Source organism: Drosophila subpulchrella, unplaced genomic scaffold, assembly GCF_014743375.2.
Source record: "Drosophila subpulchrella strain 33 F10 #4 breed RU33 unplaced genomic scaffold, RU_Dsub_v1.1 Primary Assembly Seq365, whole genome shotgun sequence".
NCBI classification, from domain to species: domain Eukaryota; kingdom Metazoa; phylum Arthropoda; class Insecta; order Diptera; family Drosophilidae; genus Drosophila; species Drosophila subpulchrella.
The window spans coordinates 14,979-86,611 of record NW_023665585.1 but is presented as its reverse complement, the minus strand read 5'-3'; the positions used below and the strand labels follow the sequence as shown (position 1 = coordinate 86,611).

At 41.4% G+C, this 71,633-nt stretch overlaps 4 protein-coding genes and 1 long non-coding RNA gene across 5 annotated transcripts; 3 read left to right on the top strand and 2 right to left on the bottom strand.

Moving 5' to 3' along the window:
- The first annotated feature begins 27,026 nt into the window (after window positions 1-27,026).
- On the top strand, window positions 27,027-28,048 carry LOC119561785 (thyrostimulin beta-5 subunit). The gene is made up of 2 exons (XM_037875267.1): window positions 27,027-27,474; window positions 27,536-28,048. Exons 1-2 carry the CDS (start codon window positions 27,455-27,457, stop codon window positions 28,014-28,016), a joined length of 501 nt encoding a protein of 166 aa, XP_037731195.1. The 5' UTR covers window positions 27,027-27,454; the 3' UTR covers window positions 28,017-28,048.
- Window positions 28,049-28,050: 2 nt separating this feature from the next.
- LOC119561784 (mitochondrial import inner membrane translocase subunit Tim23) lies at window positions 28,051-29,164 on the bottom strand. Its single transcript, XM_037875266.1, has 4 exons — window positions 28,961-29,164; window positions 28,608-28,860; window positions 28,374-28,543; window positions 28,051-28,310 (listed from the first exon to the last, which is right to left on the bottom strand). The coding sequence occupies exons 1-4, from the start codon at window positions 29,010-29,012 to the stop codon at window positions 28,195-28,197; spliced, it is 591 nt and encodes a 196-aa protein (XP_037731194.1). The 5' UTR covers window positions 29,013-29,164; the 3' UTR covers window positions 28,051-28,194.
- Window positions 29,165-34,626: 5,462 nt separating this feature from the next.
- LOC119561783 lies at window positions 34,627-35,371 on the bottom strand. Its single transcript, XR_005221448.1, has 3 exons — window positions 35,273-35,371; window positions 35,062-35,205; window positions 34,627-35,002 (listed from the first exon to the last, which is right to left on the bottom strand). It is a non-coding gene; the product is annotated as an uncharacterized LOC119561783 (long non-coding RNA).
- A 14,678-nt stretch (window positions 35,372-50,049) lies between these two features.
- LOC119561782 lies at window positions 50,050-50,931 on the top strand. Its single transcript, XM_037875265.1, has 2 exons — window positions 50,050-50,382; window positions 50,457-50,931. The coding sequence occupies exons 1-2, from the start codon at window positions 50,255-50,257 to the stop codon at window positions 50,641-50,643; spliced, it is 315 nt and encodes a 104-aa protein (XP_037731193.1). The 5' UTR covers window positions 50,050-50,254; the 3' UTR covers window positions 50,644-50,931.
- A 198-nt stretch (window positions 50,932-51,129) lies between these two features.
- LOC119561781 lies at window positions 51,130-52,601 on the top strand. The gene is made up of 4 exons (XM_037875264.1): window positions 51,130-51,462; window positions 51,637-51,876; window positions 51,999-52,212; window positions 52,283-52,601. The coding sequence occupies exons 3-4, from the start codon at window positions 52,030-52,032 to the stop codon at window positions 52,439-52,441; spliced, it is 342 nt and encodes a 113-aa protein (XP_037731192.1). The 5' UTR covers window positions 51,130-51,462; window positions 51,637-51,876; window positions 51,999-52,029; the 3' UTR covers window positions 52,442-52,601.
- Window positions 52,602-71,633: the final 19,032 nt, after the last annotated feature.

Below are 71,633 nucleotides of genomic sequence, written 5' to 3'. Positions count from 1 at the left end.
GACCAATTTTTACTAATTCGTTTTGATATGAAAGATCAACCACAATAATAGGGTTCTTCAATTTAAATTCGTTTGGGGTCAAAAATGGTTGTGATTCACGATTATAGTAACTAGATTAAAATCTTGTATACATTTCATACAGCTGAGCATACTGATTCTTACTAAAATCAACATTCAGATTATCATATGGATATGACTCAGAATTCAAGTGAACTTTCAAGTTTGATAAGTTATTTGTGATAAGTTCTCCATTTAGTGTAAATCCAAGTATGGAAAATCTTGGTTTTTCGCGGTTAGCCGACAATTTCACATTCCAGCTCTGTTGAATCCCATACCCCAATTTGGGGTTAACATGTAAGTCCCAATTCTGGAATGCGATTGGTAGGTTTAGACCACTTTTAATAATATCGTACATCTTAATTTTTGTAAAATCGCTCAGAGTTACATGGGGAATTTTACAGGTTTTATTCGTAATTTCCAGTTTAAAAGTTTGTTCATTTCTGGTTTGTTCAAGATTCACTGAGATTCTTAGTTAGCATCAACACTAGTTCGTGTTTACAATTTAACAAAACTTTTTGTAATCCTCAGCAAATCCCAACACATTTTTTAATGGTACAGAAAAGTTAAAGGTGGGTCCCGTAGAATTTTCATCTCCACTGCTCCATCCAGAATTTAATAGATTTTGACTTTGAAGATTATCCAGAGATATATAATTTTTTAGGGTAGTACTGATATTGACATGGACTTGACACGTTGAACACGTTGTATTTAGTTGTTACCTAGCAGTATTTTGATGGTAACTTTCTCTATAGTCTTGTTTTTGGATGGTTACTTTTGAATAGTACCTGAACAGTACTTGGTTTTGGGTGGTTACTATCTGTACAGTATCTGTAAAGTACTTGGTTTTAGATGGTAACTAAATGTTAACAAGTATTATAGTTGCTATAGTCTCTTATTAAGAATTATCAAAGTACACAAGTTAAAGTTTCTAAGATGTGTTAGCCAATCACACTTGCAGTGAACTATCATTACCTTACCGTCATCAAAGTCACATGCCCAAGACCCAAGGACATTGAATAAAATACTTCCCCTTCATTTGTACCTGTAGTTTTAATTACAGTCAGAAACAAAATTTTTAGGATCATTCAATATTTTTTATATATTTTATTTTTGTAAACATATTTCATTAAATTCATAATTAATTATATTTTATATATATTTGTATATAATTAATTTTCTTACTCCATCCCTCTGTAAGAAACATGTCGGTTATTAATCTTCGTTCCAAACGCAGATTTTCGCTTGGTTCCCATAGATAGATGTAAAATAGTTCTCACAATGTAATCTTTCTCAGATGTTGGATTATTTTTAAAGCATTCATTTGTTCTAACCCATAATAATATTATAACATATTTCGAAAGCATCATTAGCTAGCATAGGAGCGTCTTTCAATTTAATTTCTGATTCAAATTTATGATAGAAGTGTTGGGACCTGGTAATATCGGTTTTTGTTGTCAACTATTTTTCTAGTTCTAGTTTTCTAGTTTTATTCTATTTGTATACTATTTGTATGAGTAAGGCATCATTGTCTAAGATTCTGAATAAGTTTAATAAACTCTTTAATTACAATACTCATCTGGTTTTCGTGATTCATGATGAGCTGCTTGCACTTTGATTACTAGCTGTAATTAACTGTTATGAGCTATTATTAGATGGTTACTATCTGCTTGGTAGATGTCTATTAGTTGCTGTTCAGGCCCACTGTCCGGCGAATCTGGACTGGCCCCGCTATCCAGCTGCACCAGCTGCACCGCTCTACCGCTCTCCCGCTCTACCGCTCTCCCGCTCTCCCGCTCTCTCGCGCTCCCGCTCTCCTGCGCTGTTCCTAGCTCCCGCCATGAAGTCTCCGCTGCGCTTTGGAGCGCAGAGCGGAGCTTAGACTAAGTCAGTTCGATTCTGGAGTTCAATTGAATAAACCGCGGTCGTACCCCCGCCTACTTTTACAAAGTTAACTTTTTTTTTGTGCGAACATTTATTTCCGATTAAAGGGGCAAATACGCGTTTCGAGTGGTTTCTCCCCTACAGCTTTCGCCGCACCAGCAGCAAACCGCACCATCAGCAAACCGCCGAAGCCCAGCGCATCAGCCCGCCGACGCCGCCAGTTTTGCCGCCGTCGCCTCCCACGCCATTCCACCAGCGCCACGACGGTACCCCGATACCCCCCGGCGTACAGTTGCTTACTAGTTTTTATTAGCTGGTTACTATATGTTTAGTAGATGTATACAAGATGTTTAGTATCTGGTTTCTATATGTTAAGTAGATGTATACAAGTTGTTTACCAAATGTATACAAGTTGCTTACTAGCTATTTAGTATCTGGTTTCTATATGTTTAGTAGATGTATACAAGCTGTTTAGTAGATGTATACAAGCTAGTTAAGCTGTTTAGTATCTGGTTTCTATATGTTTAGTATCTGTTTACTTGATGTTTACTTATTATTATTAGCTGGTTACTAGTTGTTATTAACGCCTACGAGCTTTTATAGTCTTTTGTTAAGAATGATAAAAAATTCCTGATCACTAGACGACTTTCGATGTGAAGTAAAAACTTACACTCTGATTTTCAATGTGTTTGCTATGTACGTGAGAAAGAACGCAAAGCCAAAATATCTCAAGATTTATATATAAATCTTAGAGGAACATATCCGATTATGTTGGGGGAAGATGTATCCTGTGATTGTAAAACTAATTAAGAAATTGTTCACAAGCTGTCTAAAAGCTGTTTAGAAGCTGTTTTGATAAACAATTTTGGTTCATAATGACAGATACTAAGAATATATATTAATATCATCCACTTTAACTAGTATATTGTTAAAATAAAACATTTCCATTTTTCATGTTCTTTCATCTTTTGTAGGTATAATAAATTAAACCTTAACTACGATAGCTAGCCTTACATCCCATAACTATAGTTATTAGCTACAATAAAATGTCTAGAAAGAACAAAATATATGAATGTCAAAAACGATTTAAAACTAACTATAATTGTGAAAGTAATTGAAATCGCTCCGACGTAATACAGTAAAAAACAAAAAACACTGTGATTATCACATTTTCTATCACCATAACAAATGTGTATACCCACACCTAAATGACCAATTGTATCCTTTCTCCAAAAATGTCTGTGACTTTCACTTATAAATTTGTCACCGATAATTTAAATCCCATTAAGCAAACCACCCATGCCTCTACGCAGGCGCAAAGGTCATAAAAAAAAGGTCATAAAATATATAATTAGGAAAGTATTTTTTATTTGCGAACAATTTATAACTGTTACCAACAACACTAATAGTTGTTACAAAGGATTTGTTTAAATGCCTCGACGCAGGCGCAATGGTCAAGGTATTGGATAAAATTCATGGAATATTATCCCTTCATAAAAGAGGTCATAAAATATATAATAAGGAAAGTATTTTTTATTTGCGAACAAATTATAACTGTTACCAACAACACAAATAGTTGTTACAAAGGATTGCTAAAATGCCTTGATGCAGGCGCAAAGGTCAAGGTAATGGAAAAATTCATGGAATATTATCCCTTGACAAAAACGAAAATTTCTTCTATTTGGATAATAAAAAAATATATATTAATTCAATGCTTTGATTTTTCAATCAAAATGCTTGATAAATCTAGTTGTTTGATATTCTCTAACTTACTAACTCTCTAACTATTCTCTAACTAACTAATTGAGTAATACGTTTTCATGTGTCTATTTAATTTACCAAAAACAGTATTACTCTTCTCTCATAAAATTGATCTTTTGGATCCCTCTAATTCCCCACCGGTGAAATATATGTTCCTCATATTTAATAATGATGGTTTGTCAACCCCGACCAACCTCCGCAACATAGATGGGTACTTGTAATTCATATTTAAGATATTTCCATCCTTCTCTAAATAACATCCTTTTATCCATCATGTAAACAGGTTTAGAATTATATTGCATGCTTCAACCCCTAGCCACACCCACCACTTTAACAGATTTGACTTTTCCAATGGCTGCCCCAGCTACCTAAACTGTACATTTCTTTTGATTTTCCCTTTTTCTTTCTAAGCAATGTACACAATTTTTAAACTGGTTCTGACCTCCCTCTTTTATGGCATCCTCTACTTTATTTTCGTTATATTTCTGATCTTTTCCTTACAGTAGGTTGTTAAACTTGTATCATTTTATGGGTTTATTGAGCACTCGAAATCCCAGATATTAACTCATAACATGTAACTAGCAGAATATAGTCAAAGATATCAGACTCTAAAAAGACAAGATTTACCCACAATTTAATTTACCATCTACAATCCCTGGAGAAGAGTTTAGTATTTGCAGTTTAATTTTCTAATTTATTGATTTCACAGATTCCCGCTGGTGAATACCAATTTTTAACAACTGACTGCCAACTCCATACCATTCAGACACTGGTTTACAACCTCATAGAACTGACTCTCAAGGTATCTGTAATGCACAATATATTTCCGTCTCTCTTCTTCTAATCAGTATTAAAAAATTTCAAAAACTGGTTTTGGAGTTCTTTCATTCATTAGAATTAAATTTTTTAAAATTATTAAGCCAACAGAGATAATAATGTTTTTGTGATAATATCCCATGAATAATACATAATTCTTATTTGTATATTTTCAAAATTATTTATTTCAGAAAATTATTCATTAATCGCATTCAAATAATATTCATAATATATCTTACAATTTTTTAGATTTATCAATAGAGTTTCCCAATTATTAATATTACATGATATTGCATCATATCTATTTTTAAGATTAAATATTAAGATAGGGTCGTCCTCGCGAGACATAGCGCTGACCAACTCACATTGGTCTGCCTCACCATTAAGTTTAAGACATTCTAAGTCTGATATTGAATCCCTTATACGAAAAATCAACTCCCAAACTTCACGTAGAAGTCGTGACAGCGGATTATTTTCGATTTCCGCATCGTGAAGATCAATTTGGTGTTGTAACTTGGTTGTCTCCATCATCAGCTCGGTGATTCGATTTTCCACGTTTTCAATATCAAAGAGATGGAATCGATATTGTTTTCGCTCTGCAAATCCACCAAGCGCCATTTCAGGATTTCCAACTCTTCTATAGTATCGTAATAGATACTACCGAATTCCCGTCGCAACTCCTTGGAAACCTTTAAGATTTCCTTAAAGATTCTTATTTCAATCAACAAATCTTCATTTATTTTAAAGTCAGAGTGGTTGATTTGGCTGTTGATTTCAGTCATCTTTTGTCTTTCGATTTAAATTTTGTACTGTTTTAGGTTTTGTAAACTCATCAACCAGGAAAAGTCCGAACGTAGAACCACATTTCTCCTTAACACATACATTTTTTTGAAAACTTAAAAGGTAACCGTTTTCTCTTTCTATAAGCGCGTGAGAAAAAATTTTCAAATATGATTAAATAAAAACGTATTTGACTAAATAAACGATCTCATTTGTTTTTATGTCTATTCTGTTAGGAACCACAACCACCACCACCATTTTGACCACAAGACCGTAGACAGGTTACACTAATAGTTTTCATCTAAAACCCTAATTGAAACAAAAAAACGCCCACGCATAACAAAACAACGTTTTTGTGTATATTCTGTTAGGAACCACCACCACCACCAACACCCCTCTTACACTCCTACGCTCACTTTCCCATCTAATGCTCGCTAAAGAGGGGGAGGTTATCGAACTCACGCTTGTTTCACACCACAAAAATATGCGGTCTAATATCCCTCAAGCCAACACCTTTTGACCACAAGACCGTAGACAGGTGTCACCTACAACCCTAATTGAATCAACAAAACGCCCACGCATAACAAAACAACTTCCCTTCCTCCTCCTCCTCCGCCTAAATATAGTTTTACAAATTCATACGCATGACAAAACACCCCTTGTAAAACGAATAGTTTTCTAAAACTGAACTACTTTCCACATTTCTCCTTAACACATACATTTTTTGAAAACTTAGAAGGTAACCGTTTTCTCTTTCTCTAAGCGCGTGAGAAAAAATTTTCAAATATGATTAAAGAAAAACGTATTTGACTAAATAAACGATCTCATTTGTTTTTGTTCTGTTAGGAACCACCACCACAATCACCATTTTGACCACAAGACCGTAGACAGGTTACACTAACAGATGTCAACTAGAACCCTAATTGAATCTACCCTATTAAAACTATCCCTAATTGAATCAACAAAACGCCCACGCATAACAAAACAACGTTTTTGTTAGGAACCACCACCACCAACACCCCTCTTACACTCCTACGCTCACTTTCCCATCTAATGCTCGCTAAAGAGGGGGAGGTTACCGAACTCACGCTTGTTTCACACCACAAAAGTATGCGGTCTAATATCCCTCAAACCAACACCACAAAAGTATGCGGTCTAATATCCCTCAAACCAACACCTTTTGACCACAAGACTGTAGACAGGTGTCACCTACAACCCTAATTGAATCAACAAAACGCCCACCCATAACGCGTTCTAACGCAAGTTAGAAGCAACATAGTGACCTGTGTGCAAACATTGCACTCCACAAAATCCTACGCATGACAAAACACCTCCTATCACACACGCACCTTTAGCGTGAGAAAAAGACAAGACAAAACAAGACATATCAAAACACCCCTCTCTCACACTCCTACACACCCCTTTCTAACCTCATTAAGTGACCTGTGTGCAACCATTCTCATCTAACTAGGGTCAGCAACACCCCCCTTTTTGACTTAATTATGCTAATTAGGTCATTAGAACACCTGTGTGCAACCATGCGTGACTAATTAGGTCACCCCCTCCCCCTTTTGTGACATGATTTATTACTTAATTATGCTAATTAGGTCATTAAAACACCTGTGTGCAACCATGCGTGACTAATTAGGGTCACCCCCACCCCCTTTTTTGACATGATGTATTACCTAGTGAGCCAGCTCCCGTATTAATCTACTACTTACCGGCGGTAGACTTAAGCGTTGTGGGCGTTAGAACGGGCGTGGCAAATTTTTTTTAGATCAATCGATAGGAATTGACGAGACCAATATATTTCAGTTAACATTTTTTATCTATCATGAAAATTGTGGGCGCCACAGGCTTGGGCGGTTTGTGGGCGTTCAAGTGGGCGTGACAAAGTTTTTTTAGATCAATCGATAGGTATTGACGAGGCCAATACATTTCAATTAAAATGTTGTATCTAGCATGAAAAGTGTGGGCGCCACAGGCTTGGGCGGTTTGTGGGCGTTAGAGTGGGCGTGGCATATTTGCGTAACTAACTTGCGCTGCGCTCAAGCCTACGGAATCTAAATCTGAAATCCCATTTCTCTATCTTTGATATTTTCCGAGATATCCGCGTTCTTACTTACGATTTTTTGAAGTTTGTGGGCGGCTTGTGGGCGTTAAAGTGGGCGTGGCAATTTTTTTTTTGATCAATCGATAGGTATTGATGAGAACAATACATTTCAATTAAAATTTTTATTCTAGCAACAAAACTGTAGGATCCACAGTCTTGGGCAGTTTATGGGCGTTAGAGTGGGCGTGGCACTCTGCTGAAACAAACTTGCGCTGCGTAAGAAGCTCAGGAATCTCAATAGCCTAGCTCTTATAGTTTCCGAGATCTCAGCGTTCACCCGGACGGACAGACAGACGGACATGGCTAGATCGACTCGGCTAGTGATCCTGATCAAGAATATATATACTTTATGGGGTCGGAAACGCTTCCTTATGCCTGTTACATACTTTCCGACGAATATAGTATACCCTTTTACTCTACGAGCAACGGATATAAAAATTTATTAAAAGAACAAAATAAAATAATAATAAATGTATATTAGAAATAAGCATAAAAAAACACTGTAAATATCTAACCATGTAGTAAATAATTTAGATTCAAATAGACCAAAGAAAACAAAATGAAATGATACTAAACCAGAAGAGCTGAAGGCCTATAGCTGCTATAGCTCATGCACATTGTTAGCATTTAGTTTGTAATTACTTGTTAGCATTATATAAATAAATAAATAAATAATTCTTTCATTCTTATTTTTTGTTTGTAAAAATTATTAGTTGATATTGATTCGGATTCTAATCCGAATATATCTGCGTATTTTGTGCATAATTCTTTAAGTATTTTTTTGTTTGTCTAAAATTTCTTCTTTGCTTACATTTTTATTAGATTTATTTATGTCGTAATCATCCAATGGTTCAACTTTTAGTGTATTTAGTTGAATGATTGCAGTTTTATTTGTTGTATTCAAAACTCGGACAAAAGAGTTTAAAGAATCTGCAATGGAATTTCCAATGAATAATACATTTTGGATTTCTTGGTTTGGTATTAATATATACCTGGTTGCTGAATTTATAGCAATTTTTCGGACGACTTCGGATCTTGCTGGTAGAATTGTCAAATTATTTTCGAGTGTATGGTTTTTTGAAATATGAATTGGATTATAGAGGTTATCTGGTCTCAGTATGAGCCAATCATTTTCTGGTTTTAAATCAATTTGACAATTGTATTGTTTCATAAAATCGATGCCTATAATTCCATCACATGGAATAACTAACCCTTTTGAGTTGGTTGTTCCTTCACCAACACCTAATATTTGGGTAATATTTTTATTGTCAACATTGTTGAATGAGTCGAAAGTTTCTTTTATTAAAGAAATGTCTGCACCTGTATCAACTAATAACGTGTATAATTTATTTGTGTGTTCATTTTTAAGTGAAACAAAAAGATGGAAGTTAAGATTGAAAGTATGAACCGTATTCTTTACTGGGTTTTTTATCTTAAGGGTCTTTATTGGTTTTCCAACGTGGTTTGTACCTGTCGGACATTATTATTGTTTTGTCTGTTTGTATTTGCATTGGTATTGTTGTTAGAATATCTGTTGTTATTGGTGTTTCCACCACGGTTGTTTCCTGTCTGATTATTATAGTTTCGGTTATTTTGGTTATAGCCATTATTTTGGTAATATCCGTTATACTGATAATTACCTCTGTTATTGCCTCTACCGCGGTAATTATTTCTGAAATTGTTACCGCGATAGTTGTTTCCTCTTTGTGTGTACAATATTGAGTTTGCATTGCCCGTCATTTCAGTACTGCATTGTATGTACTTAGTGACGGCTTCATTCATAGTTGTGAAGATGCCTGCCTCTAAAATAGTTTTTAGGCGGCCATGCTCACAATTTTTAACCATTGTCGTGATGGCTTCAGTTGTGCTGAATTTGTCAGCGTGTTCTGCTGATAGGCCTTCGTCAATGTACGAAGCTTCAATGAGCTTTCGTAAGTTGTCTATTTCTGATGTACATTTCTCGGCTGTTTTGCCTTTCTGGCTTGTTTTCGCCATTTTGGCTTTGACTACGTCGGACGTTTCGACTATAGTGTCTTGCAATTTCTTTATGAGTGAATTTATTGTTATTTCATTCTGTACTTTGTATAGTGTAGATCCTATAATTTTTGATTTAATGACTTCTACAGCCAAATCTTCGAATGTGCCTTTAGTCAAGTTAACCAGTTTCAAGGCTGTTATAAATCTTTGAAGATGTATCTTTTGCCCGTTAAATTCCGGGATGGCATTCGAGATATCTTTTATGTATGCCCTTTGGGCTGCTGGATCTGCCAATACGTTTTCTTTTATGTCTGGCACGCTTACATCTGATTCTATATCTTCTTCTTCTTCTGTTACTGTTATAACTGCAGGAATTGTTAGATCATGTAGATCTTTTTCTTTTATTTCAATTCCTTCGCTCGAATCGGAATCTTCATTTTCCGTTAGGTCTATTTCTTGACCTATTGTCAAAGGGGTATTTAAAATTGTCGTTATCGATATATTTAAATTATACCTATCTTTGACAGTTATTAGATTTGTACGTAACTTGATCAATAATTTTGATAATTTTGACCAATTCGTTATATTTATTGCTGCACTATTTTCATGTTCTAAAGTTCTTGCCATATTGAAAGAATCTACAGGAATCTTTGCGTGTTTATTAATTGTGTCTCTATGTATTGGCCTATTTTGGCTTATACATTTGTAAGAGTTGTCAAATGTGTCCTTTAATTATCGTATGTAGAGAGTTAATTGCTCCCATTCCATACTACGACTTTTTTTTTTTTTTTTTGTATTAATTGTGCATAATTTTTAGCACATTTATGTGTCCTAACACTGGGTGTATGTCTATCTCCGAGAATACTTTACAGTTTCTTGCGGTAGACAGTACTATTGCTTTTTGCATGCCGCTGCAATGAATAAGCGGGGAAAAAGTTAGGTCGTACCTATTTATATACTAGTCTTCAAAATCTGAAATTGATAGAGGCTCTGCTCTGTTTCTGAGTATGCCTAATACCATGTTCTCAAAATTCGGTTGATTGACTATAGTAATTGTAATGCAATATGTGGTATTCATTTGAAGTTGTTAATAAATTTTATTTCTTTTCAAAATTTGAATTCTCTTTTTTTTTAGTTTGTCACTGCATACAAGTTAAGTCCTTCCCAAGGGCCCACACATGTCCTTGGGAAGGACCGTCTTATACCTAGCCATTCCCATAGGGTGGAGTCCTCTTGGACTGTTCTCCCCCAGGTGATTTTGAGCTGGTTCTTGCCAAGTAATTACTTAGACCTTTGGTTCTACGTTATAAGTGTGTTTTATTTAATAAGATTAAGCTATCCAGTTAAGTCTGTTCGCCGGTCCAATTCGTTCTGCCCTTCGATTCGCTGCTCCGTCACCCACCAGGGCTCGGTGAGTGACCGTCCCGGCGTCGACGTCGGCGTCAGCGGCCGGCTGAAGTTTTGCCGACCTTGCAGTTCTCACCGTTCTCCACTTGCACGGTGAGCGGTCAGCGTTCCCGTGCCAGGCCGGCGGATGTCGCCGTGCAAAGTTGGCACGGGGTGCGGGGGGCAGGTAGGTCGGTGCCCGGCCGGCGCATGTTGCCGCGCTGAGTCGGCACCGCGGCGGGGGGAAGGTGAAGTCGGCCGGTCAGCCCTCTTCTGTTTATTAGTCGGGCGGTCAGCCTTCTGTTGTTAACTCTTCCCCCTTCGAAAATCTGCGTCCCGCAGATCAGCAACTCTTCGCGGGGGCCGCACCGATGGTGTGCGCCTCCAGTTCGACGATGCCTCTATGCGTTGGAATGCCCTTGGTGGAGGTTATTTTTCTCCATACGATGTATAGTAACAAGGCGACAACGAGGGTCATCACTGCTTCTGTTAGGATTGAGAATAGAAAATTGTTAGATATTGTCGACAGCTTTCTTAAGTTCTGCAGGCAAATCATGAACATATTTTAGCGAAAGCTGGTATCCAGTGGCGGTTACTTTGCTTAGTACGGCCGTTGTCGAGTAGCTGCTGTAAGACATGTTCCCGATGTGGACGGTCTCGTTATCGTACTGGATTATAAACGATCCCAGTAGATGGCGTTTCCCTGAGTCCGCTACGACCGTTCCGTTGAAGTTCGACAGGAACAGAGTGCCGTCGTCAACCAACTCCACTATCACTTGGTCGTTTTTCAGGTGATCGCAGAGAGCGTGTCCTCCTTTTAGGAGCCTGGGGATACAGCTGGCCTCGTCTAGTTTCCTTAAGTTTTTTTCCTGGCAAACAGTCATATTTCCGATGGAGAGGCAGTTTCCCAATACTGCATCTGTTTACTGGGGGTCCATCGCCATCCTGTTGTATTCCAGCATCACTTGTTTACCCTCCGTAATCGTGGGATAAAGAAGCATCAGCTTTTACTTGGTGTCTACGACCTTGGGTAATGCCAGCACGTATAATAGGCAGGTTCCGTTAGTTAGGATCGATGGTTCCGCGAACTTCACCGCTACCACTACATTTTGGTATGGCAGCTTCGGGTTTCTGCTAGAAGGGCTTCAACCTCTTTTTGGTCCAAGAGATATGTGTTTACTACGGACGCCTTCGCCAGTTGACAGGCTCGTGTGATCATTGCCTTGAGCATTTAAATTGTGGCCAAATGGACCTCTCTGTCAATGGAGTTCACCCTTGCTATCATACCGTCGAGCTTCTGTAGTGAGTCGTGCGTAGCGTCAAACAGCCTCGTATTAATTTGTATCTGTTGGTTACTATCTGTTGGATTACGTTGCTTTGAGACTGGAGGATGGTATTTCAATGTGATGCGTCGGGTGACCCGCCAACCCATTTCCATGCCGACCCCAGCCAGTCTATGGACCTAGGCTCGCGGTGTGCCGACGTCATTCTTGTAATGCCATTGGTATCTTTCTCCAGGTAGTGGCATATCAGCGATGCGACTCTGGTGTCGGTGACCACTGATGTTTCTTCGGTGGTCTTGTCAATTATAGTTTGTATTTGTTTTAGGTCAATTACATGGCCGAGCTTGAACACTCCATTAACGCACCATACCACATCTTGTTGAAGTGGGACGACCGGCGTATCATATATAAAGATGTGAAGAGCAGTTGCGACTTGAATAATCGCCATACTTGGGAGAGAGACGTTACCCAAGTTTGTTTATTTCGTATTTAATCTTAGTGTAGTATTTTATATTTTTGTTAATTGTTATTATTTATTTAGTTTTATTTAGTTTTATGTTTTTAAATAAATATAGGGTTTTTTTGTTTTTTATATATTTTTTGTCTGCTTGTTATCTTAACATTTTACTATTTTTGTTAATTATTTTTCATTATGGTTTTTTTTCTTTTTATTCATTTTTCTGTACTTGTTCTTGTAAAGGATTTGTGAAACGTTTTCAGCGAAGTGGTCTTTAACTTTTTATGTAAGCCTTATGGAAGATTTTTCCTGATTTAGTTTGGACCGTGACTCTACCATTACCTTCTACCTCCTCCGGTTTGAATCGATGTATATCTTTGCTCTTGATCTGCTTATTGGAGACATAAACAGTGTCCCCCTGATTATATTGTGTCGGCCTATTTCTGTGTTTATTGAGCCTATCGGTTGACATTTTCTGTTTATGCAGGAGTAACCACCCCCTTATGTCTTCCTGCGTCTGCTCGTTAAAATTGTTGAGTCCCTGATAATTTATCCTGGAAGTTCTATTGAGGAAGATATCGACTGGTTTGCGGTGCGTCACCGAATGGATAGAGTTGTTATATCTGTCCACGGCAATAAAAACCAACTCGGTTACCTTCAGGTTACGGTTGTCGTTTTTCAGACACCGGTATATCTCGAGAAAGGTTGAGTGGAATCTCTCAACCTGGCCGTTTACTTCACTCTTCTGAGAAGGTGTGTAATAAACGGTTATTCCTAGGGATTGTAAATAATTGAGCACTGTGGGGCAGAGTAGACCCCTTTCGTTGTCTGAGACTATTGTTTCTGGTGCTGTGAAATAATGCAGGACTTCGATCAGCTTCTCGCGGAGATGGACTGCCGACTTTGATTCAATCGGGAAAAGTTTGGCAAATTTTGAAAATTTATCGATACAACTCAGGAATTTGAGACTCTCGATCGTAAAAAGGTCAATGTGCAGGACTTCGCATGGGTAATTAGGGATAGGGGTTAGTTGCAGTTCCGGCTTGGCCGGGTGTCTATCATATTTAAACATTTTACAGGCCCGGAAAAAAGAGACCAATGACCTAATGCGGCTAGCCATTCTGGGGAAATAAAATGTTTCCAAGATCTGTAACTTCATCTCTTTTGGATTTCTGTGGGCTCTAGAATGCTCCGTATTCATTATTCAAATCGTATCTTCTTCGCCCGCTACATCGGTTACCAACCTTTGCGTAATGCGAAGTTTGTACCCCGGGAGGTTCTCCCAGCAGCGCTCTTGCAGAGATTGTAAGTAGCTCTCAGGAATTTTTACGCCATTAATAATTAATGGCTTCAAGCATTTAATTAAACAGGGTAGCAAATCTTGTGTGCTATCAATGGGGATCAAGTGACACATGTATCCCGTATGTGGGGTTTCGCAAAAAGACAAGTTCCTGTCAAGCTACTGTGGACGGTAGCTACGGAGTCCGTTGTTGAAGTTGAAGCTGTGTCGGCATTGAGGTAGTTTAAATTCGAGGTGATGCGGGAAAGAGCGTCAGCAACCACATTAGATTTGCCCGGCTTGAAAGTAAGCTCGCAGTTGTATTCTTCTATGCGCGCTTTCCAGCGTTTCAGCTTAGCATTATAGTTCCGATTGCCTAATGAAAAGGATAGAGGTTGGTGATCGGTATAAACTTTAATTGAAGCGGCGCCGTAAAGGTAGGATCGTAAATTATCAAGGGTCCGTACTATAGCTAGCATTTCTTTCTCGTTTACTGCGTAGTTCTCCTCCGTTTTGTTCAGAGACTGCGATATATAGGCGATTGGGGGGTCTTTCCCGTCGTCGCTTTGAGAGAAAACGGCTCCTATGGCATTGGAAGCATCGGTTGTCAGATGGAAAGGCTTACTAAAGTCTGGGAATGCCAAAACTTCTGAAGAGGCTTCTTTGTCAAGCGAAATTGAAATATTCTTGGATTGAGATGCCTTGACCTGGGCATGTTCTCCCCTCGTGAGGTTCGCTAGAGGTTTCGCGACTTCAGCGTAATCGCAGATAAATTTCCTATAATAAGAGGAAAGAAAACTTTTAAGTTCCTTCAAATTCGTTCCTTCATCTGCGCGGATCCCATCCGCCGTTACCACATAACCCAGAAATTCAACCTGGGTGCGCAAAAACTGCGTCTTTTCCAAATTCACTTGTAACTTGGCCTGCCTCAATTTTTCAAATACGGCGCTTATCTTTACTAAAGACAATAATATCGTCGATATATACGTACCAAATTTTACCTATGTGCTCTCGCAATACGTTGTCGATCATTCTTTGGAAAACAGCCGGGGCGTTTTTCAACCCGAATGGCAGGCGCAGAAACTTATATTTCCCGTTCAGGGTAGAAAATGCTGTTTTGGGTATGTCGAATTCCTTCATGTGAATTTGGTGGAACCCGAACGTTAAGTCAAGAGTAGTAAATAGTTTTGCCTCCCACAGACTGGACAAGGTAGATGTTATAACAGGGATTGGGTAGGTGTCGAAGATGGTGACTGCGTTGAGACGCTTGAAATCTATCACCATTCGGTATTGCTTTTCACCATTTGGCTTTGGTTTTTTTGGGACTACCCATATAGGGCTATTGTAGGGGCTCTTTGAGGGTCAAATTATTCCCTCGCGCAGGAGCTCGTCGACCTGGTTTTCCACTTCCCTTCTCATGCTCGCAGGGTAAGGGTAGCTTTTTGAATATATGGGTTCCTGGGTACTTGTCCGGATTTCAGCTCGAACACTTCTGTCCACGGCCTCGCCTGGCGAGAGTGGATCAAAAATCGTGGAGAATTCAGAAATCACGGATTCGAGGCATTCCCTCGCTTCTACTGGGTGTTGACTGTCGATTAGCGAATGGACACTTAAGGAAGGCATGCAAGTAGCGGAATTTTTACTCCTGGTGTTATTGTTAAAGAATCATTTTTCCTATCAATAATTGCTTTAAGGGATTTTAAAGTGTCGTCCCCAATAATGCCATGGAAGGCAGTTAAACCTGGAAGAACAAAAAAGGTGACCGGCAATTCATTATATATGGGCCTGAAGAATGGACCGGTCAGTTGATGCGCTATTTTTATCTCCCCTCCAGCGGATTGAACCGGGAAGGGTTTCGACAAGGGCTTGCGTCCCTTGGCTATCTGGGGTCTAATAAAGTTCTTATTCGCGCCAGTGTCTCTCAGAAACTGTAGCTTAGCCCCATCTTTCACGCCATACTCTATGTATGGAACGCTATTGAGGCATCGGCCATAAAAATTACCGTCCCAGTACTACCAGCCTCCGTGTGAGGTTGGTGGCCAGCCTGATTGTCTGGTAAGGCTTCATCGTAGTAAGCCTCACTGACGGATTTTTCCTCATACTGGCTCAAAGCGGCATTTAATTGATACAGTCTTTGGGATTTCCGGAAAGGCTAAAGGTTTGATGAGGTGCTGGGGCTGCGCTTAACGCTCGGATTATCGTTACCCTGGTTTGGGCGATAGGAGTGGCCGGACTGGTGGGGCTCCATTTTTATTGCTCGGGGATTTGAATATCTATGCGGGGACTGAGAATTCCTGCCTCCGTCCTGATACTGGTATCGGTTATTACAAGAAGAGTAGTTAGGTTGGGGCCAAGAGTACTTTTGGCGGTAAGGCTGAGGGGATGAAAACTTACTAGGGTATGTGTCATGATTCATTGAGGCCAGATTCTGTTACTCTAAACAGATTGCGTAGGCCTCTGGCGAATTCTTTGCGCCGAGAATTACTAGTAGCTTAGAGAGGTCACCGCTCAGACCTCTAATAAAATCATCCAAGGCTCTGTCCCTATAAGTTTCGACGAGCGCACCAAGAATTTCCGGGTTTTGGTTACCGTTTTTAAGGCAGCGTATTGTCAGGGCAAAATGAGCATTTATTCCCGAGTAAAATGCTTCCATGATCTTCGCCCCCTGAGTCATTTGCCCCATCTGGTATTCTAGTGTGCGCAGATCTCGCTTATCGGCGTAATGGAGCATTAGGACGCGATTCGTCTCGGGCCAGTCGTCTTCTGCCACGTTGTATGACAAAAGGGTCGTCTCGGCGTTACCCCTAATCTTTTGCCTAATGCTAACGGCTATAGAACGATAGAGAGGTCTTTCCTTGATTATTTTGTAATCTTTCAGAATGGCCTCCGCTCTACCCATCCAAGGGTCGTAGCCACCAGCTTCGCCCTCAAACACCTGCAGTTCTTTTACGCAATCCGGCAATCTAGCTTTCTCTTTTAACTCGTACCCCGTGCGGGGGGATAAATAATACTAAGTGTTTTTATTGTTATTAGATATTTTTTTTAAAACCTCTGATATGTAACTTACACAAAAAACAAGGGAGAACGCTATAGTCGAGTACCTCGACTATCAGATACCCGTTACTCAGCTTAAGGGACCAAAGGGAAACGGAGATATGCAAGCAGCAAAGCGAGATTTAAATACGCCACCTACCGGCGGTAGACAGATTTAAGCGTTATGGGCGTTAGAGTGAGATTTAAATACGCCACCTACCGGCGGTAGACAGATTTAAGCGTTATGGGCGTTAGAGTGGGCGTGGCAAATTTTTTTTTGGATCAATCGATAGGTATTGACGAGATCAATACATTTCAGTTAAAACTTTTCATCTAGCACTAGAATTGTGGGAGACACAGGTTTGAGCGGTTTGTGGGCTTTATAGTGGGCATGGCATATTCGCGTGACAAAATTGCGCTGCGTACAAAGCTACGGAATCTAAATCTGAGATCCCGATTCTCTATCTTTAATAGTTTCCAAAATATCCACGTTCATACTTATGATTTTTTGAAGTTTGTGGACGGTTTGTGGGCGTTAAAGTGGGCGTGGCAAACTTTTTTTTGGGTCTATCGATAGGTATTGATGAGAACAATACATTTCAGCTAAACTTTTTATTCTAGAATCAAAACTATAGGAGCCACAGTTTTGGGCGGCTTGTGGGCGTTAGAGTGGGCGTGGCACTCTGCTGAAACAAACTTGCGCTGCGCAGGAATCTCAGGAATCTGCATGCCTAATCCCAGTATTGTAGCACTTATAGTTTCCGAGATCTCAGCGTTCATCCGGACGGACAGACAGACGGACATGGCTAGATCGACTCGGCTAGTGATGCTGATCAAGAATATATATACTTTATGGGGTCGGAAACGCTTCCTTCTGCCTGTTACATACTTTCCGACGAATCTAGTATACCCTTTTACTCTACGAATAACGGGTATAAAAAAATATCTATAGGAGCGATTAATTTCGAATGTCACAATTTGTACATCTAAAAAAATTTTCGTCTATAAAAACATAATTTAAAATAATAAAATTAAAAAAAAAAAAATCTATCAAAAATATTTTTTTAAAAAAACTCAAAAAAGTACAGCAAAAAAAATATTGAAATAAAAATAAACTATAAAAAAAAATTAAGTTCAAGAGTGGATTTGAACCTGGAACTCGAACTAAAATCCACTGACCACGGGTCACCAACATACGCAGAGCGCCACAGCCCGCTTATAAACCACATGAGCAATGCGTCTTTTAGAACGATTCCTTTTCGTCAATATAATTAAAGAATCGACAAATGAGACAAAAATTGGATTTTGGCTTTATCACAGCGCGGAGTGTCGTGAGTGAGATAGCAGGAGAGAGGGAGAGAGAAGGAAGCAAGGCAACGGCATTCTAAAAATAGATTCCCATACGTGTGAGACTTGCTTTGCAAAAATTACGCCGCCTGTGTACATTTTCTTACTCCTCGTTACGCATTTTGGTATTCTATGGTCTTTGGTCTTGCGGTGTGTGTCAGCTGCCTGGGCCAACGCTACGTTAGCGGTCGACTTGGCAGCCGAGTCTACTTCTAGTGTTTGGAACTGAACCTAGCGGACCTAGTGGAACGACACCAAGCACGTGCTTGTTACGCGCGGGCCCATTTTTATTTCGGGCAAATACGGTTCGCGAGGAAGGTACATAGAACAAACAAGGACAGGACAAAACATAGATCAACAAGACTAAAGCAAATGAGCTAAGATTTTAGTTTTTAATACAGGGATAGAGGTTGAGGAACAAATTAAATGATATAGGTTGTTATAATTATTACAAAGAACGCGAAAAGGCTCATGCTGACTAAAATTAGATGAACATCGTGGCAAGTTTATAGGATGGTAGTTTCGCATTAGTCTAACAGGAACATTTAAAGTAAGGCGGCTTACCAAATCTACAGAATCAATATCGCCTCTGATAAGATTATTCATAAAAATAGTACCAAGCATAGTTCTACGGCTTACTAGACTAGGCAAATTAATTAAAAGCAATCTACTCGAGTAAGAAGGCAACCTGACGTTTTGATCCCAGTTCAAACCACGTAAGGCAAAAATAAGAAATTGTTTCTGTACGGACTCTATACGGTCAATGTGCACTTGATACAGAGGAGTGGTTTACAGAGTCAAAGGCTTTACTAAAATCTGTATATATAACGTCTGTCTGCATTTTTTGGTTAAACCCATCTATTACAAAAGATGTCAATTCGAGCAGGTTAGTGGTGGTCGATCTTCGCTTAACAAAACCATGTTGACACGGCGATAATAAAGAGGAGCACAAATGTTGCAACTGAGAGGTAATAGTGCGTTCAAATATTTTAGGAATTGCAGACAATTTGGAGATTCCTCTATAGTTCTGAACATTAACCTTCGCACCCTTTTTGTGGAGTGGAATAATAAAAGAATCTTTCCAGATAGTAGGAAAAACAGATGATGAGATAGACAAATTAAAAAGTTTAAGAATGGGTTTACAAATAGTTCGGGCACCAAACTTAAGAACACACCCAGGGAGTCCATCTGTCCCCGGAGAATAGGTTGGCGTTATAGTTTCTAAATCACTTAAGAGAGAACTTTCGGTGATTACAGGAGAAAAAATACAATTTGCCCTGTTTAAGTGATTAGGGTAGCTAGAATTAGACCAAGAAACAGAACTATAAGTAGATTGGAAGAATTCAGCAAATAAATCTGCAATTTCGGGATCCGTAGATGCCTCAATAGAGTTTAATCGTACAGATGATGGCAAGGCTGAAGACTTTCGCTTAGCATTGACAAAGTTATAAAACTGCCTTGGATCCTTTGAAAATTCAAATTTACATCGGTTCAAATACATGGAATAGCAATGACTGTTAAGTACATTAAAATTAGTACGAGCCACCACATATCTTGAAAAATCGGATGGCCTACCCGACTTTTTGTACTTTTTATAGAAGTTTGTTTTTAGGTTTCTAAGTCTTTGCAACTGATTGGTAAACCAAGGAGGCCTGTCTAACTTAGGAGCAAAACTATCAGGAACACATTCACAGAAAAAAGAGTTTAGGGCACTATAAAATAGTTCCGTAGCACTTTCAATATCCAAGCAATTAATAAATTTGTCCAGTTATATTGTGAAATCAAGGTATTGAGTTTACTAAAGTCACATTTACGAAAGCATCTACTTTTAGTTGGTGAAAGAGAAGGAGAGAGGGTGTCAACGCAGGGAAGACAAATTGTAAGTTCTAATGTGGGATGATACCGGTCTTCTGGCATAACAAGCGGGTCAATTCTAGATACCGTGATTTCAGATCTAAATGTCTGTTTAGAGAATTACGTATAAAGCTAACTTGCTGTAATGATAGTTCTAACAGACCGTCAACGAATTCATGGTCAGATAAGGGGGTAGAGACAAGTGAGTCAGTGGAAAGGGACCAAGAAATGTCAGGGAGATTGAAATCACCCAAAACAATCAAAAGATCCCTTTCGGAAAGATGAGATAAAACAGTTTTTATTGCAGACAAATGTTGCTTATAAATTGTTAAGTCGGATCCAGGTGGAATATAAGAACAAGTTACATAAATAGAAAAAGATTTCAAAGAAACTTTAACACCAACGAATTCTATTTCATTGGGATTAAGAAAGTATATCCTTTCCGATGTTAAAGTAGAGGTAACGGCAACCAGCACCCCACCCCCCCTACGAGGAGAGCGATCAGTTCTATACGTACTAAAATTTTTGGACAGAACTTCAGAGTCTGATATCTCCGGTTTCAGCCAAGTCTCAGTAAAGGCCAGAATGTCTTCCGAAAAGGCAGAGGAGTCAGCATAAAGCTTAGGTAGCTTCATATTAAGTCCCCTAACATTTTGATAGGCCAAAAATAAACTGCTCAGTTTTTTGGCGCAGGTACTGTCGTGGAAGGCCTATTATTAGTTCTCCGTCTGTTTGGAACAAATTCTTTAATGACCAATTCATCATTAAGCCAAAAACTTTTAGAATTTAGTACATTAAATACTTCCGGAGGAGCAGATATTTTAAAGGAAGATATCCTACGAACATATGGAAATTTAAACTCCTCCACTGTGATGTTTTGAGATGGGAATTCCTGTTGTATAAATTCCAAAACATCTGCAGATGTGGTTTCTGGTGTTAAACGAGACACAAATAATTGCTTCCTATATGGAACAACCGAGAGGCTCTTTCTTCCACCACCAGCAATCTGAACATCGTTCGTCTGATTATCGAGACTAGGGACTCCTATAGAGCTAACTTCCACCGTAGGCACAGAAAGCTGCGTAAGGTTTGAAACGGTAGGCTGACTAGCAGAAACAGGGACTCCAGAGCTTTTGGTACCTATGGGTACTGCTGTCAGAGAAGCTTTAGGTCCCCCAGCCCCAGTGGATGCCGACATTGCTGCCGTTACCGATCGGGTAAAAATATTAGAAGCTAAGTTGGGATTTGGAACTGATGCCTTTACTTGAAGAGATTTTGAAGGAGCAGTCTTCTTGCGTTTAGGTGACCCTACTGCCATTTTTTTATTATCAAGGTCAACCTTAAACTCTTTAAAATCAGCAACTACGCTCATGAGTTTATCGAACAGTTTCATAAAACGATCATTGGTCAGCGCAACATAGCCATCCAAATCACGATCTATTTCCACGCATGAGGCACAAGTCCACGAAAAACCAACACGCAGATCAATATAATCTTTTACTCTGCCAACAAGTCCAGTACATTTTGGGTGTATGACTATGTTGCAGAGACGACAGTAAATAAAAACGTCATTAGGTGACGATCCAAACTGACAATCTTTTTTGCTACAAAAAAGAGCCATTTTTAATTAAGAAAAAAAGTTATTAATAAAACCAAAGAATCAAAAGAATTATAAATACCTCACTTAATTTGACACTGGGATCAAACAAATAAAAATGTAGACACACAAGAACACAAAAGTATAAGAGCGCGTAGAGACTTCGAGAGCGAGAGAGCGCAACAGAGTGGCTGTCGACTGAGCGTGGCTTGCGAAACAAACAAAATATACACGACAACAGTTTAGACGACAAGAAACGGGAGAGAGATTACAAGAAGGTTATGGGAAACAACAACAAAAGCTATTGAAACCAAAGCACCACAGCGTACAGAAGTTACAATAACAAAATGCACGGGCTAAACATAGAGTTTGGTTTTGTTAAAAATTCTACAATAAAATATACAATTAAACATCAACAGACGATTTAAAGCACAAGCACGGCTGGTTATGAAGGTCTAAGTCACAAAGCAAGGCACCAGTATCACAGATATTAATGACAAATTGACAAAAATCACAGAGCACAAGATAAACACAACCGGTCACAAGCGACGCTAAGTCGATATAAATAAATACATTGAAAAACAAGGAAGAACGCTACAGTCGCGTACCTCGACTATCAGATACCCGTTACTAAAGGGACCAAAAGAAAATGGAGATATGCAAGCAGCAAAGTGAGATTGAAATGCACCACCCACCGGCGGTAGACAGATTTAAGCGTTGTGGGCGTTAGAGTGGGCGTGGCAAAGTTTTTTTGGATCAATCGATAGGTATTGACGAGACCAATACATTTCAGTTAAAATTTTTTATTAAGCATAAAAATTGTGGGCGCCACAGGTTTGGGGCTGTTTGTGGGCGTTAGAGTGGACGTGGCATATTCGCGTAACTAACTTGAGCTGCGCTCAAGCCTACGGAATCTAAATCTGAAATCCCATTTCTCTATCTTTGATATTTTCCGAGATATCCGCGTTCATATTAACGATTTTTTGAAGTTTGTGGGCGTGGCAAACTTTTTTTGGGTCAATCGATAGGTATTGATAAGAATACATTTCAGTTAAAATTTGTATTCTTGCATCAAAACTGTAGGAGCCACAGCTTTGGGCGGTTTGTGGGCGTTAGAGTGGGCGTGGCACTCTGCTGAAACAAACTTGCGCTGCGTAAGAAGCTCAGGAACCTGCACGCCGAATCTCAATAACCTAGCTCTTATAGTTTCCGAGATCTCAGCGTTCATCCGGACGGACAGACAGACGGACATGGCTAGATCGACTCGGCTAGTGATCCTGATCAAGAATATATATACTTTATGGGGTCGGAAACGCTTCCTTCTGCCTGTTACATACTTTCCGACGAATCTAGTATACCCTTTTACTCTACGAGTAACGGGTATAAAAAAATATCTATAGGAGCGATTAATTCCTAATGTCACAATTGGTACATCTAAAAAAAATGTTCGTCTATAAAAACATAATTTAAAATAATAAAATTAAAAAAAAAAACCTATCAAAAATATTATTTAAAAAAACTGTCAATAAATTACATTAAAAAAAATATTAAAATAAAAATAAACTATAAAAAAAATTAAGTTGAAGAGTGGATTTGAACCTGGAACTCGAACTAAAATCCACTGACCACGGGTCACCAACATACGCAGAGCGCCACAGCCCGCTTATAAACCACATGAGCAATGCGTCTTTTAGAACGATTCCTTTTCGTGAACATAATTCAAGAATCGACAATTGAGACAAAAATTGGATTTTGGCTTTATCACAGCGCGGAGTGTCGTGAGTGAGATAGCAGGAGAGAGGGAGAGAGAAGGAAGCAAAGCAACGGCATTCTAAAAATAGATTCCCATACGTGTGAGACTTGCTTTGCAAAAATTACGCCGCCTGTGTACATTTTCTTACTCCTCGTTGCGCATTTTTGTATTCTACGGTCTTTGGTCTTGCGGTGTGTGTCAGCTGCCTGGGCCAACGCTACGTTAGCGGTCGACTTGGCAGCCGAGTCCACTTCTAGTGTTTGGAACTGAACCTCGCGGTCCTCCATCCGCAGCAGTTGGTCCGCGGCAGAGCCAATGTCCTCAAAGTTCAACAGCGTATTGATGTGAAACTCACGTTCCAGCTTCTCCCGCAAATGGCGTTGCGAAGTCCTGGGCAAACCTACCGATATCCGTGGTGGTCCAGACCCGGTAGCTCCCTCGTCTTCCAAGGACCACAAAACATTGTCTTCCCCGGCTCAAGGAACCAGCGAACGGAGACCATACGCGTGCTTGCTCCCTACCTATAAGAAAACTAATCTAAGCACGGCAAAATTGCCTACCATAACAATCAACAATATAAATAAATATGTATTGAAATAGTTATAAATAAATAAATCGATATAAATAAATAAATAAATACATTGAAAAACAAGAAAGAACGCTATAGTCGAGTACCTCGACTATCAGATACCCGTTACTCAGCTAAAGGCACCAAAAGAAAATGGATATATGCAAGCAGCAAAGTGAGATTGAAATGCGCCACCTACCGGCGGTAGACAGATTTAAGCGTTATGGGCGTTAGAGTGGGCGTGGCAAATTTTTTTTGGGTCTATGGATAGGTATTGATGAGAACAATACATTTCAGCTAAACTTTTTATTCTAGAATCAAAACTATAGGAGCCACAGTTTTGGGCGGTTTGTGGGCGTTAGAGTGGGCGTGGCACTCTGCTGAAACAAACTTGCGCTGCGCAGGAATCTCAGGAATCTGCATGCCTAATCCCAGTATTGTAGCACTAATAGTTTCCGAGATCTCAGCGTTCATACGGACAGACGGACAGACGGACATGGCTAGCTCGACTCGGCTAGTGATCCTGATCAAGAATATATACACTTTATGGGGTAGGAAACGCTTCCTTCTGCCTGTTACATACTTTCCGACGAATCTAGTTACCCTTTTACTCTACGAGTAACGGGTATAAAAAAATATCTATAGGAGCGATTAATTCCTAATGTCACAATTGGTACATCTAAAAAAAATTTTCGTCTATAAAAACATAATTTAAAATAATTAAATTAAAAAAAAAAATCTATCAAAAATATTATTTAAAAAAACTGTCAATAAAGTACATTAAAAAAAAATATTAAAATAAAAATAAACTATAAAAAAAATTAAGTTGAAGAGTGGATTTGAACCTGAAACTGGCGTTGCGAAGTCCTGGGCAAACCTACCGATATCCGTGGTGGTCCAGACCCGGTAGCTCCCTCGTCTTCCAAGGACCACAAAACATTGTCTTCCCCGGCTCAAGGAACCAGCGAACGGAGACCATACGCGTGCTTGCCCTCTATCTATAAAAAAAACTAATCTAAACAATAAAAGGAAATTCGCGAGACAACTTAATAATAATAACAAATATAAGAAGTTATGGAAAAAAATTACGAAAAAGTGGTATCTTAAGGCAGTTTGGTGTCGCCCATTGTACCAATTTATACTTAGCAATCGTCTTCGAATTCTATCCGCAGGAAATTAGGATTAAGATTGAAATGTCCATCTCAACAGAGAGTGCGAAATTATGTGCTTAGCGTGAAGCTGTACGATTATTTTAAGCTATTTACGGGAAAGCTAGCTGTGAACATTACTTGGCGTGTAACAACGGAAAAATATGTTGATTTAATTAGTTTAATTCTCTTAAAGTATTTTTAAAAAACTAATAAGGTAAGGTAAAAAAAAACAGTTTAAATTAACTTGATAGCTAAGCAATTTGTTTAAAGATTTAGTATGACTACTTTTTGGTTTAACAACAATTTAAAGTCAACTTGATCTGTATTTAATAGATTTTGCTGTTGTCCCTAAGTATAAAAATCTTTAGTCCTCTTTGGGAACACCTTTTGTGTAGTTTCGGCTAATTATTTTCCAAAAACTTTTTTGTAGTGATGACTTACAATTTTAAGATGTAATTTCAAGACACCAATTACACCAGTTTACAAAAAAAAATTGATGAAATACGCACTTCAGGAAACCTTTGTTTTCCGGTAAGATACATCTCCCTGATTAAGAAAAGGGCATTTAAAATTTTTTCTATGGTACCAATTTTTTTTAAAGTGTAAAAAACGTTTTTCGCACTTTTTTATTTTCTAGCTCGAGTTGTGATAAACCGAATTCGGTCATTAAAGACTCATTTTACAGGTAATGGAATGCCCTTTAACTTTCTTATACACATCATTGAGTTCCATTCATTAGTTTAGAAGCTACACTTCGTCAAAGTTGAAAAAGTTGGAAAAAATGCAAGAACGCTGGCATAAATTGCTTCTTTAAAAATACACGCCTAAAAACCGAAATTAGTTTTATGTTGTTTTCTTAAAGGCTGAACTTTAACGGAGAATATAAGCCATTGATCAAGACAATCCGTTGGTAAATCGATTTTTTACAGATTTTTAAACGTATATACTCAAGTTCAGTGTTCGGGAGCAGCGGCCGTTAAACATTATTTTAAATTTTCAGTGTTGGGGAACGTAAGAATTTGGTGCAAGTTCTAGTGCATAACGTCAGTTTCCTTGCTAAAAATATATGAAAATGATATCCTTGTAACTGCAATCGCATACTTTTTAGCTTGCCCAGCACTAATAGCAAAGAAACTGACGTTATGCATAACTACTTGCACCAAAATCTTACGTTCCCCAACACTGAAAATTTAAAATAATGTTTAACGGCCGCTGCTCCCGAACACTGAACTTGAGTATATACGTTTAAAAATCTGTAAAAAATCGATTTACCAACGGATTGTCTTGATCAATGGCTTATATTCTCCGTTAAAGTTCAGCCTTTAAGAAAACAACATAAAACTAATTTCGGTTTTTAGGCGTGTATTTTTAAAGAAGCAATTTATGCCAGCGTTCTTGCATTTTTTCCAACTTATTCAACTTTGACGAAGTGTAGCTTCTAAACTAATGAATGGAACTCAATGATGTGTATAAGAAAGTTAAAGGGCATTCCATTACCTGTAAAATGAGTCTTTAATGACCGAATTCGGTTTATCACAACTCGAGCTAGAAAATAAAAAAGTGCGAAAAACGTTTTTTACACTTTAAAAAAAATTGGTACCATAGAAAAAATTTTAAATGCCCTTTTCTTAATCAGGGAGATGTATCTTACCGGAAAACAAAGGTTTCCTGAAGTGCGTATTTCATCAATTTTTTTTTGTAAACTGGTGTTATTGGAGTCTTAGCATTAACGCAACTCAAAATTTTAAAACACAATTTAAAATGGCTTTTAAGTTAGTTCATACGATTCGCTTGCTGTAGTAGGCAGTAGCTTTTTTTCTTCTATCGTAACTATTTCTTTAAAATATTTTAATTTTTTTGGATGTATCCTTTTGATTATATTGATTCCTTGTTTTTAAATTTTGTCGATCTTACTGCTCAAAACGGAAGAAAACTGCATTAAAAACGATACCAGAACAAAGAATCCTAAGAAAATCCATTGTTTGTTCAGGACATGGCTGCGTTTACAAAGTTAAAAATCGGTTGCATCTGTTGCAAAGGAGAGCTGATAAATTGAGCCAATCGCGTTAATCAAAAAAATACCCCATAGAGAAGAAAATCCTTAATTCAGCAAAACGACAGATTTTATTTTTATTTAAATCAGAATCCAGTACCTCTCTGCCCAAAGCCAACGAATAGTAGACTAAAAATGGAACCCTTACGCCAAAGAATCTATTTTTGGATTTATTATAGGTGCAGGGGCTGTATCCTGGCACTGCTGGCAGCGCAGGCTCAGTGTAGGCGTATGGTGTATACATAAATAGGCGATATAAGTCGCTGGCATCACAGTAGATAAGGAGAATCACAGCGCAAACCAAGATGGTTGGCTGTGCTGCTTTGTAAGTCTGCCTTAAATAGATTGTTAGATATTAATCTAGCTACGCTCTTATTTCTTCATAGGATCCTAGCTCTCTCCATAGGAACTTCTACAGTGCGTGTTACTTCTTCGAAGTTGGTGGAGTTTGAGCCCATTAACAGCGAACCTACTGTGGCGCCACTGGGCTGTCATCGTCGGGTATATACGTATAAAGTAACGCAGTCCGATAATCTGGGACATGAGTGCTGGGACTATGTGAGTGTATGGTCGTGCTGGGGACGGTGCGACTCCAGCGAGATCTCCGATTGGAAGTTTCCTTATAAACGTTCGTTCCACCCGGTCTGCGTCCACGCAAAGCGGCAGCCAGTGATAGCAATCCTGAAAAACTGTCACCCTAAAGCGGAAAAGAGCGTTAGCAACTACCAGTATACGGAGGCAGTGAACTGCCACTGCCAGACGTGCTCCACGCAAGATACTAGTTGTGAGGCTCCAGTCAATAACATGATGAGTAGGGGCAGCAAGGCAATCATGATAGGAGCCGATACTGAAAACTTGGACTATTAAGGTGTTCTAAATGAAACAGTGTAGTCCAAAGGGGTGGCTTTATATGCAATAAAACAAATTTTATGCAAACAACTTTAGATAATGTAAAACAAAAGTTCATTGTACAAGGTTAAGCGCATCAAATCTGAACAAAGACTTTGTATTTTGTTTATGCTTTTCTGCTAGAAACTTTAGCCTTCTACTGGAGTTTGTGACTTGAGTTTGAACTATTCTCTTGCGCTAACAGGTATAAGCAATAGAGCGACGATATGCCTAACCCAATAGCGCCACCAAATGTACACCTCCGTAGGCCAGCTGTAAAATTTAATAAAGTAAATTTACAAATATTACTTTAAGATGTAATCCAAATCTGCCAACCTGTTGACTTGTATAGCAGTCCTGTGGCAGATCCTGCAATAACTGTGTTTATATAGTCATCCTCCCCACGGACGAACTGCAACAACACCCCACACGCCGAATAAAGTACCGCAAGTGTACCCAACGTGTTCGCCGTGCCCGAACCTTGCTTCATAACGTGATTAATTAACCTAGTCGATGGGTTACAGTTGCAATAGTTTTATGAGTGCGGCAAACATTCTGCTGTTTACTTACTGCGTTCGTCGAAGTTTTCCCGTCTGTTCGAGCGCCTTGGTGACTTTGATACCATTATAGACACCTGCCATTCCGCCGATTCCGCCTCCAATCATCACAGAAGTGCCTATTTGTGAGAAGGCAAGCTCGAAACGCCCACGCTGTTTATTGGCACCCTCGGGAAATATGAATTCTGGCTGTGCTTGCTGTAGATATCGCGAATCATAGTTGAGATACGGCGAGACGGGAGCACTACTAAATGTTTTTGCCGCTTCTTCAAATGCATCGTTATTGTCGTTTTTCATTTCAGTTTAAAAAAAAAGACAAAATGCGAATAAAAATTGCGTAACCAAATTATTTACTTCCTTACTTACCGGTCGGTGCGAGCGGTATTGCGAATGGTTTATTTAAAAAATCGTCACTCATTTTTGAATTTGTTTGTGGTGTTTATCATAGGATTTTATCGCAATAAGCCACCGAATTTCATTTAGATATCAATGCACTATGCTCTGCTCCTTTTCGAACTTCCCTCGGGTGACGTATATATCCAAGCATGCTTGTTTCTCAACACTGTCAAAATAAAAGGCTTAGAGATTGGACCGAACACAGAAAAGTGCTTTAAAAAAACTAAAAGTGGATCAGTCTTAACAAGTACTTTAGGGATTATACCCTCTGCACACAGCTGTTCATAAAGAAACCGCTGTTGCAGAGACAGCTGATTGACCTTAAAGGAAGCGAAACGACCCTTCAGTTCCAAAAAAAAAGTTTCATTTTTGAATCACCTTGAGAATCACGTGGGTCATGTCCTCTTACACAAGTGAAGAACAAGTGACGCTCCATATAGAAAATTGTATGGGATGTCCGCATTTTCACAAGTGAAAATTCAAATGAAAATTTTTCGAAGTCCTACGGGATTTCACTTGTTCCTTATACTCATTTTTCGTATGGCCTGTCACGTGCCGGTGACACGTCCCAAGTGAATCACTTTGAAAATCAGAATTTTTCCATGAGTTTTCACTTATGAAATCACTGGCAAGTGACACGTCCCTAGTGAAATCACTTGTGAAAATCAGAATTTTTCCATGAGTTTTTACTTATGAAAATATAGAATTTAAAATACATACACTTTTAATTACATTTAAATTCATTTTAATTAGATCGTATTATTCACATTTTCAATAAGGGGACAATTATTTATAGTATATCTGTTATTTTGTTTTGTTAAGCATAGTACTCAGATCGGCTAAGAGTTTCACTAGTCAAAAAATCTTATTCTTTGTAGTGTGACCGAAGTTTTCAAAGTTCACCCGCAATGCAAGTAGCATGGTCTTACTGACAAGCAGCTGGGCTTGTTGCCAAACGAAAATCAAAACAATTGGAGAAATTTAAAAAGGAGCAGTCTGCTGGTACACAAAGAAATTCAATTAAAAATAGATGGAATGTTCAACGAATGTTTTTATTTATGTAAATTAGTTGTTTAAAGCTTCCTTTTCGTCCCACGGATGCTTCGCCATCTTTCCCGCGCCACCGCAGTCCAGCTCCGAGTCCCAATAGGCATATTGGACCTTGAGGAAGTGGGAGCCGGATTGGGAACAGGGTTGATCCGCTGATGCTGCAGGAAGTCGCCCAGCATCCTGGCAGTGGCTGGACATAACTTCTCCAACTGTTCCTTAGCGGGCGCCCTTTTTTCCTCCTCCCTGTAGAAGCCAGCGCGTCCTCCAGCTCCGCTTAAGCTGCCAAGTAGCTGGTGGTTATAGTGTACGGAGTCCTAATGGAGAGGTCTTCGGAGATCATATTACTGGTGGTTCTGCTGAAAAGATACTTCTGTTAGTAAAACGCAACCAAATTACAGTGGTCGGCATAAGTATTTTGACAAAATAAAAGTTAAGTATACTCATAACTTGAATATACTTCTTGTAAACTATAGGCATCAATGGAAAGGTAATTTCAATGCCGTTTGAATGATACAATACATTTCTTTACCCATTCAGTACTTATTGAAAAGGACGAATTTGTGTAAATCAACTTTGAAATTTAAAAAAAAAACTTTTTTCCTCGTCTTGAAAACTTAAATTTTTTGATGCAAAAAGTTTCTTCAAACAAAAACAATAGTAACTGCAAAAAGAATTTTTCAAAAATCATTTTTCTTATATTTTTTATGAATTTTTGAAAATGCTTAAAAACAGGCATTTGAGCCATATTTTTGTCTTTTTCATACAAATTTTTTCCGACATTGTCACCTTCAAAAAATCATAAAAAATATAAGCAAAATGATATTTGAAAAATTCTTTTTGCAGTTACTATTATTTTTGTTTGAAGAAACTTTTTGCATCAAAAAATTTAAGTTTTCAAGACGAGGAAAAAAGTTTTTTTTTTAAATTTCAAAGTTGATTTACACAAATTCGTCCTTTTCAATAAGTACTGAATGGGTAAAGAAATGTATTGTATCATTCAAACGGCATTGAAATTACCTTTCCATTGATGCCTATAGTTTACAAGAAGTATATTCAAGTTATGAGTATACTTAACTTTTATTTTGTCAAAATACATATGCCGACCAGTGTATTTTGGCTAGATCTTACTTTCTTTGCCAGGACACGCCCGGCAGGATGTCCATGTAGAGAGCGAAGTCCCACTCGGCATGTTCCTTCCCACTGGGATTCTCTAGTTGATATCCTCCAGCACTTCAACTATTCTGCGGATTTGCCCCTGTTGTGGTATTGCTTCCTGTCGGTCAAATCCCACAATAATGGGCAACAGCTTGGATTAGGCGTTCTTTATTATCTGCACTGACCTCCCTTAACCGTTTTTGGGGTTTTTCTTCCATTTAAAATTTTTAAATTCCCCACCGCTTCTGCACGAACACCGCCAAAGATTAAATTTCTTATTCTTTGGGCCGCGGCTAACGGCGTTCATCGAAAATTCACTCCCGAAATCTGGTATTTTTTCTGGTATTTCCTTAGCTCATCTGAGTACCACGCTGAAAAACAGACCCGACGAAAACCTTTAGCCGCCTGTTTGCCTCTCGCTTACTCCTATGGTTAGCTCGCGGTTTTCGTCGGTGTGAGTACTAGGCTTTAGTTTGTTTTTCACGTTCGTCATCGCCTTTTTCAAACATTTTTCCGGGTCTTTGGAGTCCTTGACCAACGCTCCTGAAGAAATGTTTGGGCATATGATTAAAAAATGCGTTTTACTTTTTAATTTGTATATTTACCTTATATAGCTGTGTATAAACCCTTCGCGGGATTTTTTTTGGCACAAAACATTTCGTCATCCACTTTCGGCTAACGGAACTCATTGAATACCTTCAAAACTTACGTACTTTAAACTAAGATCAATGCACAACATCTTAAACTTAACGTAGCACTTACCTGACTTTATTATATTAACTTAAAGAAACGATTAAAGTAACTCTGCTGCGCACAATTAAAATGGATGCTTCGCTTTCAATCACTCAAACAGAATGCACCAAGTGTTCTTCTCACCCCTTTACTTGATTTCTTTTGTTTTCTCTTCGCTGTTGGCACGTGCCACTGCACCTATACCCTTTCTAAAGCGAATAATATCCGACCACATAATTTGTACTTCTTGAGTAAAAAATACAAAACGATTTTTGTAAAAATGTTAGTACTAAAATGTTTTAAATACTTAAATCAATTTTAACGGACTAAATTTCTATAACTTAACTAAAAAATTATATTGTAATAAAAATGTATAATAAGTAAATATAACATTATAAATAAATTAAATTTACTAAATTTTACTATAATCAAATAGTTTAATTTTATAAAACAATATTAGTTTTTTTTTCGATATACAATAATGCTTCTAATATATTAGGGCATTCACATGTCGCTGCTCCACGAAAATTTTAGTCGGTAGCCGAACATAACGGAGACGCAACGGACCGGCCGAAATTTGTCTCTGCAAGCGCGGAGTGCAGGCAGATTATAAGACAGGAAAGAGAGGGAAATCTCCGAATGTCTGCCTCTCTTTGTTGCACGATCGTTTTCGTAGGCAGTCTTCTACGCTGCACCGACTGCTCTGCTGACGTCAACAGCGGCACAGCGTTTTAGGCACAAAAAAAACAAAAGCTTTTTGCCTTGAGCCATGTCACCGCGTCCCTACTGCAGAACTGAAGGGGATGGTCTTGCCAAGAAGGACACCAACTAGAAGTTAGTCATTCCTTTTGAAAATCCCTTTCCTTTTCCGTTAATCGTGGACGGTCCCAACCACAAACGGTTATTTGTAAATAAAATTCAACATATTAACTTACAACAGACTAACCGCTGAAGAGGAATTAGGTTGCTTAAGCCTAGTACTCAGATCGGCTAAGAGTTTCACTAGTCGAAAAATCGTATTCTTTGTAGTGTGACCGAAGTTTTCAAAGTTCACCCGCAATGCATGTAGCATGGTCTTACTGTCAAGCAGCTGGGTTCGTTGCAAAACGTAAAACAAATCAATTGGAGAAATTTAAAAATAACTAAAAAAAAAATAATTGGAATGTCTTTATTTATGTAAATGCCCTTCAGTTCCAAAAAAAAGTTTCACTTGTGAATCACCTTGGGAATCACCTGGGACATGTGCTCGTGCACAAGTGAAGAACAAGTGACGCTCCATATAGAAAATTGTATGGGATGTCCGCATTTTCACAAGTGAAAATTAAAATGAAAATTTTTCGAAGTCCTACGGGATTTCACTTGTTCCTTATACTCATTTTTCGTATGGCCTGTCACGTGCCGGTGACTCGTCCCAAGTGAATCACTTGGGAAAATCAGAATTTTTCCTTGAGTTTTCACTTGTGAAATCACTTGCAAGGGACTCGTCCCAAGTGAATCACTTTGGAAAATCTGAATTTTTCCTTGAGTTTTCACTTGTGAAATCACTTGCTAGGGACACGTCCCAAGTGAATCACTTGTGAAAATCAAAATTTTTACTTAAGTTTTCAATTATAAAAATATAGAATTTAAAATACATACATATTTAATTTTATTTTAATTCATTTTAATTATATGGTATTATTTAGATTTTCAAAAATTGTACAATTATTGTTTCTGTTTTTTTGCTTCGTAAGCTTATTTTTAACGTTAGTCATCGCCGTTCTTAAACCTCTGTCCGGGTCCTCTGAATCCTTGGCCAACGCTCCTGAAAAAACATATGTTTAAAAATGCGTTTTATTTGTTTAATTGTATATTTACCTTTTATAGCTGTGTTTAACCCTTTGCAGGATTTTTATTGACACAAAACATTTCGTCATCCACTTTCGGCTAACGGAACCCATTGAATACCTTCAAAATTTACGTACTTTAAACTAAGATCAATGCACAACATCTTAAACTTAATGTAGCACTTACCTGACTTTATAATATTAACTAAACGATTAAAGTAACTCTGCTGCGCACTATTAAAATGGATGCTTCCCTTTCAATCACTCAAAAAGAATGCACCAAGTCTTCTTCTCACCCCTTTACTCGATTTCCTTTGTTTTCTCTTCGCTGTTGGCGCGTCCCACTGCACTTCTACCCTTTCTAAGGCGAAATATATCCGACAATATAATTTGTACTTCTTCAGTAAAAAATACAATACGAATTTTTTTTAAATGTTAATACTAATACTACTAATGTTTTAAATATTGAAATCAATTTTAACGGACTAATTTTCTATAATTACACTACATTACAAAATGTATAATAAGTAAACATAACATTATAAGTAAATCCAAATTACTTAATTTTACTATAATCAAATATTTTAATAATTTTCGATACACAATAATGCTCCTAAAATATTAGGGCATTCACATGTCGCTGCTCCACGAAAATTTTTTTCGCCGAAATATTAGTCGCTAGCCGAACATAACGGAGAGACGCAAAAAAAATAACGGACCGGCCGAGTTTGTCTCTGCGAGCGCGGATTGCAGGCAGATTATAAGACAAGAAAGAGAGGGAAATCTCCGAGTATGTGCCTCTCTTTGTTGCACGATCGTTTTCATAGGCAGTCTTCTACGCTGCGCCGACTGCTCTACTGACGTCAACAGCGGCACAGCGTTTTAGGCACAAAAAAAAAAACAAAAAAGCTTTTTGCCTTGAGCCATGTCACCGCGTCCCTACTGCAGAACTGAAGGGTGAGTAGTTTAAAGCTTCCTTCTCATCCCACGTCCAGTCCAGCTCCAAGTCTCAATGAGCATATTGGACCTTGAGGAAGTGGTAGCCGGATTGAGAACGGGGTTGATCCGCTGATACTGCAGGAAGTCGCCCAGCATCCTGGCAGTGGTTGGCTATGGCATCTCCATCTGTTCCTTGGCGGGCGCCCTATTTTCCTCCTTCCTATAGTAGCCAGCGCGTCCTCCAGCTCCACTTAAGCTACCTAGTAGCTGGTGGTGGTGGTGTACGGAGAACTCGTCGGAGATGGTGGTTCTGCTAAAATGATACTTCTATTAGACCAACGCAACGAAATACTTCTGGCGAGATCTGACTTTCTTTGAGAGGACACGCCCGGCAGGATGTCCACGTAGGGAGCGTAGTCTCACTCGGCATGTTCCTTCCCACTGGGATTCTCTAGTGAAACTCCTCCACCACTTCAACTAGTCTGCGGATTTGCCCTGTTGTGGTATTGCCTCCTGTCGGTGAAATCCCACAATAAAGCGCAACAGCTTGGATTAGGCGTGCTATTTCATCTGCACTGACCTCCTGCAGCCGATTTTGGGGTTTTCCTTCCATTTTTAATTTTTAGTTTCCATAACGCCTTTGCACGAACAGCGCCAAAGATTAGATTTCTTATTCTTTGGGCCGCGGCCAGCGGCGTTCATCGAAATTCACTCGCAAAATCTGGTATTTTTTCTGGTATTTCCTTAGCTCATCTGAGTACCGCGCTGAAAAACAGACCCGACGAAAAGCGTTAACCGCGTATTTGCCTCTCGCTCACTCCTATGGTTAGCTCGCGCTTTTCGTCGATGTGAGTACTAGGCTTTAGTCAGAAACACCCTCTGTCTGAAAAAAACTATTCAAAATCTAAATTTAGTGTCAAAACCTACATTATTTTTGTTTTAATATTAGAAATTTTAAGGACAAATTGACGGACGTTACGCTTTTTCAAGCTCGTAGAGTTTGCATCCATATATCGTTTACCGCGCCACAAATCCAATACAAATTTGTTGAGGAGGGGAGGGCGGAATAAATCTGTGTTACAGGGCTGAACATTTTGTGCTATTTTCCACCTCCATTACCCAGCAATATTAACACACAACCCGCTGACAAAAGCGGGAAAAATGGAATACGGAGCAGGTAATTGTATTGTGCCTTATTTACCTACCAACTTTTATTGAATGATTATCTTTAAAGCAAATAGAAAAATGACTTGGACAGCGAATGCCACACAATTCCTGTTGTATTTGTGGGGGGGGAGAACATGAAATGAAGTTTAGCAATTACTCAAAACATTGTGATAACCCTAATATCTCAAATCCTCTCACGCACTCTTGAATCTTCTCTTGCCATGGTTTTTGATATGCCGAATAATCTGCCAATAGTTCTGTATTCCGAAGATGACTCAAGCGAATAGAGGGCAAAAGCAATACGTTTATTTAATGGAATGGCTTGGCGAATCACTGTACTCTTTTTTTGATAGGCCTGGTGCCAGCCCCACCAACTGCCGGACACATCCGAACTTTGCTACGCTCCAGTCTCCCAACAGATTCCATTTTGTTTTTATCCATAAATAAAAGGGAACTAAATAATAATAATAGTTGTCTGTTCTTTATTTCATGTATAATGGGTACATGCTGTCTGCGATGTAATTTATAAATATCATTCTACGTTATTTGAATTCATTGTTTACTTTAGCGTGGTACTCACATCGACGAAAACCGCGAGCTAACCATAGGAGTGAGCGAGAGGCAAAAAGGCGGCTAAAGCTTTTCGTCGGGTCTGTTTTTCAGCGCGGTACTCAGATGAGCTAAGGAAATACGAGAAAAAATACCAGATTTCGCGAGTGATTTTTCGATGAACGCCGTTAGCCGCGGCCGAAAGAATAAGAAATTTAATCTTTGGCGGTGTTCGTGCAGAAGCGGTGGGGAAATTAAAAAACTAAAAATGGAAGAAAAACACTGAAAACGGCTAAAGGAGGTCAGTGCAGATGAAAAAGGACGCCAAGCTGTTGCTTGTTATTGTGGGACTTGACCGACAGGAAGCAATACCACAACGGGGCAATTCCGCTGAAAAGTTGAAGCGCTGGAGGGGATCCACTAGAGAATCCCAGTGGGAAGGAACATGGGACATCGCTCGATCTCCGACGAGCTCTCCATTGATGACTTCACCTCCACCAGCTACTTGACAGGTTAAGCGGAGATGGAGGACGCGCCGGCTTCTATAGGGAGGATACAATAAGGTCGCCCGCAAAGGGACAGCTGGAGGAGCCATCACCAGCCATTATTGGCCAACTAGGAGCTGGACTACAGATGGCGCGGGAAAGATGACGAAGCATCCGTGGGACGAGAAGGGAGGCTTAAAACTCTAATTTACATAAATAAAAACATTCGTTGAAAATTTTTATTTATTATACCCGTTACTCGTAGAGTAAAAGGGTATAATAGATTCGTCGGAAAGTATGTAACAGGCAGAAGAAAGCGTTTCCGACCCCATAAAGTATATATAAAGTATATTCTTGTCTGTCCGTCTGTCTGTCCGTCCGGATGAACGCTGAGATCTCGGAAACTATAAGAGCTAGGCTATTGAGATTCGGCGTGCAGATTTCTGAGCTTCTTACGCAGAGCAAGTTCATTTCAGCAGATTGCCACGCCCACTCTAACGCCCACAAACAGCCCAAAACTGTGGCTCCTACAGTTTTGATGCTAGAATAAAAATTTTAACTGAAATGTATTGTTCTCATCAATACCTATCGATTGACCCAAAAACAGTTTGTCACGCTCAATTTAACGCCCGCAAACTGCCCACAAACTTCAAAAAATCGTAAATATGAACGCGGATATCTCGGAAAATATCAAAGATAGAGAAATGGGATTTCAGATGTAGATTCCGTAGGCTTGAGCGCAGCGCAAGTTTGTCACGCGAATATGCCACGTCCACTCTAACGCCCACAAACAGCCCCAAACCTGTGGCGCCCACAATTTTTATGCTAGATACAAAATTTTAGCTGAACTGTATTGGTCGCGTCAATACCTATCGATTGACTCAAAAAAAAATTTGCCACGACCACTCTGACGCCCATAACGTTTAAATATGTCTAACGCCGATAGGTGGCGCATTTCAATCTCGCTTTGCTGCTTGCATATCTGCATTTTCCTTTGGTCCCTTTAGCTGAATAACGGGTATCTGATAGTCGAGGTACTTGACTATAGCGTTCTTCCTTGTTTATATTTGAATTTCTTTGTGCTCTAGCAGACTCATTTTTTTTAAATTGCTCCAATTGATTTGTTTTCCGTTTAACAACAAGCCCAGCTGCTTGATAGTAAGACCATGCCACATGCATTGCGGGTGAACTTTGAAAACTTCGGTCACACTACAAAGAATACGACTTTTCAACAAGTGAAACTCTTAGCCGATCTGAGTACAAGGCTTATAGCTCGCATATTACAATAGCACAGAACAGCTCTTGCAAACGCGCTTGCAAATGGAAACACCACCGCGTTGCCTATCAAAAAATCCGAAAAATATCAAAAAACCGAGTAGTGGAATTTTGGCTTAGCCAAATCTTTTGGACAGAACGTACTTTCATTGCGACGATGCTTCCGGCAGGAAGTCAATTTAGGGGAGCCCATGGGTTTTTTCATTGGATCTCTTTCAGAACTTCCGCTGTTCCCAAAATACTAGGCTACCCTTCACAGCTTGGTAATAGCGTATTCCCACAGAGATCCATCCACCATCTACCATCCGTTGAACGGATGGCCCATAAGGCCGTTCCGAAAATTTCCCAGTTAGTTCCCAATCCAAATTTGAAGGACTCTTCTATGCGAAAGTTATGTCAATGTTTTTTCGGTGCAACTCTGAGTTCTTAAGCCTAGTACTCAGATCGGCTAAGAGTTTCACTAGTCGAAAAACCTTATTCTTTGTAGTGTGACCGAAGTTTTCAAAGTTCACCCGCAATGCATGTAGCATGGTCTTACTGTCAAGCAGCTGGGTTTGTTGCCAAACGGAAAACAAATCAATTGGAGAAATTTAAAAAGGAGGAGTCTGCTGATATACAAAGAAAGTAAAATAAAAACAAGGAAGAACGCTATAGTCGAGTACCTCCACTATCAGATACCCGTTTCTCAGCTAAAGGGATCAAAGGGAAATAGAGATGTGCTAGCAGCAAAGCGAGATTAAAATGCGCCACCTACCGGCGGAAGACAGACTTAAGCGTTATGGGTGTTAGAGTGGGCGTGGATCAATCGATAGGTATTGACGAGACCAATACAATTCAGTTAAAATTTTGTATCTAGCATAAAAATTGTGGGCGTGATAGGCTTGGGCGGTTTGTGGGAGTAAGAGTGGGCGTGGCATATTCGCGTAACAAACTTGCGCTGCGTACAAGGCTACGGAATCTAAAACTGAGATCCCAATTCTCAATCTTAGATAGTTTCCGAGATATCCGTGTTCATATTTACGATTTTTTTTAAGTTTGTGGGCGGTTTGTGGGCGTTAAAGTGGGCGTGGCAAACTTTTTTTGGTCAATCGATAGGTACTGATGAGAACAATACATTTCAGTTAAAATTTTTTAATTTTAGCATCAAAACTGTAGGAACCACAGCTTTGGGCGGCTTGTGGGCGTTAGAGTAGGCGTGGCACTCTGATGAAACAAACTTGCGCTGCGTAAGAAGCTGTTACGTGGGCATATTAGTGCCCGAGTCCTGACAAGGACTTGGGCCGAGGGAGAGGCGTCCGATATTCTGGCACCATTTGCCGGCATAAGCTACGTCGTATTCGGGTCGTGGGATCTTGGTAAGCCTCTCTCCTCTCCAACATAACGAGAATAAATATTAAAAGTGCCTGGAAAATAATATTAGTTCATAAAGTTCGTCAGTCGTCAGTCCACACTGCCCCACAAGCTTAGCTGTCGCTTGATCGCAATACGATCGGGCTGTGTTTTGGCCATATTCCCTCCCCTTCACACGTTCGTGTGCCAATGGATCGTCGCGGGCCGCGCAACACGATCCCCTATTGTCAAGGCTGTCCGTCAAAAGTTATGTCATTGTTCTTGACCTACTCCACTTCTCGCGTCAGCACACCCCTTTAATCACACCATGATTTCGAATACTTTTTCACATTACAACTTTATTAAATAATATTTAGGTCGGCGTGTGCCGGTGTTGAGTAACATAATATTGGCTATTTCATATGGGGGTTAAATTAATTGACAATTATTGTTTTAGCGGAGAGTATCGATTTTACCACCTGTTAAGGTGCACACATCAGCACAATGCTGACTATTCACGACTACAAACGTCGCTCAGAGGGCTCTTGCAATTGTCATAGGCTGATACTCGCCGCTGAAAAATTAACATTTAATTATTATATATAAAAATGGTAAAATGTATAAAAAGAGGAAAGTATATCTAAATGATTATATATATGAAAAAATTATTGGATATGGCTACTGTTATATGAACTCCTAAAAGATTAATTCTTTTTCTTAACTAGGAAAGTATTAACATTGCCCTAAAACAAATTCTTATCTAAACGGGAAAGGACAATGACCGTTGGTACGGTGGAGATAATAATTGCCTTTTCGGTTTTATTACAATGGGCAAGTGGTGAAAAATCTAGACGGAAGGTCTCAATATATAAGTACTCTAATTCACTCACTGTTATTGGCAGTTTGGCGTTGGATAACAAGTAGTAGTAGTATTCTTTATTTATAAAAAAACATTGAACAAACGGCATTTCAAGTGTACAATTAAAAAGATTCACAAATTTTTATATAAACAAGAATTAAAAAAGGAAATGAAATATATCGACTTGGTTATTTTAACCGTCTGTCGATCTCCGCTTTCCCAGTGTCAAAACTGCTCAGTGTACTACACCTGACTTCCCGGGTCTTCCCCAGATATCAGATCGTTCTACCAATCAGTTTAACAACTAGGTGAGCTGAGTTTCGTGTTGGATTTATATTATGAGGTGTTTAAAAGCTTTCCGTTAAAATGTTGTTTCGGTACTTTAGAGCCTGGTTGATGTAGCTGTAGAGAGTTGACCAACATTGCCCATCCAGCGAATTGAATACATCCCGCGGTTGCAGCTGTGCCTTACCAAAATGCAGCAGGCGGATCTCCCGTAGAATGGGGCAGCGTCCTATAAAGTGCACGACGTTTTCCTGCTCCCTCATATTGCAGATCGGGCACACCGTGTCGCTGGCTGTCACGTTTGGGATATAGCTTAGTGGGAGGATTTCTCCCCTGGCCATGAAAATGGTACGAATCTTCTCAACGGTGAAAGCGTCAGTAAAATAGTTACCAAGTCCCAAATCATAATTTAGGGACCTATGAGACATCCGAGTTGTGCTTCTCCTTGATTCCATTTTGAACTGAGACCTATAGGTTTCGTCTATATGTGCTAGAATATTTTTCGCCCATTGCGACCATTGTGAAGGATCGCCTAACTGTAGCCTTTCTCCGTAGGTCTCGGCAAGCGTCTCCCATTCTATGACCCATTGCTTACGCTCCTGCACCAAAAAGTTCGCTAGAATTCGTGGCAGCCTATGTTCGGGCATGGTTACCACTTTCTGGATATACCTGAAATGCATTTCAGCTGTAAAGATATGCAGCGGTGACAGTCCTGTTTCAAGATATAGCATCCTGTTCGGAGTAAATCTGGGTAGACGAAATATTTTCTTTAAGAACAATCTTAGAAGGCTTTCAACTTTTTCATAAGGTGAGATGCCCCAGACCTGCGCGCCGTAACAAAGGATTGACCGCATAGCTGCACTAAACAGTTTGTACTTGCTACTCAGCGATTTCCATGTGCAGTTTATGGCTAGTTTTGCTTCTCGAAGTTTCTCCTGTAAATGGTTGTTGAAACGACCGTTGTGGTAAATCCAGACTCCCAGATACTCATACGACTTGACAATTTCTAGCTGAATAGACCCTAAATTCCACTTTTCGTTTTGTGCTAGCCTTCTCCAATGCCTCTTGAAAATCAGAACTTTCGACTTCTCGGTGTTTACTAACAATCCCCATAACAAACAGTATTTGTGCAGAGCATTAATCATTGTTTGCAGTTCAGGAGGGGGCTGATTAGACATACTTGCTTTACTCCAGCTTCCGTGGTAAACCACTCGGATAGTTGTTCTCCATCCCATACTGTATAACAAGTATAGAATTCTTACGTTAAACTGTGGATCGTTGTTTATAGTCTTGGCTAAAGCTTCTGAAGTGATCATGGTGCACGGATATATATATAAATTAATTATAAGAAAGGAACCGTGTTCCGACGAACTTACCCTCCTTTTAATCCTGGGCGATGAGATCTCGACGCTCCGCATCCTGGGCTTTAAGAGATTTTAGAATTGGTTTATACATATAAATACGTGCAAGACTTGGTGGCGGTTTACAAAAACAAAACACAAAAATTACGTTACACAAAAAAAATAACACTATCGCTGTATACATATGTATGTATGTATGAATCGTATGAGAGTTCCACTGCGGCGCACGTCAGTTCCAATGCTTGAGCTGGGGCTGGTCGGTGCAGTTCCAATTTCTTGTTCAGCGTATGTAATTGGGGATTCTGTTTACACTTGCATTTAGAAATGCATGTACTCGCAAATTGTTTTTGATTGTTTTTGGCAATTCACTTTTTTGTTTATAGTATTGGAGTGCAATTTATTTATTATTATTTTATTGTTTCTATTGTCTTTTTGCTGCTTCACTTCACTGTATCTGCTCGGCTTATTCTCCAATGTGGGTCACCACTTTCTGCAGGGCATGATGTTAGTCGCGGCGTCTCTGAACAGAGCGCTTATAGATCTTTACAACCTTAAGGATCACTATAATCAGAAGTAGTCCAACGATGAGCTTCATGGTCTTGTTGACATCTTGAATATCATCTTGGTGGTCAACGATCTCTACTGTGTTAATCACATTGGCGGTGCTGCCAGCCACTTTGGACGTTTTGCTACCCATCTTGGGGTCCTTAGGCCATTCACTTGGTTCACTAGTTATTTTCGTCCTTCAGGATTTTGCAGGTCGACTTCCTTCAGATTGTGGTCGATCGCAGGACCGGGTATCGGGACTTTCTCCTGGGTGAAGCTGATCCTAGGGAAACGTCAAGACATCCTTCTGGACACTAGCCTTCTTCCAGTCGTGGTCTGTGTTGATGGTAGTTGTACTTCTAAACCACTGTCAGTGAGAGATCAGAACAATTTCTGTCTGACTTCTCTATTTGGCTGGGGTCTTCTATACTGAACTAGAGCTTTCGCTAGCCCCCCATATTGGATGAATTAACTAGGTGTTCCCACCTAGGGGTACTGTTTCTCTATTTTCCCTATTTTAGGAGTCAACGGCCGGCTAGTGCACTTTGCCACCTTACTGGAGTTCGGTTACGAGCAGGTCGATCGTGTTCGTTGTTCTGGCCACGCGACACCCATGAGTTGTCGAATTGTTACTTCTGTTTTGCCCTTATCAATCGGAGCGTTAGTCATTAGGGGCCCCTACCCTCAACTTATGGCAGTTGTTTTGCCGGGGTAAATCTTGGTATGGGGGAGGGCGTACGTAACAGGCTCGAAGTGATCGATGCGGCTACGCATGGAATGACTTCGCAAAAGAAATCTTCGTACGGCCATCTCTTTAGATCTCCTTCTTCTCCTTTGTTCTTTTCTTAGGCGCCCATTTACGTGTGGCTTCGACCCACTACTTGATGAGCTAGTCGGGCTTATTACTTTATTATTTTATTATTGTAATTGTTTATTATGTTATTATTATATATGCTGAAAACGAAAAGATTTCCGGCCTCGCACGGAAACATACATACATACATATTTATACCTGTAAATCAAAATATGGCTCATAATAAAATATATAATATAGCTTTAATGAAATATAATATATATATAAAAAAAAAATCAGAATTGAGTAAAAGCTAAAAAGTTGAGAATAAAATTCCTGAGTGTGCCATAACCATGGTTTTTGACCAGGGTCTACTCAGCTGAAAAGTGAAAAGTTGAACAAAAAGGTTTCCCATTTCCCAAAGAAGAATAAGTATATTTTATATTATATTTATTTATTATATATTTATTTACGTATTAGTTACAATCTAAACTCAAGGTTTTCTTAAAATAAGTACAATGTCTTCCCGCGCCAGGATTCCCAGGCGCGGGCTTCTTCTTGCCAGTTTTCTGGTGAGGCGGTTCATGCGCCGCCCCACCCTCCGTTGACTCTCCTGAATCCCGAATATCTGTCTCTGAATCCTTATAAGTTGCTTCTGGACTTGGAGCAACTGACTTCGGTCGTTCTTCTGGTTTCGGGTCCTTTGCCCGATCTCCTGCTTTATGGTCTCTCGATCTTGTGGCCTTGCATGGAGTTGTATCCAGCTCTGCTGGATACACTCCTCATCGATGTTGATACTGAGGCAGAGCCCACTCATCCCATCCGTGAGGACCGTCAGATAAGAGGCCCTGCTCTCGTATTCCTTCTTAAGCCTCCTAAGCTGGTGAGCAGCTTTAATGGCTTGTTCATATGCGTCGAAGGTGTTCATAATGTTTGGTTAGCGTTCTGTCCCCGGCTGTGGCTTTTATAGCGGAATCAGGGTAGCTTTGATTACGTATTCACCTCATCATGTGATCGGGACCTTCTATGAACTCGTGCAATCCCACAGTTCTAAGTTTGTCGCCCTCTGGAGTAGTCGGATTACGTTCAGAGGTTCAGGCGACATACAGGTCCTTAGCATGGAATACTCCAACACTTTTCCCTACGGCATTGCCCAGCTCATATAGCGCTTTGCCCTTACGCTAGAGTACATCACAGCGAATTCGATTCGGGCCAAGCTTGGCATTATATCCGTCAGCTTTGTTACTCTGCTTGTAGTTTTTTCTATAGACAACTTGTCCTACGGAAAACTCTACCAGCTTGCTACGGGTGTTATATGCCTTTTCTGCGCGTTCATGAGTTCGGTCACTTTTTGTCGGATAAGTTTCATCTTGTCTGGGAGACTTATCTGTGGATCTCCTGCCTGTATTCCCCCCAGTTTCCGTTGAATCGGGTAGGCTGTTCCATGGGCAACCATCCGCGTTCCGAACATTGCGTAATATGGTTCCATGCCTTTCGACTCGTGTAGGCCATTCCTAAGGGCACACTCTATTCGACTTGTTTGGGTATCCCAATTTCGCTGATCGGTGGGAATTGTCGCTCGCAAAATTTGGAGTACACATCGGTTTACCCTCTCAGCGCGTTCGCTTGTGGGGAGTAAAGTCCAGTCTTTACGTGTCGAATACCGTAGCGGGTCATTAGCTCGCCAAAAATTTGAGACACAAACTGTTTGCCGTTGTCTGAGTGTACAAATTTGGGGACTCCAAATTGATGGAAAATTTTGGTCTCAAGGAATTTGATGACTTCTGCAGCTACTGCATGTCTCATCGGCTGCAGCCAGACAAATTTGGAGAAATGGTTTAGGCATACAAAAAACCACCGAGTTCCCAGCTTTGGTCCTCGGGTATGGTCCCATAAAGTCGATGAACAACCTTTGGCCAGCCCGCTCCGTAACCCGCTGTTCTCCCAGGGGTGGTCGGTCATTTTTGTTGGCGGTCTTGGTGATCTTACAGACCTCGCATTCCTTCACTACTTTTTGGACATCTACAGCCATGCCTGGCCAATAGTAAAACTGTCTCTATTTGGCTAGTGATTTGTGCAACCCCCCATGCTCTGCGGTCATGGCATGATGTGCTCTCCCGACTAAATCAGGGCGCAGCTCGGCGGGAACCCAGAGCTTCCATGCTCGGGCTTCATCCACAGCGTCGTTTAGGCAGAATCCCATCCGTTTATATACATAGCCTTCTGATGTTTGAAGGTCTGGACTTTTACCTAAATTTTCTTCCACCGCCTGCACTAGGTTGACATAATCCGATGACTGGAACGCTGTCGACTCGAGGTTGATGTGTATGTCCAGTTCTTCCGCCCCAGCCTTCTGTAGCTCGTCCATATGAACTCGTGAGAGAGCATCTGGGACTACATTTAGTGACCCTTTCCTGTGTTCTATGGTGAAGTCAAATGCTTGTAGCTTCAGACTCCATCGCGCAAGCCTGCCTGATAAGTCTTTCTGACTCATCAGCCATTTTAGACTAGCGTGGTTAGTGATCACTTTGAAGGGCATCCCATCTACGTAGGCACGGAATTAGGTAATGCTGAGGATAGCAGCATATCATTCCAACTCGGTTATGCTGTAATTCCGCTGTGCTTTGTTCAATTTGGCTGACATATGGGCGATTGGATGTTCTCCGCCCTCGTCATCGGTTTGGAACAAAACTCCCCCTACTCCAGTGGTCGAGGAATCACATTGGATGGTAAATGGTTTCTTAAAATCCGGGGTGACGAGTACAGGTGCTGTTGCCATGCTGGTTTTTAAAAGTTCAAACGCCTTGATTGCCTCTTCTGACAATTCAAATTTCTTTATGCGGTCTTTCTTCAAACAATCGTGAAGCGGAGCCGCTGTCTGGGCGTAGTTTTGGATGAACCTCCTGTACCAGCCTGTCATCCCCAGGAACCTCCGCATCTGTTTGGCGAAGCTAGGTTGGGGAAATTCCTGTATCGATTGTATTTTCGCGCCATCCGTTCGGATGCATCCTCCCCCAACTACATATCCTAAATATCTTGCTTGTCTGTAGCAAAACTTGCTCTTGTCTACATTTATCGTTAGCTCTGCCCGCTGTAAGCCCATGTGGGCTTCAAATGTAGGTGAACAGACCAGTAAGTCATCCAGATACACAAATACATTCTCGCGTAGCGCCGCTGGTATAACTTTATCCATTAGTCGGCACATTCGCTGCGCGGCATTGCACAAGCCGAACGGCATGACTGTAAACTGATACAGTGGCCTGCCGGGCACTGTAAGCGCGGTTTTCTCTCTACTTTCGAGAGGTATTTGCCAAAAGGCGTCTTTTAAGTCAATTGCGGAAATGTAATACGTTTCCTGTAGTCGGCTTAACAGACCCTCAATATGTGGTAGTGGATACGCATCTTTGATTGTCCGGGAATTTACTTTGCGCGCATCGAGGCAAAGGCGATTTTTCGGCCCTTTTTGCACCAGAGTTACTGGTGAACTCCAGCTGCTATTGCTCTCCTCGATCACTCCTAGACCTAACATGCGATCTAGCTCGGCGTACACCAGCTTCTGTTTAGCTGGGGATATCGGGTAATGTCGCTTCTTGATTGGTAGATCCTCGTTGGTCACTTCAATTACATGTTGCTCTAAGCTCGTCTTTCCTAATCCTTTTTCTAGACAAGAGGGATATGTGTCTATCACTTGCTGCAGCTTACAATGTTGTTCTGGGGTAAGCTGATGTGGGGTATAGGCGGTCTCGGGCTTGGGCGTATTGTTCATGTCTAGGTCGCCGGTCATAAGGTCGAAATCCGGTGTTGTTTCAACGGCGGCAACCTCGCGTCTACCTTTACCAAGGAAAATGAGGCCAAATGTATCCCAGAAATTAATTCCAAAATAAAATCGTTGTGTCAGACCTGGCACTATCAAAAACTCTAGATCCTTGGTTTCTCCTTCCCATTCCACAGGTAACGTTATGGCTCCGGTTACTTGGGTCTCACCACCGCTTGCTGTGCGTACGCATTCCGGTTTTTCAAGAAAGCGTGTGCTCCTCTACCAATACAGTTCGCACTGGCGCCTGTGTCCAGTAATGCGAGTATCTCTTCTCCATCGACCTTCGTTTTGGCAAAGAAACGGTTGTCATTTGTCGTGTCCTGCTTTTCGCGCAGTGTATATGCCGGCTAGTCAACGAACATCCCAGGGAGGGGAACAACCAACACTGTTGTCTACGCAGCAGACACAACAAAAAAAACAAAAAAACGGAAATTCAAACTCGGACAACTGGCAATTTCACGACGGATTTTTCTCGAACATCTGGACTGGACAACACAGATCTTATTGTGGTCCTGGAGTCCCTCCCAACCATGAGTGTATCCTTCAACATCCTTTGGACACATCTCCCAATCCTGGTCGGTGGATCCTGCTACCTCGCCTAACTCATCTCACCCCCAACACGAATCTCTACTCACACGACTTCATTTCGTTTTCACGTTATAATTCACCAATTTTTCTTAAATTTTAACATTTTATAACCCTACCTACGGTACCGCACTCTTACAGGGAACACATAATATATATACATAAATAAATAAATACAATAAACAATACATAAATAGGTTAAATAAATAAATAATTTAAATGGATATAATTAGGAATAAATTAATTTGGGCGGGTTACATAATTAATATCATCAGTCTCAAATTTTGTTGTATTAATTTTCGGCTTTTTGAATTGGTTTGCCGCTTGTAGCTCTCGGGAACCTTTTGCTAATTCTGTGGCAAATGTAAGGGGCGAATAAAAACCTGGGGCCACCCGGGGATGAGTGGCCAATTTTCCTGTCGAAAATGTAGATCTCCTCCTGGTGGCTGGTCTTCGTCTCTCCTTACGTCAGAATATTTTCCTGCTCCAGACTTTTCCCTCACGGAATATTTGGAACTTGACTTCTAATCTTATATATATTTTTGTCCACCAGAACCGTCTGCGACCAACTATATTTGCCCTTTAAACACCCTTGCTTGTTTCAATTTTTCAAGCCTCTCTTAGCCCAAAAACCACTCAAACTTTCCGAATTTAAACCTTGGTTCATTTGGGAGTTATCCGGTTTAAGGAACCAGTTCCATGACTTGTCCAAGCTGCACGACTCCCTGAACTCACGAGTCGTCGATAGTGTTGTATCGATTTATCGACTATCGTTATCAGTCCTAATGTAAACAGCTTTGCTAAATTTACAACTTGTGCATATTTCTTTATCATTTAGCACATAACAAGCACGCTACGGTTTCGATGCTCGTCTCGGAACTGGAGTGGAGGATGTGCGTGTTCTGCTGGTTGTACTGCCCAACGTAGGCCACCGCCCACAACCCTGAGATTAATGCCTGGTGAGTGTGATTTGCTAGCCGGGCACTATTGTTTCAGATCCTTTGCATGGAAAACTCCCAAAGGATTGCCGCGCAAGTTTTCCAAAGCGTACAAAGAGTTTCCCAACGCTTTTGTGACTCGACATTTAGTGTACTTTCTGCAAAACTTGGAATTCCTATTCTTGCTGAAGTCACTTAGGACAAAGTTTCTCTTGTATATTTCTTGCCCCGGTGAGTATCGAATCTCTCGGGCCTTTAAGTTGTAACTCTTCGCTGCTTTCTCGTATGCCTGATGTATCCTTTCCTTTATTTTTTCTCTGGATAGCTGTTGTCGTTCCGACCTGGGCAATTGGGCTATCTCAGCTTCATTCAGGGCATTCAACTTGCGAGCCAGTGAGTAATCTTTCCCGTTCGTGAACATGTGCTGTCCGAACATGGCAAAACACGGCGAAGTTCCGGTGCTGCTATGTATGGATGACCTCAGCGACGCTTGTATGTCCGGTAAGTGTTCATCCCATCGCGTGTGGTCATCTTGGATGTTTACTCGGATTGCTGCTAATACGGATTGGTTCACTCTCTCCGAAGCATTGGATTGTGGTGCGTATCTCCCTGTCTTCATGTGTGTAATTCCATATTCTTGTAGCATATTCTCGAATTCCTTGGATACAAACTGTTTTCCGTTGTCTGTGTGGATTGTTTCCGGAACTCCGAATTGGGTGAATATTCCTTCTTGCAGGAATCGGATTACAGCTGTCGATGTGGCCTTCGGCATCGCTTTTAGCCATACAAACTTGGTCAAGTGATCTAATGCGATAAATAGCATGGTGTTTCCTCGGCGAGATCGCGGATACTTTCCTAAGAAATCCAGGTACAACTTTTGAATGGGTCGATCTGTCCGTACTTCCTTCCCCATCACTGGTCGCTTTATCTGTGTGGTGTGCTTGTTCTCTTTGCAGTTTTCGCAGGCTGCTACAAAGTCTCGGACTTGAACTACCATTTTGGGCCAGGAATACATCTGCTGAAGTCTCGCCAAGGTCTTTGCCATACCCCCATGCATCGCCATGTCGCCGCTTTGGGCTTGCTGGATTAGAGTTGTCGTCAATGCTTCCGGAATCCACAGTTTCCATTCAAATTCCCCACTTTCCTCTCTATTGAAGTGTGTCTTCTTGAATAAAAGTCCTTCTTCCACACGTAAGTCCGGAAATTTGCTCTTCAACCAATTGCAGTCTTTCCAGGTATTCAGGACTCTCAAATTCAGTTGTTTCAAACTCGAAGAACTCTACTTCGGCGGTTTCATTCGGCCGAGATAGCATGTCGGCCACGATGTTGTCTTTCCCTTGTCGATGCTCTATGTTGAAGTCGAATGCCTGTAACGCTAATGACCACCGCGCCAGCCTCCCGTTCAAGTCCTTGAGCGTCATAAGCCATTGCAGGCTTGCATGGTCGGTAACGATCGTGAACGGCATGAACTCCACATAGGGACGGAATCTTTCTACGGCTTTTACTGCTGCGAGACACTCTTTTTCCGTTACGCTGTAATTGAGTTGTGCTCCTCTCAGCTTCGCCGAAAAGAATGCTATTGGCCGGTCCGATCCTTCGACGTCTTGCTGGTATAATACTGCCCCAATTCCTACATGGCTGGCGTCACACTGTATCCAGAAGTGTTTTCCAAAGTCTGGATGAGCTAATACCGGCGCACAGGTAAGTGCTTTCTTCAGCGTTTCGAATGCCATAGTTGCTTCCTCCGTCCACATAAATTTTGTTTTATTTTTAAGGCAGTCCGTGAGCGGCGCACTTACACCGGAGAAATTTTGGATGAATCTGCGATACCAGCCTGCGGTTCCTAAGAAGCTGCGTAGTTGTCGCGTATTTTTGGGCACCTCTATCTGCATAATCGCCTCAACTTTCATCGGATCCGTCCGCAAGGCCCCATCACCGATCCCAAATATCGCAAGTATTTAAAACAAAATTTTGACTTGTGTAGCCCGATCGTCAAATTTGCTTTATTCAAACACTCTGCCACTTCTTTCAGCAACATGCAGTGTTCTTCGAAAGTCTTGGATATCATCAGCAAGTCATCCAAGTATACAAAGACGCGGCTGCAAAGACGCTGTGGGATTACCTTGTCCATTACCCTACACAACCTTTGAGCCGAATTACATAATCCGAATGGCATCCGTCGAAACTGATAGAGTGGCCTTCCAGGTATTGTGAAAGCGGTCAAGGGACGACTTTTCTCATCGAGTTCCACTTGCCAGAACGCATGTTTCAAATCGATACTGCTGATGAAAATCGTCTCATCCACCCGGCTTAAAATCGACTCAATGTTCTGTAGTGGGTAAGCATCCTTCACTGTAAGTGTGCTCAGTTTTCTCGCGTCTAAGCACAGCCTATTCTTTCCAGGTTTCTGTACCAGTGTCGTTCGGTTGTTCCAGGGACTTCACTTAACTCGATGACTCCTAACCGTAGCATTTCATCGACTTCTGCGAATAGCAGTTGTTGTTTCGCCGGAGACACGGGAAAGAATCTCTCCTTGACGGGTACAGCTCCTTCAACTAACTGGATCGAGTGTTCTTCTACTTTGGTAAGTCCTAATCCTTGACTTTCGTAGGTCAGAAAACGTCCTTTTGCTTCTTCCAGTTGCTCAGTCTGCTCGGGGGATAGGATATGTACTTCTATCGGTTCTCCTTTGGCCATAAATTCGGATTCCCCCTGGTGTAAGGATTCTACGCCCACCACCTCTGGTGCCAATTCGAATTTTCTCCAGAAATCTATGCCCAGGTACAATTTTTGTTTCAAGGATGGACAAAGGAGTATCGGCAATCGATGTGTTACCCCATTATACGAGATGCTGGGTTGAATCTTCCCCACTACTCGATGCTGTGTACCTCCTGCTGATTTCATTATCGATTGTGATCTCTCTAATTTCAGTCCTAACCTTTCCATTGTTTCTAGGCAACCTTCCCCAAGCAAGCTTACTGATGCCCCGGAATCCAAGAGACCCACGACCTCTAGGTCTTCGATCTTCACCTGTGCGAATGGTCTGTTGTCGCCTTCCACCGCAGCTCTGATGGCCGAACAAATCATCCTTCTTTCTGCCTTCCGCTGCTGACTTCTCCTACGGGCTCTGGCAATTTTTGGCGAAATGTTCCGGTCCGGATCATTTTTCCCAAATATTCGGTTCCTGACCTCTTGGTAATGTGCTTCCCGGACTGCTATCGGTTCACGTTTCGACCACTTAATGGTATGTGCTGGTTTATTTATATTTATCAGAATTTTACTAATTTTATTCTCCTTACAGCTATCCTTATCATTAGGCATGCAATTTGACGAGGCTTTCACTTGTTCATGGCAAACGGATTGGAGCGTGGTTCCTCGTTCTTGCCCAAGCTCCTCACGCCGTTTCCCGTCTGGCATCGAGTACATCTTGGAGTCCTCACACCGGGTAGTCCACACTTGAAACAGAACACCTTCAACACCTCCGATTCACACGCGTTGAATGGGTGTCCCACGGTTCCACAATTCCAGCATGTCAGTGGCTGTCGTTCCCTGTTGGTCTCCCAGTGTCTAGCTAATGCCTCCACTTCCTCTTGTTCTCCAGGTACACTCTCTTCTCCGACTGATTCCGGACACAGCTCATCGATCCTCGGACGATCTTTATACCCTCGGTGAGTTTCGAGGTTGCTGGGATGTCGGGTCCACCGAGTCGCCAATATCCTCTCCGCGTCGTGGCATTCATGTCGGAGTTGATCCATATTAGTGATGTATATCGGGTATATAATTCTCGAAATCTGATCCCTAATGTTCATTTTTATTACTTTTATCAGGTCAAAGTCGGAAAACGGCATCTCTAGTCGAGATCTGAGCGCTAGCATGGTCTGGATATACACCTCGATGGTTTCTCCCGGCTTCTGCTTCCGTTCTCGCAGCTCATACTCTCGCTCGAAGTTGGATCGGTGACTCTGGAACTGCTGCTGTAGTGCGTATCTCAGGTAAGTCCACTCTTGCTTCTCCGTTGACCTCACGTACATCCAGTACCAATCCTTGGCTTGTCCTTCAACTAACACGTGAAATTCTCTTAGGACCTCCTTCCACGGCACCTGATACGACCTTTGGAGATGTTCGAGGCGAAATATAAACTCTGACACGGGCATGCTTCTGGGACTTCCATCGAAACTGATCCCCCACTTCCGCAGTTGGCCGACTTTAAACGCAGAATCGCCCACTGCCCCGCTTGACCGACGCTGATCCGGTCCTGGATTAAAATTGTTGTGAGTCCCACCGTTTCCAGGAGGATGTTCTGGCGGCGTCATGTGAGACCCATTCCATCTCCTTGGTTCCTGCTCCGTCGACCAGGCGGTTTGCCGATACCCTTCCGATGCGTGGCGATTCATCTCCTGCTTCTCGGACAGCGCCCCAGATGTTGGCGGCGGAAAACCCATGTGGTGACTTACCCCCGGCAGTATGATTGGCGGAGGTTGTTGTAGCATCCTCGGGTCGAATGGTGGCATCTGACTCGGATTTGCCCGCGGCTGCTCGGCAAGGCCATGAGGTGGCGACATCGGCGTCCCCGAAGAGGGTATTTGGCCCTGTCCAACTTGTTGTCCTTGGGCCTGGCGAACCTGCGTAGATGCCTGCCATGCTGCTTTTTCCTTTACGAAATCCCTGCGCCACTCCGCCATGCAGTCATTGATGTCTTTCATGAACTGCATCATATCCTGCTGCATCTGCTGTTTAAACCTTTCGTACTCCGTCGACATTCCCACCTGGTACGTATGTTGAGCCTGAACCAGTGCCGCATTAACTCCTGATTTTATCTCAGATGGCAAAGACTTTGGTATGGCCCCGGTTCCGCCTACCGCTTGAAGACCACTAGCTTCTCCTGGACTTCCGCTTCCAATTCCTTCAGGATTCTGCTCCCTTAGCGACTCCATGCCTTCGGGTGCCGATATGTTCTCCAATTTCTCCTCTTGGTTTGCTTGTGAGCGAGTTACTGGCGGAGTCATACCTGCTGGTCCCCTATTCCGGATAAACTCCAAACTTCTCCTCAATTTTCTTCCGATTTGAACTCTATTCCTATCACTATTTGGCATATCCTAGTTCCTTTCTCATGTATATTTGTTTTCCTTATCTCTTTCTTCAAATTTTTCTAATCTGGGGGGATGAGACGTAGCTATTTTCATTATCCACTAACTTTTCTCTCCTTTCCTTCAGTTCCTAATCCGTTCGTGTCAATTTTTCACAAGTATTTAAACGATTTTAATAATTTAATTTACTCCTTATCTTTTAGACTCTACTTGACACTTGCTGGGCAACGATGTCACACTTTATTCACAGCGTACATGGACCACACCAACTCCAAACATAGACAACAAATTTAGATAAGTTATTACACATTTACTTTACCACAGACAACATATTAAAAAGACAATTGTTTTCTTTTTCTATTTCATATGCTGATGAACCTCCTAGCCTGACTTCGCATGTCCCGCTTTACTCGGTCATGGGTCCACTTCTAGTCGGTCTTCTCTCTCTCAGCAAGGATTATGCTCAGCAGAAAGGACCTTTCGGAATTTCACTCACTGTGGCTACGATGGGTTCGACTTTCTAAGCCCGCCCACGGTCCAAACAGCTGGTCTCCGATGTCGCTTTCTATTGACACATTCTCTGGTGAGTATTTACTTTTTACGTTATGCTTGAAAATTTTTACTTTTATTGATTCCATTTCATTAATTTCTTATATTTTCCTTGGGCGCCATTTGTCGTGTCCTGCTTTTCGCGCAGTGTATATGCCGGCTAGTCAACGAACATCCCAGGGAGGGGAACAACCAACACTGTTGTCTACGCAGCAGACACAACAAAAAAAACAAAAAAACGGAAATTCAAACTCGGACAACTGGCAATTTCACGACGGATTTTTCTCGAACATCTGGACTGGACAACACAGATCTTATTGTGGTCCTGGAGTCCCTCCCAACCATGAGTGTATCCTTCAACATCCTTTGGACACATCTCCCAATCCTGGTCGGTGGATCCTGCTACCTCGCCTAACTCATCTCACCCCCAACACGAATCTCTACTCACACGACTTCATTTCGTTTTCACGTTATAATTCACCAATTTTTCTTAAATTTTAACATTTTATAACCCTACCTACGGTACCGCACTCTTACAGGGAACACATAATATATATATATAAATAAATAAATACAATAAACAATAAATAAATAGGTTAAATAAATAAATAATTTAAATGGATATAATTAGGAATAAATTAATTTGGGCGGGTTACATAATTAATATCATCAGTCTCAAATTTTGTTGTATTAATTTTCGGCTTTTTGAATTGGTTTGCCGCTTGTAGCTCTCGGGAACCTTTTGCTAATTCTGTGGCAAATGTAAGGGGCGAATAAAAACCTGGGGCCACCCGGAGATGAGTGGCCAATTTTCCTGCCGAAAATGTAGATCTCCTCCTGGTGGCTGGTCTTCGTCTCTCCTTACGTCAGAATATTTTCCTGCTCCAGACTTTTCCCTCACGGAATATTTGGAACTTGACTTCTAATCTTATATATATTTTTGTCCACCAGAACCGTCTGCGACCAACTATATTTGCCCTTTAAACACCCTTGCTTGTTTCAATTTTTCAAGCCTCTCTTAGCCCAAAAACCACTCAAACTTTCCGAATTTAAACCTTGGTTCATTTGGGAGTTATCCGGTTTAAGGAACCAGTTCCATGACTTGTCCAAGCTGCACGACTCCCTGAACTCACGAGTCGTCGATAGTGTTGTATCGATTTATCGACTATCGCTATCAGTCCTAATGTAAACAGCTTTGCTAAATTTACAACTTGTGCATATTTCTTTATCATTTAGCACATAACACATTTTGCACGCTAACCACGGTGTCCACCACCTTTTGCTTGAGTCTGCGATAGTCTGCTCGGGCATCATGTAACTTTAGTATTTTCCGTGTTGTTCGTGTCTCGCTGTCTGCATCTTCCGAGCCATTGAAGATACGTTCACGAGCAAGTTCGTACTCCCTCTCTCGTTGTTCTAGGCTCTTATGGGGGGAGATTTGGTTGGGCTTCGGTGTTTTTACCGGAAAGGGTTGGTCCTGGTCCGCCCGGCTATCCCGGTCTTGCCTGACGGCCTCCGCGCAAAAGCCGCTTGGTAAGCATCTGCATCCGTCCCAATTTTCTCGCAGAACCTGCAGGTGGCATCGTGGAATTTGATCGGGCAGGATTCTTCCTTCGAAGGATGCTCCTGTACAAGTCTGATCCTTTGCCACCCTTATAACACACCAGCGCGTGTAATGGGCCTCGGCATCCTTGTCCATCCTCGTACCGCCCTCGCGTATCTTTCCGCTGCCGGTTGAATTCTTCCACAGTGACCGCGTCCGGCAAGTCCTCCAGTGTCTGGAATTCCTCTATTTCGTTGACTGCTGCTCGGCTGCGCATGTTTCTTCCAGTGTTTCTCAACCAGCGATCAACTCGGAGACCCTCTTTTTTGAGCTCTGCTAATGAGGTTATTGGGGATGTTAGCAGCAATCCCCCCATCTGGGAGTTCATGTTGTCCTTTAAGAGCTCAACGAATTCATCTTCAGCGATTTTGTGCTTGAGCTTGAAATGCAAGTTATGCATATCCGAGACATAATCGCTAAAGGTTTCGTGAGGCCCTTGCTTCCTTTCCATCAGTTCCTTGACTTTCATAAGGTCACTCCCGGTAGTGAGTAGAAGTCAAAATCGTAATCTTCTGCCTTGTCCTCCATTAACTGCCAATACTATTTTGTGGCTGCACCTGCCAACAGAAGATGGAACTCACGAAAGACTTGTTGGCGACTGAGGTCGTACAATTCTTGCAATCGGTCTACGCGGAACAGGAAACTTTCAACTGTCATGCCGCAACCGCTTCCGTCGAATTTTAGGTTCCATCTGTCTAATCTGACGTCTTTTGGTCTTGGTCCCTGAAACGATGAGTTCCGATCGATCTCTGGGTGCAGTTGGTGACTCGTCTCCCTCTCGTTTGTTCTGGACTGCCTGTGGGACGGGGTGTCCATCCGCCTGGGTATTCTTAACCGGTGCATCTGGCTATTGAGCATGTCCTGCGTTACCGGTTCCAGAGGCGGAGTCTCTTGGTATCTCAAGAAGCTGTCCGTTGGATTCGGAACAGTTCGGGGCGGCGAAGGCAGTCCCTTCTGTTCGGGTCTCCTGGGTGTCGGAGACTGCAATTCTGTTACTTGTGCTTTCAGCGCTTCTATCTGGGCACTCATTCCACGCTGCATTTCGTTGCTCTGCCTTAAGAGCTCCATCAACCTTTGTTCACGTCGGTCGACAGCCTCTATGTTGTCCTCCTCGTGCCTCTGAAATTGGGGAAGCATACTTGATCTCCCTTTCGGCGGTCCTAGGGGTAGATTCTCCCCACCGGCGGCTCCTTCCATTTCAGTGTATTGGTCCAAATTGTTTATTTCGGACAGGGTATCTACCTGTCCTGGCTGATTCTGTGCGAGCTCCCACGGCTCTCTTTCAGATGAGTCTCCTAGCCTTGGCGCGCTCGCACTCCGGGGTTGGTGATTGCCTCCGCGCGTTGTTGCTCGGGTCACTCTTCCGGTGCTGGGTTGGAATAGGACCTTCTTCTTGGCCCCCTTCATTTATGTGATTGGACCTTCTTTAAAGGCCTCCGCTTTCTTTTTATAGATTGTCACTTTGTGCGGATTAATACACGCACTAAAATTTGTCTTCACTTTTTTGCGTTTTGGTATAAAAGGTTCACGTGATTCTTTTCAAAACACCCGGTCAGCGACGTAACGCTGAATAAGTCGACAAAAAAAATGTTTATAAACTGGGGGTGCTTCTCTCTGCTTCTCAAGTTTCTCTTCGGTCAAGAACCGTCCGATATTTAAGCCCCTAAAATAAAACAAAATAAATATCCCTAACTAGGGGTGTTAGCCGCTTCTACACAACGCGGTTCCGCTAAGCTAACATGCCCTTACTTTCCCTTTTTCTAGACATCCAAATGTTCCAAACGGAATGGCTGTGTCTAGATAAGGAATCTGTCCAAAAACCCCCTCCCGCCAGTCGTCGGAAAACAAGTTGCTTGACCGATCATTCTCGGGCTCCACAACTGTCTCCTATTTCTCTGGACTCGAACCAAGCAAACGATCTGACCAACTAGCCTAATACGTTGTGGGGCGTCAGCCAGAGAAACTAAAAATTGTCCACCGCCCAAATATGTCAAGGGAAACAGCAAAGACTCGAACCAAGCAAACGACCGGTCAAATGCCTAGTACGTTGTAGGGCGTCGGCTTTGCGTTTCCTGTCAGTTCCCCCACCCCCATTCTGTCCTGGATCGACAAACGAATAGTAGACCCGCACCGCAACTGCTAAATGCGTTACCGTAATGCTTGCGCTCCTGCTCTTTCTGGACTCGAACCAATTCAAACGACCGGGCAAATGCCTAGTACGTCGTGTGGCGTCGGCCAGAAAGCACCTATAAATTGTATTTACGTTAGTTTCAACAAATAGTCGTTCAGCACGTGGTTTTAAAGTATCATAAAAAGGATAACTCATAGTTCTTGGTTTAAGGAAATTCCGGTAAATTTGTCCATGATCAAAACAGGGAATTCTACGATTGTAAAAGACAAACATTAAACATCCTAAAGTCAAGCCACTATTCTGAAACGAAGTTCTAATTGAGCGGCCGCTCAACACTGACAGTCACAGAAGTTGGGGACTTTACAGTTACTAGCTCGACAAATAAGTAGGTACGTGTATATTTAAAATTATTTAATCTCCCTGCTCTATAAAACAGTCAAATTACCTAGGGCAAAAAAAAAAAATGAAAGCTTTGCCTTACTTAGGTGCATCCACTCCGATACCGCGGGCATCGAGATGGTTGACCCTAATAATATTCCTTAAGGAATATGAAAAATCCTATCGTTTGGCGCCAATTCTGTTACGTGGGCATATTAGTGCCCGAGTCCTGACAAGGACCTGGGCCGAGGGAGAGGCGTCCGATATTCTGGCACCATTAGCCGGCATAAGCTACGTCGTATTCGGGTCGTGGGATCTTGGTAAGCCTCTCTCCTCTCCAACATAACGAGAATAAATATTAAAAGTGCCTGGAAAATAATATTAGTTCATAAAGTTCGTCAGTCGTCAGTCCACACTGCCCCACAAGCTTAGCTGTCGCTTGATCGCAATACGATCGGGCTGTGTTTTGGCCATATTCCCTCCCCTTCACACGTTCGTGTGCCAATGGATCGTTGCGGGCCGCGCAATACGATCTTCTATTGTCAAGGCTGTCCGTCAAAAAATATGTCATTGTTCTTGACCTACTCCACTTCTCGCGTCAGCACACCCCTTTAATAAAGCTTTAGCACACCATGATTTGGAATACTTTTTCACATTACAACTTTATTAAATAATATTTAGGTCGGCGTGTGCCGGTGTTGAGTAACATAATATTGGCTATTTCATATGGGGGTTAAATTAATTGACAATTATTGTTTTAGCGGAGAGTATCGATTTTACCACCTGTTAAGGTGCACACATCAGCACAATGCTGACTATTCACGACTACAAACGTCGCTCAGAGGGCTCTTGCAATTGTCATACAATTACAAAGCTGATACTCGCCGCTGAAAAATTAACATTTAAATATTATATATAAAAATTGTAAAATGTATAAAAAGAGGAAAGTATATCTAAATTATTATACATATGAAATAATTATTGGATATGGCTACTATTATATGAACTCCTAAAAGATTAATTCTTTGTCTTAACTAGGAAAGTGTTAACATTGCCCAAAAACAAATTCTTATCTAAACGGGAAAGGACAATGACCGTTGGTACGGTGGAGATAATAATTGCCTTTTCGGTTTTATTACAATGGGCAAGTGGTGAAGCGGTCGTTCTTCTGGTTTCGGGTCCTTTGCCCGATCTCCTGCTTTATGGTCTCTCGTTCTTGTGGCCTTGCATGGAGTTGTATCCAGCTCTGCTGGATACACTCTTCATCGATGTTGATACTGAGGCAGAGCCCACTCATCCATTCCGTAAGGACAGTCAGATAAGAGGCCCTGCTCTCGTATTCCTTCTTAAGCCTCCTAAGCTGGTGAGCAGCTTTAATGGCTTGTTCATATGCGTCGAAGGTGTTCATAATGTTTGGTTAGTTTTCTGTCCCCGGCTGTGGCTTTTATAGCGGAATCAGGGTAGCTTTGATTACGTATTCACCTCATCATGGGATCGGGACCTTCTATGAACTCCTGCAATCCTACAGTTCTAAGTTTGTCGCCTTCTGGAGTAGTCGGATTTCGTTCAGAGGTTCAGGCTGTAACAGCGCCTGAAGCGTTTGTGCGAGCACGTATTCATACAGTCAGCCTTAAAGTGGGCTCTATAAATACATAGGTACATATGCACTTAGCTTTGCGTTACCAAATCAGTGGACCACAGTTGCAGTTGCATTAGATCAGCTGGCATAAATCAGCTGTAACAGAGTCGCAATACAAAGCTCGGCTTTCGCACCGCGGCCAACTTTACAGACCCACATCCGAATTCCGGACACGTTCTTTTCTTTTATAGTATTCAAAGCGATCACACGCGTATAATTCGAGTGCGGCACACTAAGTCCGAAAAACCATACAAATAAGTGTTCTGAAAATCGAGTTGAATATTTATGCATGTTGGCGGTTGCCTAGGTAAGCTGAAAAATGATAGCCGAGCTTAAGCGGGTTTCTGACGGCGTTCGTCTCGCAGATTTTCTTCAATCCTAGTGGATTAGCGAGCCGCATCGTTCACCCGCAGCTGCCGCAAGTGCTGGGCAGCACGGGCATCGAGGGACACCCCCTGGCAGCCGTGTTAGGAGCCACACGGCCGCCCACCGCGTCCACGGGAGCACCCCCTGGCAGCCGCGTTTGAAGCCACGCGGCCGCCTACTGCGTCCACAGGAGCACCCTCCATAGTCAACCATAGTCAAGCACCAGCAGTTTCCCATCGCGATCTAAGGCCTAGAGCCCCACAGCGTTCATTTAATCTTAGCGGACAGAAAAGCCGCTCCGTTTGTAACCGCTTCAGCGGCTCTCCCTCGGCGGTTAACTGAGCAGCAGCAATTAAATAGGCAACAACCGAGAGCAGCAATAGCTCGATAGAGCAAAATGTAGTCCCTCAGGATTCCAGAAAAATTCGCACAGTGTTTAAATTGGCCAAAATACGAATTTTAAAGTTCGATCACGTGCACATTGGAAATTTTCCAAAGGGGTTAGGGAGAGCCAGAAAGTAAATTCGCAGCAGAGGTTTGCCCATCGTCGATACACTAGTGAATGGAGAACAGCCGCGCTTCGACGCTTAATTCCTTGATTCGATTTTTTTATAATTAATGTAAGGGCATACAAATTCGCACAGTGTTAGAATTTCCTTAACATTTAACCCACCCCAAATAAGTGCTAGATCGGCCAGAGTCACCAAATATGCACAGAATGACGCACTGAGAGAAAAGTTGGAAATTAAATAAAATAATATATTAAGTAATATAAAATTATTTTTTAGAAACAGAAAAGATAGGCGCAGGTAGAACCGAACGAAAGAGAAAAAAAATATAAACATGTAACGGGTTCGGTTTTAGGAATTATTAGTTAAGAAAATAGTTGGATGACTATAACATATGAATGCTGTGTATTTATTTAACCCTTTGCGAACCAGAGTCGCTATTCTTTTACAGTCACCGCTCGGGAGATCGATCTTTCGTCGTGGAGAATACACCAAGTGAGTTAATATAAAATTTTTTATTTTTTGTTAATTTATACTCGGCATTCGAATTCAATTTTTAATAAAAAAATGGTCAAACAAAAGTAAAAGAGAACAAGCACCCCCTTAAAAGCTGATTAAATTGGAGATTTATATGAACATTAGTAGTCCTAAAGCCGAACGCGATTCATTTGTAGATATACTGTAAAAAATATAAATAAATAAATAGTAATAGTAATAATAATAATAGAAAAAAGAAAAATAATAAAATTAAGCTGTGAATACACTGAGAAAAAAAAAACAAGAACAACATTTAGAACGAAACAATAGAAGATATTTCCTTTGTAGAGTAAAAACTTATCTATGGAATCAACAATGAAATTTCTCTACATTTTATGTATATTAAGACCCCTTATTAAAACTTAAGATTACCTCATATTATCCGAACCTAGTAATTATATCTGTTTATGGAGAACAAACTATTGGATTTTTTTTAGGGTAATTAGACATCGATAGTATACATAGCCTCTTCTTATTCCCTTCGGCTATTGACATTTGCAATTGTATTCCACTTATGTCTTTTCCCAATGGGAAAAAGGGAGTAACCCGCCCTGGCAACATAAGCCTGAAATTTAATTTGGATTATTAAAATGAATTTAAACAAAACCATGGAGTAATTATTTCGCTGAGACTCTGCGGGCGATGATGCGGTCGTAAAGGTATTGAAAAGGGATCACGCGAATCAACAATTGGATACAGTGATCTTAGGTAGGGCGGGCGACAGGCGCAATTACATCGGCGTCTTGTTTACCGAATGTTCCTTTTCCTTCTCCCTTCTCTTAGCTGAATCTATCTCTCTACTGGAATTAACTTACATTCTCCCGGTTTCTCCCCATCGTCTACGATCTAATTTCGTATGTCGTCGCAAGCACGCTCAATTTCTTGATTAATAATAATAGGCAAGTAGCAGATCTGGATTAGCAAGACCTCCACCCCCAAAGCCGACAAGCTAGAGCCGGATACTATAGCGTGCCCCGCGAGGACAGATCTGTGTACAATACTGTGCTACATAAGGTTGCACGTTACAAGGCGACATACAGGTCTTTAGCATGGAATACTCCAACACTTTTCCCTACTGCATTGCCCAGCTCTTATAGCGCTTTGCCCTTACGCTAGAGTACAACACAGCGAATTCGATTCGGGCCAAGCTTGGCATTATATCCGTCAGCTTTGTTACTCTGCTTGTATTTTTTTCTATACACAACTTGTCCTACGGAAATCTCTACCAGCTTGCTACGGGTGTTATATGCCTTTTCTGCGCGTTCATGAGCTCGGTTTAATCCTTGGGTCACTTTTTGTCGGATAAGTTCCATCTTGTCTGGGAGACTTATCTGTGGATCTCCTGCCTGTATTCCCCCCAGTTTCCGTAGAATCGGTTAGGCTGTTCCATGGGTAACCATCCGCGTTCCGAACATTGCGTAATATGGTTCCATGCCTTTCGACTCGTGTAGGCCATTCCTAAGGGCACACTCTGTTCGACTTGTTTGGGTATCCCAATTTCGCTGATCGGTGGAAATTGTCGCTCGCAAAATTTGGAGTACAGATCGGTTTACCCTCTCAGCCGCGTTCGCTTGTGGGGAGTAAAGTCCAGTCTTTACGTGTCGAATACCGTAGCGGGTCATTAGCTCGCCAAAAATTTGAGACACAAACTGTTTGCCGTTGTCTGAGTGTACAAACTCGGGGACTCCAAATTGATGGAAAATTTTGGTCTCAAGGAATTTGATGACTTCTGCAGCTACTGCATGTCTCTTCGGCTGCAGCCAGACAAATTTGGAGAAATGGTTTAGGCATACAAAAACCACCGAGTTCCCAGCTTTGGTCCTCGGGTATGGTCCCATAAAGTCGATGAACAACCTTTGGCCAGCCCGCTCCGTAACCCGCTGTTCTCCCAGGGGTGGTCGGTCATTTTTGTTGGCGGTCTTGGTGATCTTACAGACCTCGCATTCCTTCACTACTTTTTGGACATCTACAGCCATGCCTGGCCAATAGTAAAACTGTCTCTATTTGGCTAGTGATTTGTGCAACCCCCCATGCCCTGCGGTCATGGCATGATGTGCTCTCCCGACTAAATCAGGGCGCAGCTCGGCGGGAACCCAGAGCTTCCATGCTCGGGCTTCATCCACAGCGTCGTTTAGGCAGAATCCCATCCGTTTATATACATTGTGGGAGTCAGTATTTTCGGCTAAGTTGGCATTCCTAGTTAAGACATTACCCATGGTAATTAACATAAATAGCCCAGATGCAACCCTTCAGTTTAGCAAGGATCCGATCCTCGCTCGAATACCAAAAATACCATTTTTATGGATTTTGGGGATTTTGTGCATCCTACGTCCACTCTAGACGCCATGATTTCCTCCTCTTTGTCGCAAGCTTCTCCCGAGATCGGTTCGTTCCCTGCTAAAAGTGCTATAATTTTCAATCCCGTCCGCATCCATACATCCGCGTGTGAAATTCTTAGAATTTTGACCAGTACGACCGGTTATCACCCCCAATATTGGTGGTAAGAGAATTGAGGACGATATATTGAAAGAATCTAATTGTAATTCCCGGAAAACAGCAGTGACCAGAGACACGTGCAAATTCTCGGAATTGACGGAAGTTTTACAGTCCTCCCTCTGCGCACAGCAAGGAGCAGGTGCCGCGTGCAGCGGTTCATTAGCGGAACTATACCTTTCTTCAGCGCCAGGCCATAATCGCCATTTGGGATTCTTATACCGCACACCGCGTGAAAGGAATCCGTCTTCTTTGCCACACCTGGATTAATTTCATCATCGGCAAACCATAAGCGGCTTCAAGGATCGCCGCAGACAACCCGCGTGAGGTTTTGACCTTACCAAGTCCGCACCACGATCTACAAATCGGATCACGTTGCAGTTCGGGCGAAAAACGCACCGGCGCCGATTCGGCGTAATTCGGGCAAGACCGCGGAAGCGGACGCCGCATCCCAATTGGAATTTGAATTCCAATTCTGGCTTCCAGTTAATTTTGACCGGGACTGCCAACTTGTTTTTGTATCGCTAAAGCGATTGTAGTTTAATTTTCTTATTCTAATTATATGTACGACAAGTTTCTAATTTAATTTACGATTCCTATTTAGCCATTATAATTGCGTGTGTGCTTAAGACATAGTATGACATATATACACGTAAATTAAACTATTCTACAGCGCACATCGATCGTCATCAGGCCTGCTGACTTCGTTGGAGAGTTCGTAAGTACGGCATAGCCGTAAAGCATTTACATTCCTACATATATATTCATTCTTGTCTGAGCCCGCACACTTTTTGTACTAGTATATACATGTAAATTTTCTTCATTCGCGTATTGATAAATATTAATTAAGAATCGTTTGCCCTTATTTAATTTATCGTAATCTGCCTAAGTGCTTTTCTGTAATTTTTGAATAAGTTTGCCGGATATCGATAAAACATGTAATCAGTTTCGTAATAATTTAACGTAAACAAAATATCCATTTATTTTCCTTTTTGATAATCTTGTATTGACACACGATCATATAGAGAGTCGTTTCGGCGTAAAGAACGCTTAGTTTTAAGGTTTTAGTGTTAGGATTTGTAGTATTAAGAACCATGAACCATATTATCGTATTTGCCGTATTAAATGAAATTTAAGATGAATTAATTTGTGATCTTTTGAGGGCACCTTAGAGGATGTAGCGCAGCGGTTGTTTAAAGGGTGGAGTCTAATGAGACTTCACAGGTAGGGTGGGTATAGAAGGTGGCCAATAACATCTGGGCCTCCGTCTTCGATAGGTACAGTCTCTCGTCCGAATCTTAGCCGATTGGTTAAAAACCCTTATCGTTACCGTCTCTCTGTCTACTATTGTTAGTTCTGTGACACTCTTGTTTCATCTTAACACAAACCCACACCCATCTCCCTGAGCAGGCCGGTCAAAGCGTAGACAGAGGTGTTAGGGTGGACAACGCTCATAGAGTGTGTTCGTTACAGAATTAAATGGCGCCCAACAATGGGGCAAGCCCGATGCCTGATCAGGCATCTGTCGTTTGACAGCCGAGCTTCCCGAAAATATTTCAATCCATCCATTTTTGTAAAATTGTAGTTTCAGTTAGTATTTCATTTTTGACTTGGATTTGATGGTTTTCTGGATAGATTCGGAGCCATACCAGCAGAAATGTTATACTTTTGTTACATGTTTTTCTATCAGTTCGGTCATACTCGGACATTATAGTTAAAAACATTCCATTTTGATTACTTGATACCTCGGAATTTTAGTTCTGATTTAAGGTCGGTTCTTTACCAGGTTTTCAGTTTTCAAACCACATCTTCTATCCAATTAAAATCGAGATTTGTTCTAGCTGGAAAAATTCGGCTAGTCCCTCTTTTGTTTGGTTAGACCTCAAAATACTATTTTTATATAATTAATTCCGCAAACATTTACAGTTAATAATTAGTACCTATCGAACAAAAATCAACCTGCTGCTACATTACTCCTCAGGATAAGCCCCTCTTATTTTTATGATACTATCGCATTTCGTATTTCTCAAGGATATTTCTCGTCTTGTCATTGTTGAATGATTATCGTATGATACTATCGCATTCCGTATTTCTCAAGGATCTTTCTCGTCTTGTCATTGTTGAATGATTATCGTATACTTCTATCGCATATCGTACATTTCTATCGCATATCGTATATTTCTATCGCATATCGTATATCTTCCATTTCTCTTTTTAAGTTTTCGAGTTTAGTTGTTTAGTTAGGCTTGAAATCGTTTAAAAATGTCGGTTAGGCACAGCAACGAGAACCTAGTTTCTCTAGGTGATGATGACTCAGTGACGTGCACCCTCTGCAATGGAGTAGTTTTCGAATTGGATTTAATTGAAACTGCTTGTAAACATTGCTTTCATAAGGCTTGTCTACAAAACTGGCTGCAGGATAACAACACTTGTCCAACATGCTCTCAACCATGTTCTCAGTCCCAGACGGTATCTAATCCGAATTCCGGTATGCAAAATCGAATGATGACCAGATCTAGGTCTCGTAACGCCGATAATCAGAACAATATTATCGTCTCTCAGAATGGCAACTCGAATCCCCATCAAGACAATAGGCAAACTAATGACTCAGATGTAAGCGAAGACCCAGATCAGCAAAGTCTTGCGAACCAAATGAGAGCATTTCAAAAAAGCATGTTAGAGAACCAGAGAACATTTCAAGTAACCATGACAGATACAATCACAGAAAAAATGACTCAGATGTTTAGCCAATTGAATAGGTCTACGTTTGCGGATAACAATACGCATCACGAATTCCGTAACAACTCAGGACAAGTCGATTTCCAGAACAATCATGGTCAAAACAGTCAGCGAGTTAGGAACTCTCCGGATGTGCGAAGCGATCGCAGCGATCTTTCTCTGGATCGTCCTGACAGAATTTCAAATGTGATTTCCAACTGGCGAATCAAATTCAGTGGGTCAGCTGACGACATCGCAGTTGAGGATTTTATATACCGTGTAAACTGTCTCACTACTCAAAGCCTAAACGGAAATTTCGATTTGTTGTCGCAGTTTGCAAATTTGCTATTTGCAGGTCCTGCTCTATCTTTTTACTGGCGTGTTCATAGGTCGGTAGATGACATGAACTGGCATGTACTATGCAGACGCTTAAAGGAGAGATACTCAGATCAGAGATCAGACCGTGAAATAAAAAGTGCCATGCGTCGTCGTAAGCAGGGTTCAAACGAAAGTTTTGATGACTTTCTTGACGCAATGCTTATCATAGCTAATACCCTCCGAGAGCCCATGCATGATAGTGAGCTAGCCAGCGAAGTGCGCCACAATCTTAAGCCAGACTTAAAACTTGAGTTACTGCATGTTGACACCCCTTCTTTGGAAGCTTTGCGTAAGGCGTGTCACCGCCACGAAGAATTTTATCGTAGCACTCGATCGAAGCCAATTCAACGCCCTAATGTAACCAAACGGTTTGTCAACACAATTCTTCACGAATACGATTCTGAAGATCAGTCCGAAGATGAAGCCGATGTCGAGGGCGAAGTCTGCGCAATTAAGCCTGCAGACAAATTCATATGTTGGAACTGTGATGGAACAGGTCACAGGTACCATGATTGTCTAAAACCTCGCCGTATTTTCTGTTACGGTTGCGGCATACCCGATGTATATAAACCAAATTGTGCAAAATGTAAATCGGTATCGGAAAACTCCAAGCAGGACATTCGCAAATTGAATGTCCGCCGTTAGCCTTGGATATTCTTAGTACTCCGGATGCTGCGGCAACGGATAATTTACCTGATTTGTCTACTCCTAAACCTGATGTACCGACTACTAAAGCGTTCAATCCGTATCACCTGCGCTTGCAAGAGTATCTTAAACGAAGGCTTAAACCTGTTAGTGTCAATTCAATCTTTGCTTGCAAACGTCGTTCTACCTTGCGTATACGTAAATTCTGGATGCGCAAACGAGCTTTTAACCGTTGCATTATCTCATCAATCATCCACAAAAAGAATGACATCCGGCCTTTCACAATGGTGCAGATATTCGGCCTCGAATATTCAGCTCTTTTAGACAGCGGAGCCAACAAAAGTGTCATTGGTGGAAAGCTTGCCCAACAAATAATATCTAAGAAGCTTTATAACAAATTCAAAAGCGTAGTCCGTACTGCAGACGGCCAAACACAGTCCGTGGCTGGCACAATCTCCATTCCCTTGACGTACAACTCTATAGATTCAAAATTTGAATTCTTAATAGTACCCTCTATTCAACACAGCGTGATATGCGGCATGGATTTCTGGGAAACCTTTGGCATTTCCATCCAACTTTCGTTTTCTGTTAACGAAATTGAATACAGACCCGAGGACGACCCCTCACACATCTGTTTATCCAACGCACAGAAATCAAAGCTGAAAAAGGTAATCGACTTCTTTCCATCATTCGAAAGTGAGGGCCTAGGTTTGACCAGATTGATAGAACACAACATTGACACATCTACCGCGAAACCAATCAAACAAAGGTTTTATCCGTTATCGCCAGCTAAGGAAAAGCTTTTGTGTGTCGAAATCGATCGCATGATTGAAATGGACGTCATAGAAGAGGCACCATCATCGCCTTGGTCTTCTCCGGTTACCTTGCACGTCAAACCTGGCAAGGTACGTTTCTGTCTCGATGCGAGGAAACTTAATGCAGTTACCATTAAGGATGCTTATCCGATTCCTATTATGGAAGGTCTGCTTAGTCGTCTCCCGCCAGTGCATTGCATTTCTAAAATAGATCTCAAGGATGCGTTTTGGCAAATTTGCCTAGATCAAGAGTCCCGTGCAAAGACAGCGTTTACGATACCGAACCGTCCGCTGTACCAATTCAAAAGGATGCCATTTGGTCTGACCAACGCACCGCAAACCATGTGCCGTTTAATGGACCTTGTAATACCGTATCAGCTGAAGTCGCACGTGCTAGTCTACCTTGATGACCTTTTGGTATTGTCAAACAGCTTTGAAGACCATCTTCTACATCTTTCTGAGGTAGCCACCCAGCTGAGAAAAGCAGGGTTGACAATTAACGTCCAGAAAAGTCAGTTGTGTCTGAAACGGGTAGATTACTTGGGATATTTGGTTGGAGAAGGAACACTTCAAGTGAATCCAAACAAGATTAGCGCTGTCAGTGAATTCCCGATACCAAAAACTCAGAAACAGCTGAGAAGATTTCTTGGTATGACTGGTTGGTACCAACGCTTCATTTCGAACTATTCCTCAGTCATATTCCACCTAACAGAGTTGCTACGTGGCAAAGACTTTCAATGGAATGAACATGCTCAAGAGGCCTTTGAGAACATCAAAGCCAAGTTATGTTCTGCCCCATGTCTCGTTCACCCCGATTATGAGAAACCGTTCATTCTGCAGTGCGATGCCTCACTACATGGTGTTGGTGCAGTTCTGGCCCAATGTGACCAATCTGGTTGCGAACGACCAATAGCATTCATGTCCAAAAAACTTAACAAAGCCCAGCGTAACTATACAGTTACCGAACTTGAATGCATGGCTGTAGTCTTGGCAATAAAAAAGTTCAGGATGTATATTGATGGACATTCTTTCAAAGTAGTCACTGACCACTCCAGTTTGCGTTGGCTTATGAATCAATCTGATTTAAGCGGTAGACTGGCCAGATGGGCTATCAAACTTCAGGGTTACTCCTTTGAAATCGAGCATCGTAAAGGATGTGAAAATGTCGTGGCGGATGCTCTATCCCGTGCTTTCGAGGACGTTGATGTTGCTGCGCTGAATTTTGAAGTTCACCCTGAAATCGACCTCGCATCAGATGCTTTCCAATCGGAAGAATATTCTGCACTCCGGAACAAATTCTCGTCCTCACAGCTACCTGATTTCCAAGTAGTCGACGACTTTATCTATCACCGTGCAGCATTTCCCAATTCAATTGACACTTCACCAGACGATTGCTGGAAATTGTTCGTACCCGAATCGTTGCGCCAAAGCGTAATTAGTGCCGCCCATGACCAACCATCATCTGCGCATTGTGGAATGGCCAAATGCCTAGAGCGCATTCGCCGCCGTTTTTACTGGCCAAACATGGTAATCAACGTGCGGGACTACATACGCAACTGCGAGACGTGCCTCACTACAAAGCATCCTACGCGTTCCTTGAAACCACCTATGGGCGCTCAAGTGCATAGCGAAAGGATATTTCAACGACTTTATCTGGATTTTATTGGCCCATTTCCGCGTTCCAAGTCTGGAAACATAGGCATATTGATTATCCTGGATCACTTTTCAAAATTCACTTTTCTGAAGCCAGTGAAAAAGTTCACCACTAAAGTGATAATCAGTATACTGCAGGACGAAATCTTTCCCTGCTTTGGTGTGCCGGAGACAGTCGTGAGTGACAACGGCACTCAGTTTAAAAGCCGTGACTTCTCCGACTTCCTCTCGAAATATGGCGTGCGCCACATGTTCACAGGTGCCTATGCTCCGCAGTCCAACGCAGCGGAAAGAGTCAACCGTTCAATCAACGCGGCTTTGAGAGCTTACATCCGTTCGGACCAGCGTGAATGGGATGTTTTCCTCAGCAGCATCAATTGCTCACTTCGTAACTTCCTTCATCAGTCTATCGGTGTATCACCGTACCAAGTTGTTTTTGGGCAACATATGATCTCACACGGCCAGGACTATAAATTGTTGCGCAAGTTGGGCTTACTCGCCGAAGGTGATGTCAACCTTTCAAGGACTGACAAGTGTCAGAAAATTCGTGCAAGCATCCATAAACATCTGAGCAAAGCTTATGAGACGAACCAGCGCACATATAACCTACGTACGAGGCCTAGATCGTTCGAAGTAGGTCAAGAGGTGACAAAACGGAACTTTGCGCTGAGCAACGCTGCCAATCATTTCAACGCAAAGCTAGCCCCAGTCGGAACAAAAGCGCGAGTTAAGGAGAAACTTGGTCAATCATTATATGTTCTGGAAGACATAAACGGCAAAGAGCTTGGTAAATTCCATGCCAAGGACATCTGGTGATCCCTCCTGACTCCTTTTTCAGTTTTTATTGTTAGTCACAGGGACTAAAAATCAAAACTGTGGTTGTGGGAGTCAGTATTTTCGGCTAAGTTGGCATTCCTAGTTAAGACATTACCCATGGTAATTAACATAAATAGCCCAGATGCAACCCTTCAGTTTAGCAAGGATCCGATCCTCGCTCGAATACCAAAAATACCATTTTTATGGATTTTGGGGATTTTGTGCATCCTACGTCCACTCTAGACGCCATGATTTCCTCCTCTTTGTCGCAAGCTTCTCCCGAGATCGGTTCGTTCCCTGCTAAAAGTGCTATAATTTTCAATCCCGTCCGCATCCATACATCCGCGTGTGAAATTCTTAGAATTTTGACCAGTACGACCGGTTATCACCCCCAATATTGGTGGTAAGAGAATTGAGGACGATATATTGAAAGAATCTAATTGTAATTCCCGGAAAACAGCAGTGACCAGAGACACGTGCAAATTCTCGGAATTGACGGAAGTTTTACAGTCCTCCCTCTGCGCACAGCAAGGAGCAGGTGCCGCGTGCAGCGGTTCATTAGCGGAACTATACCTTTCTTCAGCGCCAGGCCATAATCGCCATTTGGGATTCTTATACCGCACACCGCGTGAAAG

Bases quoted from the DNA above. Each gene is read 5' to 3' on its own strand.
- LOC119561785 (XM_037875267.1), top strand. From the start codon at position 27,455: ATGGTTGGCTGTGCTGCTTT. The intron at 27,475-27,535 runs GTAAGTCTGCCT...ATTTCTTCATAG, and splicing joins ATGGTTGGCTGTGCTGCTTT to GATCCTAGCTCTCTCCATAG.
- LOC119561784 (XM_037875266.1), bottom strand. From the start codon at position 29,012: ATGAGTGACGATTTTTTAAATAAACCATTCGCAATACCGCTCGCACCG. The intron at 28,861-28,960 runs GTAAGTAAGGAA...ATGCATTTGAAG, and splicing joins AATACCGCTCGCACCGACCG to AAGCGGCAAAAACATTTAGT. The intron at 28,544-28,607 runs GTAAGTAAACAG...CCCATCGACTAG, and splicing joins GGAAAACTTCGACGAACGCA to GTTAATTAATCACGTTATGA.
- LOC119561782 (XM_037875265.1), top strand. From the start codon at position 50,255: ATGCTATTGGCCGGTCCGATCCTTCGACGTCTTGCTGGTATAATACTG. The intron at 50,383-50,456 runs GTAAGTGCTTTC...TTTATTTTTAAG, and splicing joins GAGCTAATACCGGCGCACAG to GCAGTCCGTGAGCGGCGCAC.
- LOC119561781 (XM_037875264.1), top strand. From the start codon at position 52,030: ATGGCAAACGGATTGGAGCGTGGTTCCTCGTTCTTGCCCAAGCTCCTC. The intron at 52,213-52,282 runs GTCAGTGGCTGT...CTTGTTCTCCAG, and splicing joins CGGTTCCACAATTCCAGCAT to GTACACTCTCTTCTCCGACT.